This window comes from Nicotiana sylvestris, chromosome 11 (genome assembly GCF_000393655.2).
Source record: "Nicotiana sylvestris chromosome 11, ASM39365v2, whole genome shotgun sequence".
Lineage (NCBI taxonomy): Eukaryota > Viridiplantae > Streptophyta > Magnoliopsida > Solanales > Solanaceae > Nicotiana > Nicotiana sylvestris.
In genome coordinates, this window is record NC_091067.1 from 96324285 (window position 1) to 96396373 (window position 72089).

Sequence of the window (72089 nt, forward strand, 5' to 3'; positions counted from 1 at the left end):
CTCATCTTGATCTCCCGGCAGAGACCGAGAAGCCACCCAAAAATCCCGAGCATGAGGAGATGATCAGAAAGGTCAAAAGCTTAGAACAATCGTTCAGAGATATGAGGGGGCTGGGAGGTCAAGTAAGTGTGGCCTATAAGGATTTATGTCTGTTCCCAGATGTTCAGTTACCAGCAGGGTTCAAGATACCCAAGTTTGATCTGTATAATGGGCATTGTGACCCAGTAGCACACTTAAGAGGATTTTGTAGCAAGATGAGAGGGGCAGGCGGAAGATATGAATTATTGATGGCATATTTCAACCCAAGTCTGAGTGGATCGGCATTAGAATGGTATACTAGACAAGATCACAACAGGTGGTACACATGGGACGATTTGGCCCAAGCCTTCGCCTACCATTTTCAGTACAATCTTGAAATTATCCCAGATCGTCTGTCATTGACAAATATTGAGAAAAAGCCCGGTGAGAGTTTCAGAGAATATGGATTCCGTTGGAGGGAGCAAGCAACGAGGGTTGACCCTCCGATGAAAGAAAGTGAGATGGTTGATTATTTCTTACAGGCTTTGGAGCCCACTTATTTTGGTCACTTGGTGTCAGCAGTGGGTAAGTCCTTTAATGAGGTTGTAAAAATGGGAGGCATAGTTGAGGAGGGACTCAAGTCCAACAAGATCATGAGTTATTCCGCAATCAAAGCGACTACCCATGCCATTCAAAATGGTACTGGGGGTGTACTCGGGAAGAAGAAGAAGAAGAAAGAGGATGTTGCGACAATCGAGTCGGGAGCTTGGGTCGGGTCCAGGGGCCCTTCACGTTACTACGACTAGCCTCGACTCTATCATCAAACTTACCCCCACACTCCATATAGACCACCACAACACTACTACCCACCGCCAGATCCCCATTTTTCCGTCCATCACGCACAAACCTATACCCAACCTCCTACTCACGCACAATGGCATGCGCTAGCTCCACAAAATCCATACCGAGCTCCACAAAATACCTATCCACCCCCAAGAACCTATAGAAATCCCCCTGGAATAGGTTTTCGGCCAAATCAAGCATTCAAGAATGAGAGGTTGCAAAAGTAGAAGACTTTTACTCCATTGGGAGAATCATATACCAATCTATTCCACAGATTGAGACAGTTGGGTATATTGAATCCGATTGAGGCTAAACTGCCAAATCCCCCTCCCAGAAATCTTGACCGCTCGGTAAGTTGTGAGTATTGTTCAGGGGCCCCAGGTCATGACACAGAGAAATGCTGGAAATTGAAAACAACTATTCAAGAGCTTATTGATACTAATCGAATTGAGGTCCAAGCCCCAGAAGCACTCAATATCAACCAGAACCTGTTGTCGGCCTATCATGAGACAAATATGATTGAGATAGTGCATAAGGGAGGGGAGCCTAAGAAGCCTTCGCAAACTGTCATGATGATTCGGGCTAGTGAAGCCAAACCGTTTGAAAAGTCAACAAGTGAGAAGTCTGTGATCAAGTTGAACGAGGCAAATAATGAACCATCTGTGGGGGTCAAGAAGGGGTCCTCAAGTGACGTTGCAGGAAAACATGAAAGAGCAAAAGTGGTTGTACTAGGAGTGACAAAGAAGCCTGTGGTAATTGTCAAGGGTGCCTGCACAGATCCTATCATTATCAAACCGGTAACTCAATTACCGATAGTCAACAGCAAGGCAGTCCCATGAAATTATGAACGAGTGACAGTGACTTACAAGGGGAAAGAGGTTAAAGAAGAAGTGTGTGAGACCCATGGTTTGACTCGATCGGGGAGATGCTTTGCCCCCGAAGAGTTGAGAAAAGCTAAGACCTCCAAAGATAACCCAGTGTTGGTAAAGAAAGTTATGACCGAGGAAGAAGCATAGGAATTTCTGAGAAAGATGAAAGTGCAGGACTATTCCATTGTGGAGCAGTTAAGGAAGACACCGACTTAGATCTCGCTATTGTCTTGACCCATTCAGACGAGCAACATCGGGCTTTGATGAAGATCTTGAATGAGGCCCACATTCCTAACAAAATCTCAGTAAACCACTTGGAAAAGATAGCTAACAAGATATTTGAGGTGAACAAGGTTACTTTCTCCGACGATGAGTTGCCTGTGGAGGGCACTGAGCATAATACGGCCATGTATTTGACGGTGAAATGCGAAGATTCTGTGGTCACCCGAGTTCTAGTCGACAATGGGTCTAGTGCGAACATTTGTCCTCTCTCCACGTTGAACAAGCTGAAAGTGGACGATGATAGAATTCACAAGAACAACATTTGTGTTCGGGGGTTCGACGGTGGGGGAAAAGATTCAATGGGTGATATAATACTAGAGCTAACCATAGGGCCCGTTGAGTTTACTATGGAATTTCAAGTTTTGGATGTGGCAGTCTCTTATAACCTTTTGCTGGGGCGCCCCTAGATTCATGCTGCTAAAGCGGTCCCGTCTACTCTGCATCAAATGGTCAAGTTTGAATGGGATAGACAGGAAATTGTTGTGCATGGCGAAGATAATTTGTGTGTTCCCAGTGATGTCATTATTCCGTTCATAGAGTTTGAAGATGACAAGGGGCCATGGGTTTATCAGGTTTTTGACACAGTATCGGTACAGAGAATTCCAGAAGGGAGGTGTGTTCCAACTCCGAAGGCAGCTGGTGCATCAGTCATGGTAGCCGTTGAAATGTTGAAAAATGGTTTTGTACCGGGCAAGGGTTTGGGTATATCTCTGCAAGGTATCGTACAACCGGTTTCTCTTCCTAAAAACTTGGATACATTTAGTTTGGGGTTTAAGCCCACAATCACAGACGTGAGAAGAGCCATAAAAATGAAACAGAGAGCATTGGCCCTTCCAAAGCCAGTCCCGCATCTTTCCAGATCATTTGTCAGGCCTGGTACCAGAAAGCGCCCAGTGACGACGGTTCCCAGTTTGGTGGTTAATATGGATGGAGATTTGATGAAAAAGTTTGAAAGGATATTTGACGAAGTGAACATGGTGGAAGTTGGAGAGGGTTCTAGCAAGGCGGATGTGCAATTTGTTGGGCCCAGTGCAAAGATTAACAATTGGGAAGCTACTCCTCTCCCCACCAAGAAGGAGTTTTGGTAGTTTGCTTTGATTTTCTTTCAGTTTATCTGGATTATTCCACGGTTGTAATACAGATTCTATCTCCCGTCCATTTGGATGTATAAACCTTGTTGTCTTTAAGTTCAATGAAATGCAATTTCCCTTGTCTTCCTTTCTGATAGTTTTATTTTTGTTTTTCTTTTCTTCCTTGTACAGTTCTTTTTATGTTGGCTTCAATGATATGACATGCATGAGGAATCTCTGGCCCAGTCTTAAAAACCAATCTAATTCTGAAATAGTAATTCAAGAAATAGAATGTGATGTTGAATCGGAATATGATGAGGATGAAGCCTTTGAAGAGATTAGTAAAGAACTAAACCATTTTGAAGAAAACCCCAAGCCTAACCTGAGTGATACAGAAACAGTCAATTTAGGGGACCAAGATAATATCCGAGAAACTAAGATAAATGTTCATCTGGAACCACAAATTAGGGAAGTGATAATCAAGGCATTGTTTGAATTCAAAGATATTTTTGCATGGTCCTATGACGACATGCCAGGTCTAAGCACTAACTTGGTGGTTCACAAATTACCCACTGACCCGACATGCCCCCTGTCAAGCAGAAGTTGAGGAAATTCAAAACTGATATGAGTGTGAAGATTAAGGAAGAGGTCACCAAACAGTTTGAGGCCAAAGTCATTCGGGTCACCCGGTATTTCATCTGGTTAGCCAATGTTGTGCCTGTGCCGAAGAAGGATGGCAAGACCAGGGTGTGTGTTGATTATCGAGATCTCAACAAGTCAAGTCCCAAGGATAACTTCCCATTGCCGAACATCCATATATTAATCGATAATTGTTCCAAACACGAGATTGGTTCTTTTGTGGATTGTTATGCGGGTTACCACCACATCTTAATGAATGAGGAGGATGCAGAAAAGACAACATTCATCACGCCATGGGAAACGTACTGCTATCGGGTCATGCCATTTGGTTTGAAAAATACTGGGGCAACCTACATGAGGGCAATGTCATGATACATAGGAGGATCGAGGTTTATATGGATGATGTGATTATAAAGTCTAGAAAGCAGTCTGACCATGTCAGAGATCTGAGAAAGTTCTTCCAAAGGTTTCGCAGGTACAATCTCAAGCTTAATCCTACAAAATGCATGTTCGGTGTTCCGTCTGGAAAGTTGTTGGGATTCATAGTCAGCCGTCGAGGTATTGAATTAGACCCGTCAAAGATCAAAGCTATCCAGGAGTTGCCACCCCCAAAGAACAAGACTGAGGTGATGAGTCTATTGGGGAGATTGAATTACATCAGCAAGTTTATTGCTCAGCTCACGACAACTTGTGAGCCCATCTTCAAACTGTTAAAGAAAGATGTTGCGGTTAAGTGGACAGATGAATTTCAGAAAGCATTTGATAAGATAAAGGGGTACTTGTCAAACCCACCTGTGTTGGTCCCGCCAGAACCAGGGAGACCTTTGATTCTGTATTTAACGGTCTTGCACAATTCATTTGGATGTGTGTTGGGACAGCATGACATCACTGGCAGGAAGGAGCAGGCCAGCTATTATCTCAGCAAGAAGTTCACATCTTACGAGGTTAAGTACACTCATCTTGAGAGGACATGTTGCGCCCTAACTTGGGTAGCCCAGAAATTGAAACATTATTTGTCATCTTGTACTACTTACCTCATCTCTCGCTTGGACCCGTTGAAGTATATCTTCCAGAAGCCTATGCCCACGGGAAGGCTTGCAAAGTGGCAGATTTTGCTCACAGAATTTGACATTGTCTACGTGACTCGGACTGCGATGAACACAAGCGTTGGCCGACCATTTGGCTGAGAATCCTGTGGATGAAGAATACGAACTTTTGAAGACTTATTTCCTTGATGAAGAGGTAATGCACATTGATGAGTGTGAACAGGTTGAAAGGCCAGGATGGAAACTTTTCTTTGATGGGGCTGCTAACATGAAAGACATTGGGATAGGAGCGGTACTTGTTTCTGAAATGGGGCATTATTACCCTGTTATGGCTCAACTTCGGTTCTACTGTACTAACAACATGGCTGAGTACGAGGCATGCATTTTGGGTTTGAGGATGGTTGTGGATATGGGTGTCCAGGAAGTCTTGGTCTTGGGTGACTCGTACCTTCTGGTGCACCAAATTTAGGGAGAGTGGGAAACACGGGATTTAAAACTCATACTGTATCGACAATGTTTACATGATCTTTGTCAGCGATTCCAATCAATAGAGTTCAGGCATATTCCGAGGATTCATAATGAGGTCGATGATGCCTTGGCTACTCTGGCGTCAATGTTACATCATCCGGATAATGCTTATGTTGACCCATTGCATATTCAGATCCATGACCAGCATGCTTATTGTAATATGGTGGAAGAAGAACTTGACAGTGAGCCTTGGTTTCATGATATCAAGGAATATATTAGGATGGTGGTGTATCCAGTACAAGCCACAAGCGATCAAAAGAGAACAATTAGGCGATTGGCAAGCGGCTTTTTCTTCAGCGGAGGGGTTTTGTAAAAAAGGACTCCAGATCTTGGATTACTGAGATGCATAGATACTAGGCAGGCCACAACTATTATGACCGACATACATTCTGGAGTCTGTGGACTGCACATGAGTGGGTATGTGCTGGCAAAGAAGATTCTCCAGGCAGGTTATTATTGGCTCACTATAGAGCGAGATTGTACCAGTTTCGTGCGTAAATGTCATCAGTGCCAAGTGCATGGATATTTGATTCACTCTCCACTATCTGAATTACACACGATGTTTACACCATGGCCTTTTGTTGCATGGGGCATGGATGCCATTGGGCCAATTGAGCCATTAGCATCGAATGGGCACAGATTCATTCTGGTGGCCATAGACTATTTCACCAAGTGGGTGGAGGCTAAAACATTCAAGTCTGTAACCAAGAAGGCGATGGTTGATTTTGTGCACTCAAATATCATTTGCCGGTTTGGGATACGAAAGGTGATCATTACAGACAATGAGGCTAATCTTAATAGTCATCTGATGAAAGAGGTGTGTCAACAGTTTAAGATTACACATCGCAATTCCACCCCATATCGCCCTAAGGCAAATGGATCAGTTGAGGCAGCCAACAAGAATATAAACAAGATACTTCAGAAAATGGTGGAAGGGTCCAGGCAATGACATGAGAAGTTGTCGTTTGCATTGTTAGGTTATCGCACTACTGTCTGTACTTCAGTAGGGGCGACTCCTTATTCGTTTATGTATAGCACCGAAGCAGTGATACCCGCGGAAGTGGAAATTCCATCCCTTCGAATTGTCGCGGAGGCTGAGATCGATGATGATGAGTGGGTCAAAACCCGCTTGGAACAATTGAGTCTGATCGACGAGAAAAGATTGGCAGCAGTGTGTCATGGCAAATTATATCAATAAATAATGGCAAGAGCATACAATAAGAAGCTGCGTCCACGGAAGTTGAAGTCGGTCAGTTAGTATTGAAACGCATTCTTCCTCATCAGGCTGAAGCCAAAGGCAAGTTTGCCCCGAACTGGCAGGGGCCATACATCGTAACTAGAGTGTTGTCAAATGGCGCTTTTATATTTAACAGATATAGAAGGCAAGTGTGTAGAAATGACCATCAACTCTGATGCGGTCAAGAGATACTATGTATGATTTTCTTTGGTTAATTTATATTTGTTTGTACTTGGCATATTCTTGAAGATTTGGAATGCGAAGGCATTTTGTTCTGCTATCTAAACACTTTATCCTTTGTTATCCCTTTGAGCCTTATTTATTTTCTTTCATACCCCTCTTTCGGAATCAGTAGCGAATATCAAAAATACAAGCATGAAAGATAAGTAAAAAAGAAGAGAAAAATATATTTTTATCTAAAAAAAAAAGAAAGAAGAAAAGCAACAAAAGAGAAAAGAAAGCAAAATGAGAAAAGAAAAGAAAAAGAAAAGAGATAATCACAACAACAAAGTATCTATGACATGAACTACGTTCGACCTGATTCCTGTCAAGGATACGTAGGCAGCCTCACGGTTCGGTCCCATCAAAATAAAAATCCAAAAGTCCCCAAACAGGAAACTGGGGCAGAAGCTGTGGTTGTTGTAAGAAATCTGATTCCGAAAGTTGTAATTTTTGAACCTATTAGAATGGGTTTGAGCCTTCTATACCCTTTTTTCTAATCCCGTCCAAAAGCCCACATTACGATCCAAAGAAAGACCTTCCGATCAGTCTTCGAGAAATGCCAAGTCGAGTAGGTAGAGGTAATTCATATCAGGGGTAACACTCTGGTCCAAACAGGGAAAAGAAATCAAAAATGAGAGAGTCTTATTGGTGAAAACCCTCATGGGCACCATAAGGCGACGAGAGCTGAGAGAGATAAAAATGATAGTCTTATTGGTGAAAACCCTCATGGGCACCGTAAGGCGATGGGAGCAGAGAGAAATAAAAATGAGAGAGTCTTATTGGTGAAAACACTAACGGGCACCTTGAGGCGAAAGTGAGTTGACAGATGAACGAATGAGGGAGGTATGCTGGTGAAAATCTTTCAAGGCACAGCAGGATGAACAAAGTCAGGATTTGGGTGAAGAAATCAGGTTATGGAAATTCCGGGGCAACAAAGTATGGCAACTGAAAGTTTATTGGTTGGACAGATTGGGCCGATTAATCCAAAATACATGTCATGATCATTGGTGCCAGCTGCTCCACTCAGATAAGTCTCTTTTACTTTTTCTCTTCAGATAGTCTTCTAGTTTTGGATTTTCTTATTCTTAACTCTGAAAGTCATTGCATTTCATTTCTTTTGGGTTTATTTCTCTAAGATGTTCCCGATGTCAGTTCTGTTTAAGCAAATAAGAAGGAATTTCAAAGCTTACTACCAGCTTCAAGATTGCAAAGCATAGTATGGCCAAAACATACCAAAGATAGCATGATGTAAAGTGGGATAAAGTGCCAGCAAACGTTCCATCGGCAAAATGATTTAGTAATTTCATGGGAGATGCAGGGGTTCAGTTAAAGGGGTCAGAGGTGTGAAACAATAGTTCGAGTATAGAACACTCGGGTCATCCAAAGTCATGGGGGTTTGGAAAGTCAAGCGGTTCAGGGCCAGTTCGAGGAAGCTAGTCAAAATAAAACAATGCAGTAGAGAGACCTTCAGCAAGAATGTCATCAACTAACCACCATATTTTAAACTGACAAAATTTTTCTTTGATTAAAACAGGGGTAGGAAATTTCGGTTGTTTTGGAGAAACCCTCAGTGGAGAAAGGCAGTCACCAAACATGTTTGATTTTTGATTTTCAGGACCCTCCTGGAAAATGGGACCTAGCGTAAAGTTCAAAAATAGCGTAATCTAGAATAAATGTATCCCAGAGGAATATAAGAAGGTTTAGAAGTTTGCATGTTCGAGATAAGATTCAATTAGGAGTTTCCAGGACCCTCCTGAATAATGGGACTTAGTTTAAGATTTCAATTAGATAACAACATTTAGCGTAAGTTCTGTTGTAGGGTAGTATAATTTAGCCGTAAAAGTTGTCACTCTTAAGATAAGACTTGATGTTTGATTTTTCAGGAACCCCCCTGGATAATGGGATGTAGTTCTAAGACCTTCTTAGATAACAAGATTTAGCAGGAGTCACATCTTTAGAAGATATAATTTAGATTTTTAAAGCCATCATTTAACTAGGAGTTTTCAGGACCCTCCTGGATAATGGGACCTAGCTTTCAAATTCTTAGTAATACTTGATAACATGATGTAGTTTACACTCACATCTGTGCCCAGCCACCAAACTGGGACAGAAATTTTTTTGTGTTTTGTCTATTTCGTTGAAGTCAGGAGCCCGCCTGGAGAGCAGGGAATACATTTCAAGTCATGTAGTCAGGAACCCTCCTGGAGAGCAGGGAATACATTTCAAGTCATGCAGTCAGGAGCCCACCTGGAGAGCAGGGAATACATTAAAGTTTAGCAGTCAGGAGCCCGCCTGAAGAGTAGGGAATACATTTCAAGTCAGCAGTCAGGAGTCCGCCTGGAAAGCAGGGAAAACATTTCAAGTCATGCAGTGAGGAGCCCGCCTGGAGAGCAGGGAATACATTCAAGTTTAGCAGTCAGGAGCCCGCTTGAAGAGAAAAAAATACATTTTAAGTCAGCAATCAGGAGCCCACCTGGAGAGCAGGGAATACATTTTAAGTTAGCAGTCAGGAGCCCGCCTGAAGAGCATAGAATACATTTCAAGTAAGCAATCAGGAGCCCGCCTGGAGTACAAGGGAGTACAATTCAAGTTTTAGCTTTCAAGTTCTTATTGATATTTGGTAATGTGATCCGTTTTGCACTTACATGTGTGCCCAGCCACCAAACTGGGGCAGAAAATTTTCTTTGTTTTTTTGTCTATTACATTGAAGTCAGGAGCCCGCCTGGAGAGCACGGAATACATTTCAAGTTCAGCAATCAGGAGCCCGCTTGGAGAGCTGGGAATACATTCAGGTTCAGCAGTCAAGCGTCCACCTGGAGAAAAGAAAAAAACATCTCAAAGTGTAGTTGGCAATCAGGCATCCACCTGGAGAAATGGAAAACATCTCAGATTACAATTCAAGGCGGCAACAAAAAGATTCCACCGGGAGAATACAAGTCAATAAGGCAACAAGAACCGCAAGATCAAGTTTGAAGATAGATAGGATTTTGTAATGCATAGATCATAGTCTAGTCTAGCTTCTTTTTATTTTATCATGGTGTAATAAGGGGATGCAGTAAGCAGTAGCAGCAATAGTGAAACCACAGTTTCATGGTAATCCCAGCTACCAAAACTTCTCGAACTACACTGACCTGATTCCTTTATAGCCAAGGATATGTAGGCAACCTCAGAAGTAGGGCGCGGTCAAATATTTCAAAAATGCTTCCCACGGAGTATTCAAACGGGCAAAAATCACTCGTATCCGCTCACTTTATCTTTGCATGAAAACTCTTCGTGTTTCCGGGCAAAGAGGGGCAGCTGTGAGCACGTGATTTTTGCCCTATATGAATTACTCCCATAAATTCAAAACAAAATAACTTCTTTTCATTATTTGCAATTTTTGTGGATTTTGTGGCATGTTCTGATAATTGTTTGCATTTGTCTGTGCATTTTTATTTTTGTTTAATTAATGAAAAATACAAAAATACGTGGCATGTGCATTTAGGATTTAGTTCTATATTTTGAGATTAATTAGCAAATTAGTTGTTTATAAAAATGGGAAAAATTACAAAAATAGTTTAATTTGCACTTTTTGATTTTAATTTTTAATTTGAGTAGTTTTCTTTAATTTGTTTTCTTTATTAATTGTGGTAATTAATATTCAGGTTTAATTATTGTTTTTGATAGGTTAATTAGGTTTTAGGATTTAATTTAGATTTAAATTTAATTTTAAAAAGAAAAAAAAAAGAGGAAGAAAAGAATTTTTGGAAAAATTGTTTTGAAATAGGAAATAAAAGAAGAAGAGAGTTAGTTTGGGCCAAAATTCGAAATTTGCCCAAAGCCCAAACCAATTTGCCTTTAAATCCGGTCCATAACCCATGTCCCCAACCCGGTCAGTCTCACTTGATACCAAACGACGCTGTTTCCTTGGCCCCTGATCTGAGCCGTTGATCCCTGTAAATCCAACGGCTCAGAACTGACCCTTTCCCCCATATAAATCTGTTCGAAATAGACCCCCCCCCCTCAAAACCCCCCGTCTTCTCTCTTATATCCCTCAAACCTTCAGAGACCCCAACCAAACGCCACCTCGAACCACCATCCGCCGCCCGCCGAAAATCGCCCATGGTGGCGTCCGGCGTCCAATCACTACCAAATTAACACCACATATTCCTCTCCTCCTCCTCTTCCCAAATCTCCAAACCTCCTCCCTCGGATCCTACTGGAACTCGTCGAATCTTCAATCAAAAGTCAGATCAAAAACCTAACTTCTCCCAAACCACTCCAAATTGACACCACAAGACCACCATGACCCCCTTGTATCAAATCCCCACTCCGTTTCCCTCAAATCTTGCTAGAGCATCTCGAATCTTAAATCTAAGATTCGAGCCCCAGAAGTCAAAGCCAAATCTGCACATGCAAGGGTGTTTCTCCAGTTTTCATGAGTGTTTAGGGCCGGTTTTACCATGAAATAACGTTATTCGACAAAGAACAAGCAGTTGACATTATTCGGGGGTTTAAATCAAAATATTAGTCCCGAGTTCAAGCTTTGGTCGGTAAGTTTTTCCTTCATTTTTCATTTCTGGCATTATTTCAGTTTCGTTCCTCTTCATCTCTCCTTCTTCTTCTTTGGTCAATTCAACTGAAACTCGACCAAAACTTTCTGGGCGAGAATAAATAATGTTTTTTTTATTCCCTTTTAGTTTTATTTTTCAAAATCTTGTCCTCTGATTTTTCTTGGTATGTTTAGTCTTTCTTGGTAACAGCATGAAAGAAGTTCTGATTTCGTCTCTCGTTTAGTCGCTTAGTTAATTTAATTAGGTTTATTTTGATAACTTAGTCAATTTCCTGCTTACTTGTGTTCAATTAGTGTAAGTTTGGTTTCAAAATCATTTAAGTGTCTGCCCTCAATTTGTTTGACTAATTTGATTTGGCTCATTTTGTTGCTTGGGCTTTGAAGCCAAAACAGTATTCCCCCCCCCCCAGGGGTTGATTTAGGCCATTGGGTCAGCATTGAGCCCACGTTTGACTTAACTACTGGGTCATTTCAACCCATGACCCATATCTATCTAATTTCAGGGGTAATAACATGGTGCTTAAGGGGGTAAAATAGGAATTGTGGGTAGGGAATCTCATGGTAAATGAACTAGGAAGCTTCCTAAAAGCTGGGGTGGGGGTTGTTGTGTTAGTTACTAAATACATTAAGGGTATTTCAGAAGAAAAAAAAACTAGCCAAGGACTAAGTAGCAAAAACCAAAATTCACAAAGGGCCTAAGTGCAGAAACTATTTCCTTAAGGCTGCCCTACTTGCCTTGCATATAAAGACATCTTTTCTTGCCTTTCAAAGCAGAGTTTTAAGAGCTAAAATACAGAAAAACAAAAACGGCTGGCTCAAAAAGAAGAACATTGAATTCTATGCTTTTCTTAGTAAAACTGATCCAAAATTCAGTCCTGATTTCTGTTTTTCTCAGCTCCTCTTGTTTATCTATAATTTCTGAAAAATCACAAGTACTTATCTGGGTTGAAGATGGTCTGATTTTGGGTTTTAAACCTGGTTTTGAACTGCTGTGAGGTTATTGTTCCATTGTTACTGCTGGGCACTATTTTGCTGATTTTCTACTGCTTCCTCACTTCTTTTTCCATTCAATTTCCAGGTATATATCTCTAATTCTAGCTATGTAAGATGGTTGATATGATCTTGAAGAAATGAAGGACTTCTTTTTCTTACTAGCTGTCTTTTTCTTTATTTTTGTTCCACTGGATTTGTTTGGTTTAATTTCCTTGGTGTAGTATGTTTAAAGTAGAGTTATACTTTGAATTTTGAGGTTTACACTAACAAATTTAATTGAACCTTGTTTGGTATTTATTGACCTTCAGTTTGTTTTGGAGTCATGTTTCATGAGTTGGATTGGAGGCAGGTTGTTCAGCTTTTCTCTAGTTTTGGCTATACATTTCGGTTTTACATTACTTGGTAACAATTTTATGTAGAATCAAATATCATGATAGGTATAGGATGTGTAGTCTGTTGTGGTGTTTATTGTCTTGCTCAGAATTGGTTGTACTTTGAAATATGGTCGTAAACTCATGTTGAGAATAATGGATTTGCCTATTAGTTTTGTTTAAATTGAGGCATCAATAAGTTTAATGTTGATATCTTGTGAAATGAGACTTTAAATCTTGTAATTTGAGGCCTGGTTTATTGCTATGAAGAAAGGGTTAGATATATGTTGTTTGCTTCTGAGGAGACTCGATATCGAGTCTTAAACCTCCAGCAATTAACCTTGAAATCTGGTTTGGGCTCGTTTGGGCCTAATGCTTATTTTCCTTGTGATGTGGCCTTGTGAGTCCAAGGCAAACTTGGGTCCAAAGTGCAGATCTAACTAGAAATATAGTTTTAGTTGCTCTATGTTTAAATGATCAAAGAAGCAAAAATATTAGTTTAATCATGTGCTCAATATAGTTTTAACTGATTGGTATTCAACCAATTGTGTACAATTCTAAGTTCTTGTGTGTGATTTGGCGTTGAATCTTGCAACTGGGCCTTTCGCGTTGGCCCAGTGTCCTTTTGATGCGCTACAAATTTCGTTCAAGCCTAGACCTTTGTTTCCAATGTGCAAAAATGACAGAATGTGATTTGGGCCTGCTTTTAATTGGGCTTTATGTTAACCAAACGTTGTTCCATTTTATTGATTCTTAAGGGTTAAGTTATTTGTTTGCCTAGATGAAATTCAAATCACTTTAGACCCTTAGTTAATTAACTAGACCCTTTAAAATGGGTTGGGGCATGCCATATTAGCCGAAAATGTATAATTTATGGCCCTCAATATTTTGATCAATCTTAGACAAATAGATTGAGGTGCGCCACACTGAACAAAAATGACAATTGTGTGGCCCTCGCTTAATTATTTCTTTTAAAATTCTTAGAATTCGAGGCGTGCCATTTAGTAAATTTTCATGGCCCTCGCAAAGTTGCAAACTCGTAGTTGCTTTAGGCGCGTCACCTAATAATATTACCTTCCTAAACTCGGGTGTGCATTTCATGTGACCCAAATCAAAATCTTAAAACGTTGAATAAAATATATTTAGGATTGTGGGTGCATTTCATGTGGCGTGATCCAAAGACGTGTTTTAAACGACGTTCAATCTTTTTTTAAAATTGATTAAAAGCGGTTAAATTAAAATGCACATAGGCTTAAAAGTGTTTTAAAATCAGATAATTAAGCCGAATATAACAGTTGAGCGACTGTGTTAGAACTATGGAACTCGGGAATGCCTAGCACCTTCTCCCGGGTTAACAAAATTCTTTACTCGGATTTCTGGTCCGAGTCAAGCTTTTCCTCGATTAGGGATTCAACCGGTGACTTGGGACACCATAAATATCCCAAGTGGCGACTCTGAATCTTTTAAATAATAAATCCCATTTCGATCGTCCTTTAATTGGAAAAACTCCTTTATACCCTTTCGGGGTGTAGTGAAAAAGGGAGGTGTGACAATTTTGTCAATTTTGTCATGTTTTTTGAAAACTGAAGAATTGAGTTTTGAGAGTCGATTTGGACTTGGATTTGAAAACAAAACACATAAATGGACTCGTGGGGTTATGGGTAGTCGGAATCTACCCTTCGACTCGGGTTTTGACTGGGCAGGCCCGAGGTTAACTTTTGTTGATTTTTTGGAAAATGTGTAAAGATCATGGCTTTATCTATTGTATTCGATTTTCCTTGCATTATTTGATGATATTAAGTCATCTTTGGTTAGATTTGAGCCATGTGGAGGCGCATTTATGGGGAAAAGATATTTTTGAGGGTTGATTTTGCCTAGTTAAGGTAAGTATATTGTCTAACTTTGTATGAGGGAACTATCCTTTAGGATTTGGGTTGATTGTGCTATTCATTTTATGTGGACGAGTGTGTACACGGGCTATATGTGGTATTTGAGTGATTTAGGTTAATTAGAAACTTTCCACGCCTTAAACTGAATTGTCATAACATGTTACCTCCTTCATTGATAGTCTACTCTTACATGTGTTAATCTACTCTTGTATGCCCTATTAGACATTGTTAGCATTTGTTCTATCTCTTACTTGCTATAATTGTCCTCATATGTTTAGTTGAAGTTGTTACCTCCTTATTATCTTGTTACCTATTTATTGTTGATTTACTCTTACTTGAAGTTGTTAATTGTGGAATATCGTCTTGTTGAGTTATTGGTATTGAAGTTGTAAAAGTCGTTATCATTTGAGGTGAAGTTGTTAATCGTGGGAGATCTTTCCTCACTGAGTATTCCTCATTTATCTTGTTGTTATTGAGATTATTATAAACATTATGATTAAGTCATTGGTTATTTGTTGTGGAAACATTGGTATTGTTGACGTTTTGGCAAGTTGTGGCATATGGGCACTTGAGGCACGAGTTATGATTGTGTTGTGAATTGATACGCATGCGATAGTATAAGACTAGGGGTTGATACGCATACGGTGATATAAGGTGGGCTTCATATGCGTGTTGCTAGTAGGGGAAATACTTGAAGCCATGTGGTGATATAAGGTGGGCTAAAATGTGTGTATCTATTTCAGGAAAAATGATTTCCAAAAGTAAATGCAAGGCTCATGCGGTGATATAAGGAAAGATTGTGATTGAAATTGTGAAATGTGAAAACGAGGCGGTACCTCGGTTATGATTTTTTGTCATGCATTGTATGTTAAAAAGGCTTGTTGGTTAAATAGTTTTTGTTGTTTCTTCATTGTCTTACTTGAAATTACCCGTATTTGTTTCCTTGTTGTTTTATCACGTGTTTACTCTTTGTTGTCTTTACTGCTTAAACTTCCGTTGTTAACTTACATTATTGAACTGTTTACTGGTCATTTACTTCCTCGCTTTCCATATTTAGATTGTGCTATACTCTGTTAGTCCACTGTAATCCTAGTGGGTGTCTTGACCTGACCTCGTCATTATCTATTGATGCTAGGCTTGATATTTATTGGGTATCGTTGTGGTGTACTCATACTACGCCTCTGCACATTTGTGTGCAGATCCAGGTATGTCTGCCTGTGCTAGATGCCAGTGATTGATTGATTAGCTACTTTCTAGAGACTTCAAGGTATACCTGCCCGACGTCCGTAGGCCTCAGAGACACCTTCTGTTTTCCTCTCATTAATGTTATTTCCTTTATCAGATAGTGTAGTAGTATAGGTTTTAGAACATTTTGTAGAGCTTATGACTCAGTTCCATCGCTTTTGGAAATTATGATGTTGATGTTCTATTTTTGGAATTAATATGAGCTTATCGGATTTGTTTTAGATCTCAGTTTGGTTATTTTTGTTCAGTTATTATTAAATGTTAGGCATACATAGTCTTAGAGACTAGGTGCTATCATGTTAACCTAAGTTGGAAAATATGGCTCATGACATCTAGCATGTCGTTCGAAAGTTTGAGACCTTGAGTAGTTTCACCATGTATATTATGACTTGCATGTGCAATTGGTTTCTATTTTCGAGAAGTTCGGAGTTGATTTGGAAGAATAATTCTCAATTCAGAAGCCTTAAGTTGAGAGAGTTGACCAAGGTTTGACTTTTGAGTAACTGACATCAGAATCAAAATTTGAAAGGTTCCTATAGGTTCGTAAGGTGATTTCGAGATTGGGCATATGTTCGGATTGATTATCGGATGGTCCGAGAGCGATTTTGCGCTTATTATCGGAAGTTTGCATTTTGAAGATTTTGAATTTGCTAAGTTTGACTTGGAGTGGACTTTGATAACATTTGGTGTTCTGGAACCTTGGATAGGTTCCTTTAGTTGATTGGACCTTGTGTGTGAAGTTTGATTTTGATCCAGAATGTCTAAGTGTGACTCAAACGCGTTATACGTAGTTTTAAAATTTGAAAGTTAAGAGAAGGATTTTTATCGCCGATTCTTGGTTTTGATGTTATTCGTGGTGTTTCGAGCCCTTGAAAAAGTTTGGGTATGATATTGGGGCTGGCTTGTATGATTGGACGATGGTCATGGGGTCCTCGGGTGTGTTTCTGGTTGGTTCGGACCACGTTGGTATTTTTTGTTGTTGCTGGTGGTGGTGTTGTTCTTCATGAACATGGTGGGAAGCACGCGTCTGTGATGAAGAATTTATTTGGGCTGCTGGATTTTGTGCTTCGCAATCGACAGGGAGGTCGCGAACACGGAGTAAGAACTAGGGCCAGGGGATTTGTTCTATGCCAATGTGACAGGGTAGTCGCGAACGCGAGGAGTAGGAGCTGGGCAGATTGCCAATCACGAATGCGACAAGGAGAGTGCGAATGCAGGAATGGTTCATGGTTGGGGAGAATTTGGCCATCGCAAACGCGATTGGCCATATGCGAACGCGTAGGTTTGGAGGGTGATGCTCCGCGATCGCGATGGTTGTTCACGATCGGGATTGAGATTGGCAGCGACAGATTTGGACTTCATGATCGCAAAGGTATTTCCGTGATTGTGAAGAGGAATGGCTGGGCAGTGTATAAGATGTAAAATCGGGACTTAGCTCACTATTATCTCATTTTTCTTATTAGAGCCAATTTTAGGCAATTTTGGAAAGGCATTTTCTTCATATATCACAAGGTAAGTGATTCCTACTCATTATAAGCTAAATACATGGATTATGTATGGATTTAAAGATGGAAATTGGTAAAAATCCTGGAATTTTGGAAGAAAACCTAGAAATGATATTTTTGAGTTTTCACTACGAAATTGGATGTATAATTAAAAATAAATCATATATTTGCTTGTCCTTAAGGACACGGTTTAGCACGGTGATTCCATGGATGTTACTATTGGGGATGATGGGGTGTTGAGGATGCAGGATCAGATTAGTGTGCCTAATTTAGATGGGCTGCGTGAGTTGATTCTTGATGAGGCCCACAGTTCGCGGTATTCCATTCATATGGGTGCCGCGAAGATGTACCAGGAATTGAGGCAATATTATTGGTGGAGGAGAATGAAGAATGATATAGTGGGGTTTGTAGCTTGGTGCCTAAACTGTTAGCAGGTGAAATATGAGCACCAAAAGCGGATTACTTTAGAGGCTTGAGATTCCGAAGTGGAAATGGGAATGTATCACAACGGATTTTGTAGTTGGGCTCCAATGGACTTCGAAGAAGTTCAATGCTGTTAGGGTGATTGTGGATCAACTGACCAATTCCACGCACTTCATTCCAATTGGGACTAATTATTCTTCAGAGCGGTCGGCTAAGATTTAAATTCGCCAGAGTGTTCTCCTTCACGGTGTGCAAGTGTCCATCATTTCAGATTGGGGCACGCAATTTACATCGCATTTTTGGAGAGCCGTGGAGCGAGAGTTGGGGACCCAGGTTGAGTTGAGCATTTCACCATCGGACGGACGGACAGTCCGAGCGCACTATTCAGATATTGGAGTATATGCTATGCGCTTGTGTCATAGATTTTGGGGGGTTCTTGGGATCAATTTCTGCCGCTCGTGAAGTTTGCCTACAACAATAGCTATCAGTCGAGCATTCAGATGGCTCCGTATGAGGCTTTGTGTAGGAGATTGTGTCGATCTCCGGTGGGTTGGTTTGGCTGGGGGAGGCTAGGCTATTGGGTACTGACTTGGTTCAAGATGTTTTGGACTAGGTTAAATTGATTCAATATCGGTTTTGCTCAGCGAAGTCTAGACAAAATATGCCGATAGGAAGGTTTGTGATGTTGCTTACATGGTTGGAGAGAAGGTACTACTCAAGGTTTCACCTATGAAGGGTGTTATGAGGTTCGGGAAAAAGGGCAAGTTGAGCCCTCAGTATATTAGGCCATTTGAGATGCTTTAGAGGATTGGAGAAGTGGCTTACAAACTTGCCTTGCCACCTAGTCTGTCGAGTGTGCATCCAATATTTCATGTTTCTATATTCTAGAAGTATGTCAGCGATTTGTCTCATGTTTTGGATTTCAGCACAGTTCAGTTGGACGGTGATTTGACTTATGATTTGGAGCTGGTGGCCGTTCTGGGTCAGCAGGTTTGAAAGTTGAGGTCAAAGGATATAGCTTTAGTGAAGGTGCACTGGAGAGGTCAGCCAGTTAAGGAGGCTATTTGGGAGATCGAGCAGGAGATGCGGAGCAGATATCCACGCCTATTTGAGACTCCAGGTACGTTTTTAGACCCGTTCGAGGACGAAAGTTGTTTAAGATGGGGAGGATGTAATGACGTGGCTGATCATTTTAAGAGTTGTAGCCGTATTTCCAACATTTCCTAGTCATTCTCTGCTCAATTGTTGTTATGTGACTTGTCGGGGTAGTTAGCTCGGGTCCGGAGAAGTTTCGGAGTGAGTTGAGACACTTAGTCTCAAGGTTGGAAACTTAAGTTAAAAAGTATTGACCAGATGTTGACTTATGCGCAAACAAATCTAAAAGGCTGAATACATACGGAGACACTTAAAGTTGGCACGATTTTTTATTTAGACACCTAAACTCAAGGGTGTTCCTATTGAGCACTTATACTACCCACAACTTATTCCAATTAAGCATTTCTTGCTGAGTTGGCACATAAAGTGAGTTTCACCCGCCAATATAGGCGCGTGAAGATCCAAAAACAAATTTTGTTTTGTTCCTCCTTCTTCTCCCTCAAAAACAAAACAGATCTAAGGCAGTCCCCTCTTCACTGCCGGAATCCGGCGAGAGAAACCGGCGGCCTCATCCTCTCCGAAAAACCAACGAGCCCCCCTCTTCTTCTTCAACCCTAAGAAACCAGTTGTACCCCATCTCCTCATCTCCAGCGCAGCCGCAACAAACCATGCCGTTCTAAGAGATTTCCGGCCACCACGCTGCCGCTGGACTTCATCGCCAGCGGCTAGCGACCCATCTCCAAGACCATAGCCGCCAGAACTCCAACCCAGCCGCCAGAACTGAAATGAAGAAGAAGAAGCAGAGAACTAAGACTAAAATGAAGAAGAAGAAGCAGCAAAACAAGAAGCAGCGATGGGTCGTCTGGTTGGAGAACCATTGATTAAACCCTAAACATCATTAATGAGGTTTTTAAAAAGCTTGAAGGTTTAAAATGAGTTACTTAATTTGATGAAAGTTTGGGAAATTAATATTGGGGTTGTCTTCGGACCGTCGTGGGGATCTTTAGCTGAAGTTATAACAAATTTGGAGGAGTTTTCTCTTAAAAATTTGGATTAAAATCGTGCTTTGAACAAGAACACACATGAAAATAGTGAAGAACACCAAGACCACTGATTTCCAGAACATAATTCTCACTTTTTTTAAAATGTGTTCTTTCCTGATTGGGTGTAAATTAAGCTTTTCTTTTCTTTTTGAGAATGTTATTTTTATTTTATTTATTAAATAGATTTAATATAGTTTTTCCTTTTTTTTATTTAGAATAATATATGTCCTTTTTTTATTTGTCATTCGCCACGTCAGCAGCGAGTGCATTGCACAAACTTTGTAAGTTTGGCTAATTGTCAAAGAAGTGCTTAATTGGAATAAGTTTCGGGTAGTATAAGTGCTCAATAGGAACAACCTTGAGTTTAGGTATTTAAATGACAAATCGTGTTAACTTTAAGTGTCTCTGTATGTATATTTTGATGGTTTTGTTAGCTCCGTTGGGTAATTTTGGACTTAGGAGCGTATCCGGATAATGATTTGGAAATTTAAGGCTTGAAATGGCGAAAGTTGAAAATTTAGAAGTTTGACTGAGAGTGGACTTTATGGTTACCGGGCTCGAATTAGAGTTCCAGAAGTTGGAGTAGGTCCGTTGTGTCATTTGTAACTTGTGTGCAAAATTTGAGGTCAATCGGACGTGATTTAATAGGTTTCAGCATCGAATGTATAAGTTAGAAGTTCAAAAGTTCATTAGGCCTGAATCGATGCGCGATTGTGGTTTTAGCAATATTTGATATAATTTGAAGGCTCGACTAAGTTTGTATCGTGTTTTAGGACTTGTTGGTATAATTGGTTGAGGTCCCGGGGGCCTCGGGTTGGTTTCGAATGGTTAACAGATCGAATTGGGAGTTTGAAGGAATGTTGAAGCACCACGTCTGTTGCAATAGCACCTGCGTAGTTGTGATCGCATGTGCGAGATCTTAGGTGTGAGTGGGGGAAACACAGATGTGGCCTGGAGTTGAGCATGCAGTGGTTGCAGGTGTAAGGGAATTTCCGCACCTGCGAGGTCGCAGATGCGGTAAGTGGAACGCAGAAGCGGGATTCGATTAGTTTACTGTGGAGCACGAATGCGGAAGGATTTCCGCAGGTGCGGACTGGCACCTGCACGTGTGTGGTTGCAAAAGCGAAGGCGGTGGGGCCTTGGGCAAACCGCAGAAGCGGAAGATTTCTCACACTTGCGAGACCGCAAGTGCGACTAAATGAGTTGCAAGTGCGAAAGTGCTGGGCAGAGTATTAAGTTTGAGGGTTTTGTGATTTCCTTCATTTTGGGCATTTCAAGCTCGGAATTAGGCGATTTTGATAGGGATTTCGAAGGGATTCTTGAGGTAAGTCACTTCTAGTTAAATTTATTTAATAATTATATTTCCCCATTGAATTTCCCACCTAGATTATGTGGTTTTAAGGTGTAATTTTGGAGTTGGAGTCTAGGGATTTGGAGAGTTTAAATTGGGGATTCGGGTGTCGATTTGATGTCTGATTTTGGTAAATTTAATATGGTTGGACTCGTGGTTGAATGACCTTCCGGATTCTGTGACTTTTACCGGATTTCAATATGTGGGCCGGGAGGCCAGCTATTGAGTTGACTTTTTGACTTTTGATTGAGAACTTAGTATTTTCTTATGGAATTGATTCATGTGTTGATTGTATCGAACTGTTTGTGGCTAGATTTGATGTATTCGGAGGCCGTTTTGGGAGGCAAGATCGTGTTTGAGTAGAGATTTATATGATTTAAGGTAAGTAACAGTTCTAAACTTGGTTCTGAGGGTATGAAACCCCGAATTACGTGTTATGTGCTTGATATTAAGGTGACGCGCATGCTAGCTAACGAGCGTATGGGCGTACACCGTAGAAATTGAAATTTAGTCGTTTTCCTGGAACTGCATCGCCATTTTATCTGAACACTTTTGTTGTGCTCTATGTGTTAGAGCACTTGAGTTGTGAATCATGTCAGACGTCATGTTTAGGTTATATGTTGGTATTATTGGGACCCACAGTTATCGTACTTTGTTATTTAGTTATCTATTTAGTTACAGTTGTATATCTCAGTCTCTGTTATACATATATTATCGGATCTTGTATCATTGATTAGAATGCTTAGCATGAGTGTGGTGAGCCCGAGAGACTGAAGAGATTAGTGACTGAGTTGGGGACTGAATGTCGTACTATGAGTGATATCTATATATGTGGATCGGGTTGCACGCCGCAATGAGCTCTATGGCTCTCTCTCTCTATCTATCTATCTATCTATCTATCTATCTATCTATCTATCTATATATATATATATATAGGGGGTTAGGTTGCACGCCACAACGAGCCTTATGACTATATATATGTGGATCGGGTTGTATACCGCAACGAGTCCTATGGCTATATATATATATGTGTGTGTGTGTGTGGATCGGGTTGCATGCCGCAACACGTCTTATGACTATCAGCAGTACTGAGTGACTGAGTGTGAAAAACGAGGATTGACAGGCAGATTGAGCCCTCTGAGAGTGCGAGTATTTGGGATTTCACTATGTTTCATCACATACAGTATTCACCTTGGCATGTAGATATAGCGATGTCATACTCTTCTTATCAATCACACTTGTCCTATTTTACCTGTGTTGAACTTAACTATTGAATCTAGAAACATGTCTACGTTTTTGTTTTGTTAAACTCTTTATTTTTACTATACTGTTTGAGCTCGTCGCTATTTTCAGACCACAGGTTAGACTTGTTACTTATTGAGTTGGTTGTACTCACGTTATACCCTGCACTTCGTGTATAGATCCAGGTGTTTCTAGGCATGACGATTGTTGATTCCTAATGTTTCATCTGTTCGGAGATCATTAAGGCAACTGCCTTGGCGTTCGGAGACCTTGACTCTCCTCCTATATCTTTTAATTTTATTTTACTGTTCTTTTTCCTAGGCAGTTTTCTATTGGTTAGATCGTGTTGTTATGTAGATGCTCATGCACTTCTTGGCACCCAAATTTTTAGAGAGAATTTTGTACTGAGTTTCGATGTTTATATCTAGTTTTTACGAGATTCTTACTTATTTAAATATATTTCCGTATAACTGGGTTTTAAAAATATTGGTATGTGTGAGATGTCGGCTTGCCTAGTACCATGATAGGCGCCATCATGACAGGTCGAGTTTTGGGTCGTGACAACTTGTGATACCGGATTTTGGAGATTAAGATTTTTGTTCTTGGTTGTATTCTGTTATGATGTCCAAATTTATATTTCAGCCACGTTCGAACATTTAAAATAATATTAGTATTTTACTATAAAAATAAAAGATTTTATTTATTATTTATTTTTAGATACATTTGGACTACCTATTGGCGTGTTGATTAAATTATTGGCTTGTCTAATGATAGCGTTGGGCACTGTTACGACCTATGGTGGGAATTGGGTCGTGGCAATGAGTGACGGTGAAGTTATTGCCGGTAATTTGGTCGGTGGGCAATGGTTTAGTTGGGGGAGGAGGGTGGAGGTCTAATTGGGAAGGGGTTATTCTTTTTATTTTAACATATTATAAATATTTTTATCTTTTGATAAATTGAAGTGTGCAACTGAAATTTTGTTGTTGAATCACACGTGTAATTATTTGATTGTCCATTTGACATGTCAGCTGGGAGTGCATGTGATGTGAGTTGTTTGTCCAAAGTAAGTGTTTAAGAGATATATTCTTGTTAAGAAAAAGTATCTATCTAATTATTTGTTAAGCCGAAATGTTTGACTGACAGTTGGTGCCAACTTTGAGCGTCTATCTATATATTTTTGCCAATTTAAAATATTAATTATTAATTTTTATGAGACTACTAGTTATGGAGTAGTGATATTTATTAAGGAGATTTTCTTCCCAAATATTATATAAACTTACTTATAAATACCTTAACCTGAAAAGAAAGTTTTTGCATTCTAGGTATGCCCGCCTCACTCTTTCTCCCTAATCCCTATTTAGCACCCGCTCCTCCTGAATCCCCTCTCACTCGCCGTTGTGAGGTTAGTTCCTTTCTTTTATTTCTTGTTTGTTTTCATTTTCGATAAGGATGTTACAGTGGCGATATTTTCTTCTCTCAACTCCGAGTCTTAAATAATTTAATTAATCCAAGAGTTTACTACTTCGAAAATTGATTTCTTGCATGGATTAGTTGATTTCTTTGATTAGGATTACAAGTTAAGAAATATTCATATATATCGTGAAACTTCTCTATAATAATTTTATTTGTTCCGATTATATTTTTGACTTTTATAGTGATTGGCTGATACACATCCATAATAATATTTGATGTTTAAATATTATTTGACCGGTATAGACAAAGATTTTCCGAAAAAAAATCAATTTCTTTAACGTTATAAAAGATAAAAAAAATTATTTAAATTAAAAATTACTATAAAATTTTAAATAGAAATATATGTGGAGATCTTTCAAGGGTATGAAATCTTTAATGATAGATTATGTATTCATGTAATATTCTTTATCATAAGTAGTGCGTTAAAATTTTAAAATATTTGGTCAAATCTCTAATTTATTATTGGTAATTTTAGTGATTTTATTTCTATGATGATGACTATTTTATTACCCTAAAGAAATAGTTGTTATAGAGGAGTAGTTTTACAAAGAGTGTACTCTTATAAATATAGTTCCTGCTGTTATAGGTAAAAAAAGAAAATTTGTTAAATAGAGCTAAAATTTTATTGGAAAAATATGTTCTGAATAAAAAATTAATTTTTATGATAAAATGTTATTATATAAGGTGACTGGTATACATAAAACTAAAAAAATGTTGATATTGACATTAACTCTCAAAAGAGAAGTACTATACAACTCTCACAGTCTCTTATCGAGGAATTCTGTTTCTTCATACTCATCATTTGAATTTTAGCAGCTAATAAGAACTTTTCAAAGGTATATATCACAACACAACACATTGCACTCACATAGCCATATTTTTAGTTTACACCCGCATAGCCAATATTCTTTTGCAAATGCACTCTTATATATTACTAGTCTTAGAGTCATGTTACCCTATCTCAATAAATATAATATTTTAAAGAATTACATAAATTTTATATTATTATGGTTTCAGTTATAAAATAAAAGGTAAAATTAAAAAAGTTATTATTCAGTAAATAGAGGATTTCCTAATATTTTATCTATCAATCAGAAAAGCGAAGCGAGTTCCATTACGTATTGATTGGTGAGTTAATCAATATCAAATAAAAAAAATCAATATCAAATATGAAAGGGAAATCGTTAAATTACTCAATTAGATAATAATTGAATAATTGAATTCTTTTTTCGAGTTGATTCAAATTATTCAAACGTTTTATTACTTATTTATTTTTGTTTGGCGTACAAAAAAGCTTTTTGAAAATAATAATTGTTGATCCTATTTAGCTAACTCAAAAAAAGAAAGAAACTCTATCCCGTATAAGTTCTTAATCATCTCATTCAATTGATAGAAGCGCCTTCTTTTTGCTCACGAGCAAAATGTAATTTGTTCTGGTTCTTTAATATATAAGAAATACCATAAGAATTATTTTCAACATATTAAGAAAATAAATTATTGTCACAAAAAGTAAATTCAACCGCAACATTTTAATTAATCTACTCCTTTTGTTTTTAACTTTCCACGTATGAAATTATATGAATAAATTTATTCAAGAGTATTATAGGATTTTGCAGTTGATGCTTATTACTATATTATAATTTTGCATTAAATTTTATTCATTCCACCACAAATGCTATTCCTGTAAAAAATCTAATTTTTGTATCAAAAAGTCTTTTCAACTGAAAAAGAAGGGTTTACTTATATGATGGATTTGGAAAGAAATTGAATAGGATTTATTTTTCATTTTGTTAATTCAAAAATTAAATATCTATTCTTATTAACAGAAATGATTTAATTTTGTTGATTGAATAATATTAACTCATTGCAAGTTTTAAATATTTGGTTATAGTTATAATTTTATTTAGAATTATATTTTTCAAGCTTAAAAAATCAATCTAATATTTAAGTTTGGATATTTGTATTTGCAAAGTTATTCGTACTTTTTAACTATTGCCAACAACCCAACACCTCTCTCTCGTATGTTTTTATAGTTACTTGTTGAAATTATTGAAGTGTAGTTTTCAAATATTATAGTTTGAGATAAATTATACAAACTAATATTAATAATTAATCACTTTCTCATATTTATTTGAAAAGTCTTGTTCATGTCTACAATGGTTTCCATCATTTAACTTTGTGGTATTTAAAGAAAAAACTTTGTGGCATTTATGTTTTTCCTCCTCGTAATAGCATGAGTAACATTAAGTTGGTTTATATAAGGAAAAGCACATAAATTAGTAACATTAATTTTTTAATGCACGTACCACTAATCCTTCCCAATGGTTTGTTATTGATAGTTTTTCATTTCCTCTTTTTTTTTTTTAATAATTTATTTTTTAATTGATTTTAAAGTCCTAAATATTAGGATTTCTTACTTAGTTCAAATAAGGAATAATTTAAAGTACAAAATTTAGTTGATCTAAAATTTTTAAATATTAGGAAACAATTTTAAATGTCGATTTTGTCCAATATGAACTCTATTTTAAAGGGTTAAAAAGGCAAACGATATTTCGCTAAGGGCCTTTGTGCTTTTAATATAGTATAGATATAGATTATACAATAATCATATACGTTTATAGGCAATTTATCTCCCTTGTATAAAAGTGTATAATAGTGTATAAAAATATATCAAACTTGTATGAATTGTATAGCAATGTATAAACATTGCTAGCCATGTGATTGTTATGTAATTATCTTTTAACTTGTCCCTATCTTTCTTGAAAATTAGATAGTTCGAGGGGAAGTGTGAAAACACTATAGATCCTCCTAATTTGGGAGGGGTTTTAAAATTAAAAAAAAAAAAAAAGAGAGAGAGAGAGAGAGAGGGGGGAGAGGGATAAACCCATTATTAGAGTATAACCGCCCTTAGGGGCAAATGTAGATTCTTACTTATGGGTTTATCCAAACCCAATATTTTTGATACATGCCCCTTTTACGTATTAAAATTTACTAAATAAGTGTAAATAATTGATTTTATTTTCGGCAAATTAAGTGAATTCTATTATAATTCAAATATTGGATAGTGTCTTTCTGTCAAGTTATAAAACAAAGAATGGAATCGATTGGTCGAAAGACAGCTGTTGACTATTGTTAAACCAAAAAAAGAAAAGAGTATCAACAATTATAGATATATCAAACTTACATATAACTTGGACAATTGTGTTTTAATATCCTAACAAGAATCTTTTGTAGGTGTTTCATTAATCTATAAGTGGTCTGATTTTTCTCTTCCCTCTTCGATGTCTCCCTTTTTTATTCATCCACTTTTGTCTCTTTATGTAATAACCAAATATAAAAATGAGCTATTGTCTATCCATAGAACACCGTCCTCTTAAGGCTGCCTTTTCAACCAGAGCAACAAACATACATCCTGCCATAAACTGTGTAATGGCATTGACATTTGATTTTTGGTATGTTATATATATTTAGCTTATGTGTGAAAAACTTTATTACTAACTCTTTTTTAGACAAACACCACCAAATAAAATGAAACAAAGGTAATAGTTTTTATTGAGACCAAATAATAAGCATTAAGAAAAAAATGAAAATAATATGCATTCGCTTGAGTGTGTTTCTTTAAGGGTGAATGTTGTGAAGTTATTCTTTTGATATTTTATACTCACTTTTATATTCTCTTTTGAACGGCGGATTGTTCATCTCCGCCTATGAATGTTAATCTAGTAGAGTGAACAACACCAATCTTTGTACTTCCTTTGGCATGATTTTTCATTGTCTAATTTACCATCGTTGTGGTATTCTTTTGTCAGCACAATATCCCAAGGTTTAATTAAATACTAACACTTTGAAGTCTGTGATCAATAAAGTTGAATATGTGTAACATGTGTGAAGCATTTTCTATGCAAATTACTTCACTTATTTTTGTTGGTTCAAATGGTCAGGACTTACAATCATGATGACAAATAGCTATAAAAGACCTCAAAATGGAAGGGACAAACTTGATAGACTTACAGATCTTCCTATTAATGTCATACACCAAATTCAAGAGTACATGACTATTGAGGATGCCGCAAGAATGAGTGTCTTGTCCAGTAAGTGGAGACATGTTTGGGCTTCAAATCCAAAGCTAAGAATTTCTACGGACTTCTACAGAAAGGAAAAGCAATCAAGCACAACAGACATCATTAATAGAATTCTATTGCACCACTATGGACCCATTAAGACATTTCTCCTTGATCTTTCAATAATAAATCCTTCTAACCACTCAGTTATTGATCTATGGATGCTACATTTGTCAAGAAATGGTCTTGTGGATCTCACCCTCATGAATCCAAGAAATCTGAATGCTCCTTATAAGTTGCCTTCCTATGTGTATGGTATGGAACTTGAACAATTGAGTCTGTCAAGTTGCATTTTCAGGCCGCCATGCAGTTTTGGAGGTTTCCACAAGCTCAAAAGCCTTGAATTTGTTGGAGTCACATTTGAATTAGACGTTGCAACTTCTTTCCTCTCTGTTCCAAATCTTCTAGATTTGATGTTTATGCAGTGTAGTGGTCTTCATCACTTGAATATATATGCCCCAGAACTTTTAAGTTTAAAATTTTCCCATTGTGGCATTGACACAATTAAATGGATTTCTTTCAAGGATTGTCGGAAGGTAAAATTTTTTGCAGTTATACCACAACAAGAAGTTTCACAAAACAGACAACATGAAGCAATGGAATTGGTAAAACTTCTCAGCAGCTTGCCTGAAATTGGAGCACTTATTTTGGACGGATGCTCCCTCAAGGTAAGATGGCAATTGATATCTTTGCATAGCTCAAAATGACTATTAATGTTCTTATTTTGGTTTTTTTGTTGTCTAGTTTTTAGCTTATGGTAATTTAGAAAGGAGGCTGTCAACTATGCTCAATTACTTGGTCAATCTCGAATTTTATGATTTTGATTTTAATGATGAAGATCAAATTTGTTCCCTTCTATGCATCCTTAGAAGTTCTCCCAATTTGAAGTTGCTTAACCTTCTGGTGAGTTGTTGAATTCATGAGTTATTACTCCGTTTCCCAGTATAGAAATTGCAAATCTTACTATTCTTTCTTTATACTATTTATAGTTGAGTCGGATCAAGAAAGGTTCCAGGGAAGTAGATGTAAATCTGTTGAAAGTACAAGGCTGCAGGATTGATGAACTCAATAAACTTCAAGCTCTGAAAATACATAGATTCCATGGTTCAAGAGTGGAATTGCTATTTGTAAGGTTAGTGCTGGCGTCTGCGCCTATTCTCAAGAAGATGATCATTAACGTAGATGAAGAAGTTAGTGAAAGGCACGCAACTAAGATTTCTAAGATCATTGGCGTTTGCACCTATTCTCAACCAGCTCTTACACAAGTAATATGCCAGAGGCATCAATGCTGAAGCAACTTCATTTCTTTTATAAATAAGGAGTCAAAACAATTCATTTATTTTGTAGTCTTTATTTTTATACATTTCTCAACTTCATTTACTTTGTAGTCTTTATTTTTATAACAGTTTAAGATTTTATTTAATATTTTCTTATCTTTCCTTCTTTTATTATTTTCACTAGATGCACCATGGCCCGTGCTAGCACGGGCCCAACAATTTGAAATAAACAGTATAATACCAACAATTTATATAGGCTCTGGTTCATTAGTACATTTATTTTTCATTTTTATATAGACAAGAATCATCTGCATTATCTATTTCTTAAACTACATTGTTATCTAGTACATAAGAAGGCACTTGGGAATAGGTATTGCAAGAGTATGTGATTCTTGATAAAAGTAGTTCTGGAAGGCCTTATTTTCTCTTCCATTTCTCAAAACAGACCTTGAGCAATCACTTCCATTTCACCATGGAAGGCTTTACCTTCCTCACTGAATGAAAATTTCTCTGGATTAACCTTTCTTGTTCAGAAGACAGAAGTGAATGCCATAGTACATTAATACGACAACAACAAACTTTAAAATGTTAACTCCAGTGAAAATATAACATGATAGGGTGAAGTAATAACAGTAAAGCACAGACGTACACGATGACACTCGTTTTTAAATATTAAGACGAACAAAGATGTGCACTATGCATATTTTCAACCATATGCAGAGTTATTCCAATCATGCTAACTAATCAATCCCTCGTAGTGCTCTGTTTCTATAGTTCAATAGTTCTTTTAAGAGTCTCAATCTCTTACCTCCATGCTGCATCGTCAAAAATTATCTTCCATAAATACCTTCTTAAGCATACATATAATCTATCTGGAAAAAAATTTGCTCACAAAGTTGTGCATGCAGTATAGTCTTACCATCACCTAGGAGTGCATCTTGCTGACAGTCTACTAAACCTATTATATGCCAACATCATAATAATTACCATTATATTGAGCAAAAAACTGAAAGTTAATTTTAATTATTTATAAAAAACAATTAGAGTAATTCTTAACATATACAACTAAAACTAAAATTCCTATATCCATATTTACATTATCATATGTTTTTAGTGTGTTGCATTTTTGGAAATATCGTCGTTTACATAGATTCAACATATGTGCCTTCAAGCAACCGGGTTTATTGTGACAAGACTGAAATGGATATACGCTTTACAAATTTGAAAAACGACATTTGTTAATCACACTACAGAGCCTACATCATAACGCTGACAGTTCAAACATTCCAAGCCAATTAGCCAAGCTATAATTACTACCTAAGAATTGTTTATTCATTTTATAATTACTGCATCAATCACTATACCAACAAATTATCTGCCACCATTTCAACTACATCACCTAAAGTCATATTCAAGCAAAAGATCTAAAACCCAGAGAATAAATTATCAACTCCACCACATCTGCTGATATTGGTACTAAACAACTAAGAAATTTGCAATCAATGACAGAATTATATAACATCATACAAGCTAAGCATGAAACCTCGTCTATCACCTTTGGTAGGTCTTTTTGTAGCATTTTAAAATGCTTGTTCAGTGGTTTTCAGTTCAAAAGGCATTGGGCATCAGAATAAGGTTAATAATTAAGCTACATCTTAGTGTACTGATTCATATACTTTTTATTACAGTGAAATCTCATATATTGATATAAACATTTTTAAGGTAAAGAGATTGCAAATAGCGTACGGGGAGATCTTAGCAATAAATGACATTCATACTTGTTCAGTGGCAATCCCCTGATTCATTATCTTAGCTGAACCAAATTAATTGATATACTGAAAATGTGAAGCATATTCACCTGTGGCAGTGAGTGTGTTATCTTCTAACAAAGCTAGTTTACAATAATATGATTCGAGCCTACGAACGAAGAGACCGAGCACTACCGACCTTTAGGAATTATCTATGTCTAGTTTTCCAATTTTCATAACCGTAAATAAATTATCAAGACAAAGAAACTTTGATGCGGAGCAGAAGAACTCTCAAGATTCACCATACTTGTTTGCTTTTGGGCCCATCAAATTTACAGCAAATTGAAAACCTTTTCTTGTCCTACGATCAGTCTTTGTTTCTTTAGCCTATTACAGATTTGATATCAGAAATGCATACTTCACTTGACTTATGATATCATGTGAATGATGAGTTATCCAAAGTGAAATCTTTTCAACTTTTAACAGTTAGTATTCACTATAGTCCTCAAAGTGGAATCTTTTTAACTTCTAACAGTTAGTATTCAATATAGCTCTCATAAAATATTTCTTATACTATAACTTCGATCTCAAGAACAGTAAATATAAACTACAAGAGTTATATGAATGTTATAAAATTGCTCTTAATATACAACTCATTACTTGCAACTTGTCAGCGATAGTAAAGACTGTTGTTTCTTTCACCTTTATATTAATTAAAGTAGTTATTTGGAATCTCATGCTGCCAAACCAAAAAAAAAAAGAGCCCAAATAAGCTCTTCATAATCACCAACAAAATTCTAAAAATTAAAAAAAAAATAAGGAGACAAGAATACAAAAAATAGCCCTCAAGAAAAGTCAGAGAAATGTTGTCACAGAGACAGTGAAGAGATACCTTAGAGGGTATTAGAGTTGAGGGCTTATTTTCTGGAGTCATAATTACTGGAGCATCAACTGTACAGTCACCTGTAAGAGCAGCACACATCTAATGTAGAAACATAGCATATTCAGGAACTCAAAAGGAAAACCCCCAATTTCCAAATAAAATTCTAATATAATCCCCAAACCCGATTTTGAGAAAACCCATTAAAATTCCCATCATAAATTGCTTATAAGAATCTATGAACAACTATAATGCAAGGAAAAAGACTGAAATTTAAGGAGAAAACTACCTCTTTTACCATTGATATTTAACAGTTTGATTGCTTTTCAAACTTTAGAAAGGTCCTCAACCACCAGAGAAAAATCATGAAGTCGCTATTCTAGGGGTTTGTCGACGCCTACAAACGGCAATTCAATTTTGTTGCAAGAAAGATCTTTACACTTTATGAGAAGAAGACCAGGGAGAGTGAGAGCAACTAAGAAAAGTGGAAACAAGGCAATAGAAAATAATGCTTCGGGAATTATGTTGAGCATGCAGTAAAGGACTGAGCGAAAAGACAATTTTGCCCTTGGTCGACCAACTTCTCATTTCTATATATATACTAGTGGGAATGGCCCGTGCTGGACCCGGGCCCAAACTTGATAAAATAGCAGCTTATATTAATTTATAACGAAAATAAATTACTTTCTATAGAGAACAATCTATATATATACTAGTGGGAATGGCCCGTGCTGAACCCTGGCCCAAACTTGATAAAATAGCAGCTTATATTAATTCATAACGAAAATAAATTACTTTCTATAGAGAACAATTGCAGTTTGATCAATTATGTATTGAGATATGTGAGTTGATTTGTTAAACATTATAATCTGTAGGACGAGGTGCGTCATTATACTTTGGATAACAATAAATTTCTTTCGATTCAGTCTTAGAAAGTTGGATATGTAGCAGAGTGAAGAAAAGAAATTCAAGCCAAAAAAGAAGATCATATTTATTGTCAGTCTTTCAACCCACTATTTACATCTGTTACAACACCAATATGTTTTACCGGCTAACAGAAATATAAATGTACATGCCAGTAAGTTACACAAAGTGAACTGTGGTGTCCATGTTTTCTACAATATTGGAAACAAAACGACGTCAGTAACGGCAAGTGGCAATATTTTCTGATAGCTAAAAAAGGTAGGGGTTGTTCTTTGTATTACCTGTCAAGCAAAAACTGGCGATTTTCAAACACGTATTTACATAGTTGGATAAGACGTATATACAGGCATTTTACATAGTTATAACACCCTGCGAACAAAGCAGACGTAAGATCTATAATGATGCCTTTTTTCGTCAACAAAAAATTCCTATCAGTAAACCATAATTTATATTGAAAAATTTGTTGCATAATCTTAGTCAATAAAAGTGCAAGGTAAAAAGTATAAATCAATCCAAGCACAAGAATGTCTTAGAATACCTGTACAGATAAAGTACTACTTCTTTATAAGTATTTTGAAAACAAAAGGATGTCAATAATGGCAGCTGACAAAGTAATTTGGTAGATAAAAAAAGTAGTAGGCTGTTGTTTGTCGTACCTATCACAGACAAACTGGCGAGTTTGCAACACGTATGTACATACAAAGAAGAGAGTGAATGTAAGAGCAGCCGAAAAATATATAAGTTTTGGAACCTCATGCTAGGTTTTTTTTATTGAAGTACATCAGTAGTTTATATTGAAAAGCATATTGTATAACAGGAGAAAATTCAGAACCTAACTGAAACATAGAGATTCTATAGAATAACATTATAACCAAGTCTTTGTTAGGCATAAAGAATGCAACAACTCTATATTAACAGAAGGACTTAGAGAAGGCTTTTTCACGCATAAACAATGGAATTGAAACTTGATGAAAGATAGTGTGCTCAAAATTTATCCAACAACGATTTGTGAACATTAGTAAGATGCTAAGTAATGGTAAGGACGATTTCTTTGATAAAATCTTAACTCATTTCCCCCCATTTTTACCCTCTTCTCACAACGAAAAGGAAAAAGAAAAAAATGAAGCCAATAAGGGGAGTGGTATAGTCAAACACTATAGTTGAGGAATGACATAAACCTGATACTCTATGATGTGAACAAATGAAAATTTACTGATCAACATTTGAAGTTTTTTTGAGTTATTTGTTCTTTAGTCAAAGAATCCAGTAGAGGACTCAACGTTGAAAGACGGGAATTGCAAAAGGCGAATTACCAAAAACACTCAAATGTTAATTAATAAGGTGAAACTCTTTTCAACACTTAATTCCTGAATTTCTAAATAGAAAGATAAAAAATTTACCGGCAACCGCAGAACTCCCAAATGATCGCAGAACTCCCAAATGATTTTCTGAAGAAGCTTCTTCGGACAGCATTGCCCTTATCTTAATATTGGCAGCTTCTAATGTGGGAACTCATGCGTCAATTATATTTATTTCTATGACTTGTGGTGTACTTTACTGCATGACATTGTTCTTGCCTTTATAAATTCCTTTTTATGCTTTTTGTTTTTACTGATACATCCTCTATCTCATTTTTTTACTTAATCATTTAGTAGTAAATTTTGAAGGAGAAAATGTATATAATGGAGAAACAGTTGGAGGAATTGAGGAAAAGGTTCGTTATATGGAAGGTGCAAATGGGTTGGAAAGTGAAGCAAGTTTTGAGAGAACTATAGGAGATTTAGGTGGCCATCAAGAAGAAGATTAATTATTGTGAACTGTTAGCTTTAGATGTGTAGAAGCATCAATGAATATAGAGCTGGTTATACTCGAACAGAAAGATAAAAGCATAATGAAATATTTTTGTAACTGGAAAATATTTTCTTAGTTACTGATGCCTACAATGGTGCAGTTGACTAATTATGTTACTAAATAATAGTTTATATTGTGCCCTTTTTCTCTTCTTTAGCTTGGTACAAAGGTGGCAATCTATATTTATAATAATGGTACCTATTCAACAACATTGTATGTGTGTGTTAACTGAACTAGATGCACATGGATTTCTATGTTCTCTTTGTTATTACAAAATGCATGATTTTGGATGTTTGTGTAGCTAAAGTCTGAATTAATTTCCCCTCAAGCCATATATGATGAAGTTGGATACTAACCGAAAAATAAAAAGAGAAAACCTGAGCTAAAGTAACTCAACCTTCGAAGGTACCAAGACCAGATGAAACTTCAAAGGTTTCTTCCAATTTTGATGTTGTCATTGTTACATCTATTTTTATTTGAGTTCTGTGTGACTTATTTATTCTTCATGTTAAAAAGAGTAATAAAAAAGTAGAGACAAAGTTTATTAACCTTCATTTTTTCTTGGGGGGGGGGTGTCTCCAGCTCAGTTTGTTGCCTTTTGGTAGAAGAGCCAACTTCTGTAGTTAACTCGTTCTCCAGCTCTTCTCTGGGTGTAACTTCTTCCATAGTCGACTGACTGCTTTCTCCAGCTTTCTAACTCTTTCTTCAGCTCTTTCCTTGTTGCAACATTTTCTAATTTAGTGTTACTGCTTTCTCCAATTTCTTCAGAGGCTACTGGTGCGGGCAACTGAAACAAATCTTCCTTGACAAAGTAGGACACAATGAACAACCGCATATCAGAAGTTCTAGAAAATGCTTTCCTCGGTTGTATCTTGAAGAGTTTATGAGGAAGACACTGTCGAACATGTTCAAGAGGTAATGGTTGTTTCTGCAAGAGAGAAAAAGATGAATTTAACATATCAAGATAGTGTTCAAAAGTGATATACTCTGAGTTAAAATTGATGTTTGTAGCCTATAAAGTACTTGGAATGCAGAGGAAATTAAAAGACATCTAACTTTTTCGGTCATTTAAAGGATTTGCATCATCTAGCTCCAGACAGGAAAATTATTTTAAGCTTTTAAATTTAAGTCAATGTATTTAATATGGGAAGTTCAAATAGAATGGCAGGTACCTGGAATCCCCTATCCCACACCCAACTACTTCAAAGTCCAAGGATGTGTGGATACTAAATTGCACCTGTTAATGGAATAGGCATTGATAGCATTAAAAATAAGATCAAAACAGAATGAACAAAATCTAAATGCAAGAATTGACAAGTAAAAAGTAAAGGAAGGCAATTAAAGTTCTTGTTTGTTTGGTGCATCCTAGAACTGGATTATTACAGTTTAAGAGCTTAGAAATGGGTTAGATTTGTGTGCCATCTTGGAATGGAGCGTTGCACGGGTTAGGCTTTGGCTTCTCTGGATTGGACCTGGTGTTGGGCCGGTTAGGCTTGGTCCAGGTTATGTTTCGGCCACCACAGTGAAAATGAAAGCTCTAAAATGATATTATTTGTGAAAAAGCCCAGTTGGAACCTATCAAGGTTTTGTATTTTACATGCTCTTCAAAATTAGGCCACCAACAGAACAAGTTAGGACCTGTTTGACAAGAATCAGTATTGCTTTTCAGTTAAGTGGGTTTGTCAAAATGACACCGGGGTAGAACATGTGTAACTAATGGCCTTCCAACTATGCTTATTTTCAATATACCTAAAGGCATACATTAACGAGGACAGAACAGAAAGAATTAATAGTACACTTATTTTCACAGTGTCATAATTTTAACAATGTTTCTATTGTTACCATCCACAACATACCTTTACCGAGATTATTTCACAGATATCTGCGGCGGTCATATCAAGAAATTTCACCGAGATTATTAGTTCGCCTAATAATATTGCAACCGCTGATCCACTATCATCTGTCATTACAACCTCAAAGCGGGCCCTAATATGCAAGTAATGTACGTTATTTGATTTTCCAATCCGATTTCACTCTTTTCTTTTTCCCTTTCATTTTCTTTCAATTCCTAAAAACCAAAATTCCTAAATTAAATTGTAAAACCAAGATTATTTTAAAAAGATATTAATTAACCCTTAACAATAATTAACACACAAGCTCAAACAAAAATAAAATCACACAATTAAACAATAAAAATGACAAAGCTACCAAAATTCATATTTTTTGTGATTTTCATTCTTTAAAATAGGACATGGTTTAATTAACTCAAAAATGCACAATTAAATCCTAAATATGCATGCAACATGTATTTTGGTATTTTTCAATTAATTAAAACAAGATAAACATTCATAGACAAAAATAACTATCCAAAAGGTCACGCAAAATTCTCAAAACTGTACCCAAAGGCAATTTGTTTTATTTTTCGATTTCTTTTGGAGTAGTTTTCGTGAAGCAAAATCACGTGCTCACAGATTATACCACATTCGTCCTGATTGCTTTAGACCATACAAAGATCTTTGCAATTTGATTGAAAACATTTTCTGAGACTTTGAATTATGTGCGTTTGGCATTTTAAATCCATCGGAAATTTTCATGTATATCTCATTATCAAGTGAGACATAAAGGTAAGCGGTAACCACATCCATTAAATGCATGTCAAGCTTTTCATGGACAACAAAACTAATGAGATAACGGAACGTTATAGCATCCATAACGAGTGAATATGTCTCTTCATAATCGACACCAGGCCTTTGTGAAAATCCTTGTACAACAAGGCGTGCCTTATATCTTTGTACCTCGTTTTTCTCATTTCTCTTGCGTACAAAGACCCATTTATAGACAACACACTTAACACCATTAGGTGTTTGGACTACAGGCCCAAAAACTTCATGTTTTGCAAGTGAGTTCAACTCTGATTGGATTGCTTTTTGCCATTTTGGCCAATCAAGTTTTTGTCGACATTCTCCAATAGATTGAGGTTCAAGATCCTCACTTTCTTGCATAATGCTAGATGCAACATTATATGCAAAGACATAATCCACCACTATATCTACTCGATTCAAATTTGTCTCAATATCGATTGGATTTATTGATAGTTCCTTATTTTCTTGAGCCTCAGGCTTAGTGGATTCCTCATGAATCTCAGAATTTATTAAATCGTGGATTTCTTCATGAGGTTCTTTCGTAGTGTCATTTTGATCATTTGTTTTCCTTTTTCTAGGATTTCGATCTTTGGAACCTAATAGTCTGCCATGTTTAGGCGTACTTTTGACTCATTAGCTATGACACTAGAAGATTGTCCAATAGGGACATCAATACGGATTGGAACATTCTCTGCAGGGATATGTGATTTTGTTATCCTTTTCAAATCTGTAAATGCGTCTGGCAATTGATTTGCGATTCTTTGCAAATGGATAATCTTTTGCACCTCTTTTTCACAAATAGAGGCACATGGATCAAGATGAGATAACGATGGATTTTTCCACAAAATTTCCCGTTTGGTTTCACCAACTTCTCCCCCTAATTTTGAGAAAAGTGGCTCATCGAATCGACAGTCTGCAAATCGTGCAGTAAACAAATCCCCCGTCAATGTTTCTAGGTATCGAATGATGGAGGGCGATTCAAACCCTACATATATTCCTAACCTTCTTTCCGGACTCATTTTGGTGCGATATGGCGGTTCTACAGGCACATACACTGCGCATCCAAAAAATTTTAAATGGGATATATTAGGTTCATGACCCAAAACTAGTTGCAACGGGGAATATTTATGATAATTTGTCGGTCTGAGACGAACTAGCATTGCTGCATGCAAAATGACATGACCCCAAACAGAAGTGGGCAGCCTCGTTATCATGAGTAACGGTCTTGCTATCAATTGCAGACGTTTAATTAAAGACTCTGCAAGACCATTTTGAGTGTGAACATGAGCTACATGATGTTTCACTTTTATCCCAATTGATAAGCAATAATCATTAAATGTTTGGGATGAAAACTCAGCAGCATTATCAAGTCTAATAGACTTAATTGGATTATCGGGAAATTGTGCTCGTAATCGAATTATTTGTGTCATTAATTTTGCAAACGCGAGGTTGCGAGATGACAATAGGCACACATGGGACCATCTAGAAGATGCATTTATTAAGACCATAAAATATCTAAACGACCCACTAGGTGGGTGAATAGGTCCACAAATGTCCCCTTGTATACGTTTCAAAAACGCAGGGGACTCAATTCCAACCTTTGTTGGTGATGGTCTAATAATTAACTTGCCTTGATGACAAGAAGTGCAAGAAAATTCATCATTTAAAAGAATCTTTAAATTCTTTAATGGATGCTCATTTGAGTTTTCTATAATTCGTCTCATCATAATCGATCATGCCAAAGTACAAAAGTATTGGAATCCGTAACCTTTTGATTTACAATAGAATATGGCTCAATTGCACTAATTCTTGTCCAATACATGCCACAAGATAAAGATGGGAACTTCTCAATAACCCACTTTTGGCCAGAGACATTCTTGGTAATGATGAGATATTCAAGATTATTCTCATCTATTCTCTCAATATGATATCCATTTCGACGGATATTTTTAAAACTCAACAAGTTCCTCTTAGACTTGGAGGAGAACATTGCATTCTCTATGATAAGTATTGTTCCCTTAGGCAGAGTTATAATAGCTCTTCCAGAGTGTCACGACCCGGATTTCCCACCATCGGGTGTCGTGATGGCGCCTACTATCGGAGCTAGGCAAGCCAAATATTTAAAACACCTTTCCTACTTTCTTTCAAACAATATAATAAACGAGACAAAATCTAAGCGGAAGACTTAAATCTAAAGCAACTGAAAACCAAAAGTGCGGAAGTTTGAACCAAAATGCTACCCAGAGTCTGGTGTCACTAGCTCACGGACTACTACAGAATACTACAATCAATGTCTGAAGGGAAAATACATCATGTTTGTCTGATACAAGATAAACAAACAAAAAACATGGAAAGGGACTTCGGCCTGCGAACGCCAGCTAGGCTACCTCGAGAGTCCCTGGACTGAAGATAGCTCCCAGAAGTCCTACTGTTGCGGTCCGTAAGCTGCTCCCTGATCTGTGCACCAAAAATGCACAGAGTGTAGCATCAGCACAACCGACCCCATGTGCTGGTAAGTGCCTGGCCTAACCCCGGCGAAGTAGTGACGAGGCTAGACAGTACCTACCACAATTAACCTGTACAGATATATATACAACAAGTGCAAGAAAACAATAACAAGATAATACAAAGTAAAACTGGGAGGGGACATGCTATCGGGGAGTAACAGATAAAAATAAAATATCGGAAATAAATAGAAGAAACTCCGGTGCCGTCCCACACGATCCCATAATATCATATATAAGTGGACGGCGTGCCACACGATCCCATAATATCATATATAAGTGGACGGCGTGCCACACGATCCCATAATATCATATATAAGTGGACGGCGTGCCACACGATCCCATAATATCATATATAAGTGGACGGCGTGCCACACGATCCCATAATATCATATATAAGTGGACGGCGTGCCACACGATCCCATAATATCATATATAAGTGGACGGCGTGCCACACGATCCCATAATATCATATATAAGTGGACGGCGTGCCACACGATCCCATAATATCATATATAAGTGGACGGCGTGCCACACGATCCCATAATATCATATATAAGTGGACGGCGTGCCACACGATCCCATAATATCATATATAAGTGGACGACGTGCCACACGATCCCATAATATCATATATAAGTGGACGACGTGCCACACGATCCCATAATATTATATATAAGTGGACGGCGTGCCACACGATCCCATAATATCGATCGTAATATATGACTTCATATAGTAGACCCCTTCAGGGGAGAATAACAACTCAATACCTTTAACTCGGCAAGGGTACAGCTAACAGCTCAAAATATCCCGACAAGGGAGAGTACATATATCAGTCTACACATCCCGGCAAGGGAGTACTCACAACACATTCCCTTTTTAAATCACTTCTTCCTCAACTAACACATTCATGTTCGAGCTAACGCTCCAAAAGTACACCAATCACAATTCTACCTCAATCGTTCACATTATATGAAACTCATCAAGTAAACAAGGAGATTGTGTCACATTATTCGAATTAAAAGCAATTAAGACCCACGGTCATGCTAGACTCCGGTGCATAAATAACCGTCACCATGCCTATACACCGTACTCCACATTAGCAAGTAGCAAATATCATCCTAATCCTATTCCCTCAAGCCAAAGTTAGAACAAACACTTACCTCGAATGCTCCAAACTCAACTCACGCTTCTAGTATAGCTTTACCTCTTGATTCCACCACCAATCCGCTCGAATCTAGTCATAAGTTACTTAATCACATTAATAATTACTAAATGAATCATCCCCAATGCATGAAAATAGATTTTTCAAGGTTTTTCCCAAAAAGGTCAAAAATACCCCCGGACCCACGTGGTCGAAACTCGAGGTTCGGACCAAAACCCGGTTACCCATTCCCCCACGAATCCAAATATATGATTTGTTTTTAAATCGGACCCCAAATTGAGGCCCAACTTCTCAATTTGTAGAAAACCTAGATTCTACACAAAACACCCAATTTTCCCCATGAAAATCTTTGATTTGAAGTTGAAATTATATTAAAAGATGTTAAGGGATAAAGAAATTAAGTTAGAGATCACTTACCAATCGTTTTGGAGAAGAAAAGTTGTTTGGAAAATCGCCTCTTAGGTTTTGGTTTTTTTTTTTGAAAATTAAAAAATGACTGAGATTTCCGAACTTGTATACCTTTCTGAGGACCTGGCGCGGACCGCACAAAAATGTGTTGCGGCCGCGCCGAGTGGGAGAAAAGTGAGGCTTCTCTGAACCCTTCTAGCGCGGACCGCACTGTTTTGGTGCGCGGCCGCGCTGGCCAACCTGAAACCCTAGCCCTCAGACTCAGCCACGCAGACCGCACAAAAATGCATCTCGGCCGCGCGGCTCCAGCGCGAACCGCGCGGAAATGACCGCGGCCGCGCTGGTGTCTGCAATACCTGAACCTGCATTTTCTTAAGTCCAAGACCTCCCGGGCCCCATTCAAAACTCACCCGAGCCCTCGGGGCTCCAAACCAAACAGGCACACAACCTTAAAAACATCTTACGGACTTACTCGTGCGATCAAATCGCCAAAATAACATTATATACATAGGATCAAGCCTCAAACACATGATTTTCTTTTCTTCAACTTTCATAACTCAAATTCTCCATTTTTAGTCCGAAACACGTCATATGACGTCCGTTTTTAGCCAAACTTTACAGATAGTGCTTAACACATATTTAAGACTTGTACCGGGCGTCGGAACCAAAATACGAGCCCGATACCTATATTTTCTAACTCCTTTTCATTTCAAATTTTCATATCAAATTTCAGAAAAACAATTTCTTTCAAAAATTCATTTCTCGGGCTTGGGACCTCAGAATTTGATTCCGGGCACACGCCCAAGTCCCATATTTTTCTACGAACCCTCCAGGACCATCGAATCACAGGTCCGGGTCCGTTTACCCAAAATGTTGATCGAAGTCAACATTATGCATATTAATACCAAAATTCATCAAATGTTTCACATAATTCACATATTCTAACATAAAAACTTTCCGGCTACGCGCCCGAACTACGCACGCCAATCGAGGCAACTAAAAGCGAGGTTTTCAAGGCCTCGGGAGCATAGAACAAGGAAGAATTACGGTGATGACCCCTTGGGTCGTCACATTCTCCACCTCTAAAACAACCGTTCGTCCTTGAACGGACAAAAGAAAGAAGTACCTGTGTCGGGAAATAAATGAGGATAACGGCTCCGCATATCGGACTCGGACTCCCAGGTCGATGCCTCAGGAGGCTGACCTCTCCACTGAACATGCACTGAAGGAAAACTCTTCGACCTCAACTGTCGAACCTGCCGGTCTAGAATAGCCACCGGCTCCTCCTCATATGACAGATCCTTGTCTAATTGGACAGTGCTGAAATCTAACACGTGCGATGGATCTCCGCGATACTTTCGGAGCATAGACACATGAAACACGGGATGCACAACTGACAAGCTAGGTGGCAAGGCAAGTCTATAAGCCACATCTCCCACACGATCAAGAATCTCAAATGGACCGATGAACCTAGGGCTGAGCTTGCCCTTCTTCCCAAATCTCGTCACGCCCTTCATAGGTGATACACGGAGCAATACCCGCTCACCAACCATGAAGGCAACATCTCTGAACTTGCGGTCTGCGTAACTCTTCTGTCTGGACTGAGCTGTGCGAAGTCTATCCTGAATAATTCTGACCTTGTCCAAGGCTTCCTGAACCAGATCCGTACCCAATAATCGAGCCTCTCCCGGCTCAAACCATCCAACTGGAGACCGACATCGCCTACCATACAGCGCCTCATACGGAGCCATCTGAATGCTGGACTGGTAGCTGTTGTTGTAGGCGAACTCTGCTAAAGGCAAAAACTAGTCCCACGAGCCTCCAAAATCAATGACACGGGCTCGGAGCATGTCCTCAAGAACCTGAATAGTCCTCTCAGACTGACCGTCCGTCTGGGGATGGAATGCTGTACTCAACTCAACCTGGGTGCCCAACTCTCGCTGAACCGCTCTCCAGAAATGCGAGGTAAACTGCGTACCCCGATCCGAAATGATAGATAGCGGCACCCCATGAAGGCGAACAATCTCCCTGATATAAATCTCGGCTAACCTTTCGGACGAATAGGTGGCTGCAACAGGAACAAAATGCGCTGACTTGGTCAGCCTATCAACAATGACCCAAACTGCATCAAACTTTTTCCGAGTCATCGGAAGTCCAGTAACGAAATCCATTGTAATTCTCTCCCACTTCCACTCAGGAAGTGCAATCCTCTGAGATAGACCACCAGGTCTTTGATGCTCGTACTTAACCTGCTGACAATTCAAACATCGAGCCACGTGCGCAACGGTGTTTTTCTTCATCTTACGTCACTAATAGTGCTGCCTCAGATCCTGATACATCTTCGCAGTGCCCGGGTGAATAGAATACTGAGAAATGTGGGCCTCCGCTAAGATCAACTCTCGAATCCCATCAACATTGGGCACACAAACTCGCCCCTGCAATCTCAATACACCATCATCATCTAAGGTTACTTTCTTGGCACCTCCACGCTGCACCGTGTCTCTCAAGACACACAAATGGGGATCCTCAAACTGCCGCTCGCGGATACGCTCTAATAGTGAGGAACGAGCAACCGTGCAAGCTAACACTCTGCTAGGCTCAGAAATATCCAACCTCACAAGACGATTGGCCAAGGCCTGAACATCCAAAGCAAGCGATCTCTGGCTGACTGGAATATAAGCAAGACTACCCATGCTGGCGGACTTCCTGCTCAATGCATCGGCCACCACATTGGCCTTCCCCGGGTGGTATAAGATAGTAACATCATAATCCTTTAGCAACTCTAACCACCTCCTCTGCCTCAAATTCAACTCTTTCTGCTTGAACAGATACTGAAGACTCTTGTGATCAGTGTAAACCTCACACGTCACGCCATATAAGTAATGCCTCCAGATCTTCAGGGCATGAACAATGGCTGCCAACTCGAGATCATGAACCGGATAATTCTTCTCGTGGATCTTCAACTGCCTCGAAGCATAAGCAATGACCTTGCCTTCCTGCATCAATGCTGCACCAAGTCCAATACGAGACGCATCACAATAGACCATATATGGCCCTGAACCTGTGGGCAAAACCAATACCGGTGTCGTAGTCAGAGCCGTCTTGAGCTTCTGAAAGCTCGCCTCACACTCGTCCGACCACCTGAACTGGACACCCTTCTGGGTCAATCTGGTCATAGGGGCTGCAATGGATGAAAACCCCTCCACGAACCGACGGTAGTAACCTGCTAACCCCAGGAAACTCCGAATATCCGTAGCTGAAGCTGGTCGAGGCCAGTTCTTGACTGCCTCTATCTTCTTCGGGTCTACCTGAATACCTGCTGCTGATACGACATGACCCAGGAATGCGACCGAACTCAACCAAAACTCGCACTTTGAGAACTTAGCATACAACTGACTATCCTTTAGGGTCTGAAGGACCACTCTGAGGTGCTGCTCATGCTCCTCCTGACTGCGGGAGTATATAAGAATATCGTCAATGAAGACTATCACGAACAAGTCCAAATAAGGTCTGAACACTCGGTTCATCAACTCCATGAACGCTGCTGGGGCATTAGTCAATCCAAATGACATGACCAAAAACTCATAGTGCCCATACCGAGTGCAAAATGCTGTCTTAGGGACATCAGACGCCCTAATCCTCAGCTGGTGGTAGCCAGATCTCAAATCTATCTTTGAAAACACCCTCGCACCCTGAAGCTGGTCGAATAAATCGTCGATCCTCGGCAGTGGATACTTATTCTTAATTGTAACCTTGTTCAATTGCCGGTAATCGATGCACATTCTCATCGAACCATCCTTTTTCTTAACAAACAACACCGGCGCACCCCAAGGCGAAACACTGGGTGTAATGAAACCTTTCTCAAGCAAGTCCTGCAGTTGTTCCTTTAACTCTTTCAACTCCGGCGGGGTCATACAATATGGCGGGATAGAAATGGGCTGAGTGCCCGGGGCCAAATAAATACAAAAGTCGATATCCCTGTCGGGCGGCATACCCGGCAAGTCTGAAGGGAAAACCTCAGGAAACTCCCGAACAATAGGCACAGAATCAATAGAAGGGGCCTCGGCGCTAGAATCGCGAACATATGCCAAGTAGGCCAAACATCCCTTCTCGACCATACGCCGAGCTTTCACATACGAGATAACACTGCGGGTACAATGACCAGAAGTCCCCCTCCACTCTAAACGGGGTAAATCCGGTAAGGCTAAGGTCACGGTCTTGGCATGGCAATCCAAGATAGCATGGTACGGGGATAACCAATCCATCCCCAATATAACATCAAAGTCGACCATGTCCAAAAGCAACAAATCAACACGGGTCTCAAGACCCCCAATCACTACGATACAAGAACGATGAACTTGGTCGACCACAATAGAATCACCCACCGGTGTTGACACATAAACAGGAATACTCAACGAGTCACTAGGCATAACCAAAAAGGGTGCAAAATAGGACGACACATATGAATATGTAGATCCGGGATCAAATAGCATAGAAGCATCCCTATCACAGACCGGAATAGTACCTGTAATCACAGCATTTGATGACTCAGCCTCTAGCCTGGCTGGCAAAGCATAACAACGGGGCTGGGCCCCACCTCCCTGAATCATATCCCTGGGACGATCTGCTGCTGGTTGACCCCTACCTCTAGCGGTCTGAGCTCCACCTCTAAAACCTCTACCTCCACCTCTATGTCCTCTACCCCCGCCTCTAGCTGGCTGGACAGGCTGTGGGGCAACTGGTGCCTGGATCATCGGGCAAGAACCCTGCTGCTGCGAGCTGCTGGAAGCTCGAGGGCAATATCTGGCAATGTGACTCACATCGCCGCAAGTATAACAAGCCCTCGGCTGCTGAGAATAACGAAGTGGTGGTGCACTGATAGGTGCTGATGGTGAACTGAAGAGCTGCTGGTCAGAATACTGCGGCTGAGAACCACGACCACCTGGTGTACCATGAGAAACCTGGAGAGCTGACTGAAAGGGCCTCAAAGGATGGCCTCTACCATAAGAATCCCTACCTCCAGACGAGGTACCACTGAATCTACCAGAATGACGGGGCCTCTTATCAGACCCATGACCACCTTCCTGAGCAAGTGCCATCTCTATCCGGCGGGCACCATCTGCCGCCTCCTGAAATGAAATCTCGCTACCGGTACTCATGGCCATCTGAACACGGATCGACTGGGCCAACCCATCAATAAACATCCACACCCTCTCCCTATCGGTGGGGAGTATCACAATGGCATGACGAGCAAGATCAATGAACCGGGTCTCATACTGGGTGACCGTCATAAGACCCTGCTGGAGACGCTCAAACTGCCTGCGAAGAGCATCTCGCTGAGTAACTAGGAGAAACTTCCCCAGAAATAACTCTGAAAACTGATCCCAGGTCAATGATGGCGACCCTGCTGGCCTGGCTAAACAGAAATCCCTCCACCAAGTCTTGGCAGATCCTGCCAGGCGAAAAGTGGCGAAGTCGACCCCATTGGTCTCTACAATGCCCATAGTCCGTAGAACCTCATGACAGCTGAATATGAAATCCTGAGCATCCTCTGAGGGAGTGCCACTATATGTAGTAGTGAAGAGCTTGGTGAAACGATCAAGCCTCCACAAAGCATCCGCGGACATAGCCGCACCATCACTGGACTGAGCCGTAATACCTGGCTGAACTGCTGGAACTTGAGCCTGAGGAGCTACCGGCTCTGGAGTACGAGTATCGGGAGTCTGAACTCTTCCCCCAGCCTGAGATGTGGCTGGAGCTGCGGGAAGCAAACCCGCTCTAGAAATGCCCTCCATAAAGCCTACCAGTCGGACCAAAGCGTCCTAAAGCACTGGAGTGGCTATGAAACCCTCTGGGACCTGAGCTGGGCCCACTAGAATAGCTGGGGCCGGAACCTCCTCCTCAAAATCGACCTAAGGCTTCGTCGCTGGAAATGCTGCTCGGGGCTGAGCTCTGCCCCGGCCTCGGCCTCGCCCTCTGCCCCTAATAGGGGCTGCTGCTGGAGGATCAGGCTGTTGCGCGGTAGAAGAGGAAGCACGTGTCCTCGCTATCTACGAAAGAACAAAGTGGAAAGACAATCAGTACTTGAGAAATAGAATCGCACGACAAGAATGAACAAGGTGAAGTTTTCCTAACTCGGTAGCCTCTGCGGGATAAATACAGACGTCTCCGTACCGATCCCTCAGACTCTACTGAGCTTGTCCGTGAGTTGTGAGACCTAAGTAACCTAGAGCTCTGATACCAATTTGTCACGACCCGGATTTCCCACCATCGGGTGTCGTGATGGCGCCTACTATCGGAGCTAGGCAAGCCAAATATTTAAAACACCTTTGCTGCTTTCTTTCAAACAATATAATAAACGAGACAAAATCTAAGCGAAAGACTTAAATCTAAAGCAACTGAAAACCAAAAGTGCGGGACTACTACAGAATACTACAATCAATGTCTGAAGGGAAAATACATCATGTTTGTCTGATACAAAATAAACAAACAAAAAACATGGAAAGGGACTTCGGCCTGCGAACGCCAGCTAGGCTACCTCGAGAGTCCCTGGACTGAAGATAGCTCCCAGAAGTCCTACTGTTGCAGTCCGTAAGCTGCTCCCTGATCTGTGCACCAAAAATGCACAGAGTGTAGCATCAGCACAACCGACCCCATGTGCTGGTAAGTGCCTGGCCTAACCCCGACGAAGTAGTGACGAGGATAGACAGTACCTACCACAATTAACCTGTACAGATATATATATACAACAAGTGCAAGAAAACAATAACAAGATAATACAAAGTAAAACTAGGGGGGGACATGCTATCGGGGAGTAACAGATAAAATGAAATATCGGAAATAAATAGAAGAAACTCCGGTGCCGTCCCACACGATCCCATAATATCAAATATAAGTGGACGGCGTGCCACACGATACCATAATATCATATATAAGTGAACGGCGTGCCACACGATCCCATAATATCATATATAAGTGGACGGCGTTCCACACGATCCCATAATATCATATATAAGTGGACGGCGTGCCACACGATCCCATAATATCATATATAAGTGGACGGCGTGCCACACGATCCCATAATATCATATATAAGTGGACGGCGTGCCACACGGTCCCATAATATCATATATAAGTGGACGGCGTGCCACATGATCCTATAATATTATATATAAGTGGACGGCGTGCCACACGATCCCATAATATCGATCGTAATATCTGACTTCATATAGTAGACCCCTTCAGGGGAGAATAACAACTCAATACCTTTAACCCGGCAAGGGTACAGCTAACAGCCCAAAATATCCCAACAAGGGAGAGTACATATATCAGTCTACACATCCCGGCAAGGGAGTACTCACAACACATTCTCTTTTTAAATCACTTCTTCCTCAACTAACACATTCATGTTCGAGCTAACGCTCCAAAAGTACACCAATCACAATTCTACCTCAATCGTTCACATTATATGAAACTCATCAAGTAAACAAGGAGATTGTGTCACATTATTCGAATTAAAAGCAATTAAGACCCACGGTCATGCTAGACTCCGGTGCATAGATAACCGTTACCATGCCTATACACCGTACTCCACATTAGCAAGTAGCAAATAACATCCTAATCCTATTCCCTCAAGCCAAAGTTAGAACAAACACTTACCTCAAATGCTCCAAACTCAACTCACGCTTCTAGTATAGCTTTACCTCTTGATTCCACCACCAATCCGCTCGGATCTAGTCATAAGTTACTTAATCACATTAATAATTACTAAATGAATCATCCCCAATGCATGAAAATAGATTTTTCAAGGTTTTTCCCAAAAAGGTCAAAAATACCCCCGGACCCACGTGGTCGAAACTCGAGGTTCGGACCAAAACCCGGTTACCCATTCCCCCACGAATCCAAATATATAATTTGTTTTTAAATCGGACCCCAAATTGAGGTCCAACTTCTCAATTTGTAGAAAACCTAGATTCTACCCAAAACACCCAATTTTCCCCATGAAAATCTTTGATTTGAAGTTGAAATTATATTAAAAGATGTTAAGGGATAAAGAAATTAAGTTAGAGATCACTTACCAATCATTTTGGAGAAGAAAAGTTATTTGGAAAATCGCCTCTTAGGTTTTGTTTTTTTTTTTTGAAAATTGAAAAATGACTGAGATTTCCGAACTTGTATACCTTTCTGAGGACCTGGCACGGACCGCACAAAAATGTGTTGCGGCCGCGCCGAGTGGGAGAAAAGTGGGGCTTCTCTGAACCCTTCCAGCGTGGACCGCACTGTTTTGGTGCGCGGCCGCGCTGGCTAACCTAAAACCCTAGCCCTCAGACTCAGCCACGCGAACCGCACAAAAATGCATCGCGGCCGTGCGGCTCCAGCGCGGACCGCGCGGAAATGACCGCGGCCGCGCTGGTGTCTGCAACACCTGAACCTGCATTTTCTTAAGTTCAAGACCTCCCGGGCCCCATTCAAAACTCACCCGAGCCCTCAGGGCTCCAAACCAAACATGCACACAACCTTAAAAACATCTTACGGACTTACTCGTGCGATCAAATCGCCAAAATAACATTATATACATAGGATCAAGCCTCAAACACATGATTTTCTTTTCTTCAACTTTCATAACTCAAATTCTCCATTTTTAGTCCGAAACACGTCATATGACGTCCGGTTTTAGCCAAACTTTACAGATAGTGCTTAACACATATTTAAGACTTGTACCGGGCATCGGAACCAAAATACGAGCCCGATACCTATATTTTCTAACTCCTTTTCATTTCAAATTTTCATATCAAATTTCAGAAAAACAATTTCTTTCAAAAATTCATTTCTCGGGCTTGGGACCTCAGAATTTGATTCCGGGCACACGCCTAAGTCCCATATTATTCTACGAACCCTCCGGGACTGTCGAATCACAGGTCCGGGTCCGTTTACCCAAAATATTGACCGAAGTCAATATTATGCATATTAATACCAAAATTCATCAAATGTTTCACATAATTCACATATTCTAACATAAAAACTTTCCGGCTACGCGCCCGAACTGCGCACGCTAATCGAGGCAACTAAAAGCGAGGTTTTCAAGGCCTCGGGAGCACGGAACAAGGAAAAATTACGGTGATGACCCCTTGGGTCGTCACACAGAGCCTTCAATTAATTTACTACTACCAGAAATTATAGTAACATTTGCCTTACACATATTTAAATGAGAGAAATATTTCTTCTCTTTGAATATTGTATGTGTCGTACATGAATCAATTAAATAAATATTTTTACAATTGAACTTTGATCCAAGTTTGCTTTGTGGAATATCCATATTTGCTTCCCATTATTTGACATAGAAAAGAAATATACGAATAAACATTAGTATTTTCAAGCCAATGACAGAACATACTTTTTTTTTGTTTGAAGATGTTGAGCGAAGATATTTTATTAAGCTCGGACAGTAAGCCACAATACCTGGGTGTTAACATCACACTTTGGTTGCAGCTCGCACAACGAATAATTTTCGGCGAATGAGTTCTGTACTGCTGCCCACAGTGTGAACATAGTAACTCATAGAAATCTTGGTCATTAGTCGGCAATGATAATTTACCTTCCACATAAAAGAGTTGTATTTGTGAAAGAAGGGGATAGAAGTAGATTAATTCAGTTGGGGTTAAAATAGTAAAGTACCTTAGATGTATACATATTAGCAAGCAGGAAATACACATACAAGAGGTTGTGACTAAATATTAGCAATTGGTACAATATCATTATCTTCTGGCGCCATCACAAGTGACAAAGCAGCCCTCGAAGAATTTTGCTGACTGTATCTCATCAATCTTGGTCGGTTGTCTGCGACCCTGTACATGTATAGAGCATTTCATTGCCAACAAAATGTCAGGTACATTTTAAATGACACTAAAAGGTTGTGATAAGCTTTAAAGACGTAGGAAAAAGTAGGAATATGTTGTTTCAATGAGAAATTATTACGTAGAAGCACGGGAAATTAACAGAAAGTACCCAAAAAAACTGCATCTTTCAATTGACCATAACTATAATACAGATAACATAATTTTCACCCGACCACAACTCCAACATATAGTACATATATGTGTTATGTTGACATATAGCGTAGCCATTTTCTGAGGATACAGATAAGAAACTCTGGTTATTAGCTCAAGTGACAGCGACAGTTCCTGTTTGAAGAATAAGTTCATTTTGTAGAAATTTAGTCACTGTTGAATGACAATATTACCTTATTTGTCTGATTGTAGATCAACTATCGCAACAACCAACGTGGTGCAGTACTATTTCATAGATAATCAAAGGAATAGAAGTATATATTGGAAGCGCATAGAAGTGTTGGTTGCTCTTAGCAATGTTACATATAGCGTACCAAAATAGTCACTGAATGTAAGGACAACGTCACACATCCTCAAGAACTATTCGGTAAATTATTTTGGTGAAAAAGTTTGCGTGTAAGCTGTAAGATTTTAAACTCATAAATTTATATTGTACAATGAGATGCAATGTAGTTCAAAACTAATTAAATGAAGATACATAGATACCAAATTGTAATAAACTTGTAATTAACTGATAGAGAAATTTTGAACTAATAGCCTGCTAAGCATGTCCCTTTTTTTTGGTAAGCAGGAAAACATGGTGGTACGACGACGAATTGCATATGCTAGTCCATCTAGTTTTACCTACACATGTTCAGTTTGCATGAAATAAATAGCGAAGTATAAAATTCAATTACATCAATATTTGTTCCATACCAGTTTTGAAGCCTTCCAACCTGAGGATATGGTGGATTTATCAGTATGACTGAGTTGTACCTTGTCGACAATGATAATCCTATATGACACATTATATTAGTAAAGAATTCAGAACAGATCTCTTGCAATAGGAAAAAAAGGGTAATTTTTTTCCATACCGCCATAGGTGGTTCGAGTAATTCGCTTTGCTACAATTACTGGATATTTAGCAACCTGTGCAGCTAGGATGCTTCCATCAACGTCGTCGAAGTCTTCCCACAGCATAAGGATAAAAGAGTTCATACTACAGTAAAAGGAATGGACAATAAATGACACTATCCAAAACAAAATACAATTGTAATAATGTCAGTAAGAGTAACAAAGAAAAGTATGTAAATATAAATATAACAGAGACAATTTGGTAAAATCGTAATTCAAACAATGCTATAAGAATTAACTGACACGTTGGAGCAGGAGATTGAAAGTTGGCAGAAAAGGTTTTTAAATGGTGCATCTTGCGTGTCTAAGCAAACAAATACAGCATGACTCATATAGGTTTTTTCAGTTTGGAACTAATGACTACTGGAGTATGTAGTTTATCACTGCATTTTCTAAAAGCTACGTACTGAATACATAATAAAAATTTATATTTTAGGGCACAAAAAATAGAACAAATAAATTACCAAGTAAATTGCCAGGTATAAAGATTGAGAAGAGATTTTTTTGCCTATATAGGAACTTAAGAAGTTGTCTAATATTTTTTGAGGAAGTAAGAGATCATTTGGAGAAATGAGACACGTCTATCTAATATATTAAAGGTACCTTCACATTTGAAAATAATAAATCTTTTTGAACGGATGATCTTCTGGAATGAGTAATAAAACTTCTTAACTGATATTATATGTGAATCATGCTTAGCTACAGAAATGACATGGACAATAGAAAATGGGGAGTTTCGATCTCCCATTGGCTAATGAAGTCTTCGTGAGTAAGATGTTTCAAATAATAGCAGTCAATATTTACATTAAAAGAAGCAGTATTAGACACATTTCAAACTTCTTCGCATTTCTTTTCTCATGAGCAATGCTGGATTTTATCTGGGGCAAGGTAAAAATAAAAATTTGTACTAAAGCATGGTGATCACTGAAATATTGTAGCTCAAAATGTCAAGATAAAGAGAAAATTGGATTATGTCTGAAAGCTGATACAGTTTCCTTTTGGGGATCTTATGCTTTGTTCTATTCATACAAAGATTAAATTTGTTAAGCAAAACGGTAAGGTAAGCGGCATGGATCAAGCTGAAGGTGCAATAAATGAGTCTGACCAAAGTAATCAAGTAAGATGACATCGTGATATAGTATCTGGCAATATATTTGTACCCAATTTTTTTTGGAACCTGTAGTGAAAGTAAAAAGATAAATAGAATGCTAGCCCACTTACCCGGTATCCATTATGATGATTTCACGACATTTGTTACTGTTAGCGCCATCATACTTTATCGACCCACAGTTCACCACGACAGCAATTATGTCTGTTTAATGGACATTGTAAGTGGCTTATAATTTAGACGAATGTACACAGTCCCAGAATGTAAGCATACAAATAACTTTAACTGTGAAAGAGTAGTACGCGTAAAATTATGGTTACCAAATTCCTTATTTTGTTGTTGCTCCTGCAGATATGCAAAATGTATAGTGTTCAACCTTGTCGGAGGTGGGAGCGGTGGGTCTTGTATGTTGTCATCTTTCACCTCTTCGACAACAGTAAATCTATCGATAACCCATTCAAAACGGTTCGTAGGTACTCTGTAGGGTAGAGGAATCCTCACTTTTGCAGTAGATATCAAGTAAGTGGAAAACGGAGTTAGCTTGTGTGCATCCTTTTCTATGCCTTCTCCATACAAAACAGCAGCTACTTTGTCTTCCTGTATTTTGATATTGTCATGATTTAGTTACCAGCCTCTACAGAAGTGTGTAGATATAAATTTATAGAGACATATAAATATAGAGTATTGAAATATTCAAATAGTCAACAAGTGCAGTACTCGTTGCCTTAAACTCATGAAATACATGACAAGTCTGTAGAGAAGTTATTTGTAGAGCATTGTAGCAACACAATATATCAAGAATATGTAAAGATAATGGTATATGCCAAATAGCTACAACAACATGAATATTTGGTCACATTAATAATGATTGTGCCCCAATTGAGAATCATGAGTCAGTTATTTCTTTAATTAACAGATATTTGTTTAATTAGTGTTTCTTTGGATTTGAAACTGACATCAAAACTTTATCAGTTGTGAAAATATATATGTGTGCCAATCACATATACTCATCTGCTACTTTCTAGTTTTCTGCACAAAAAAAGTTTATGTTTTCAGAACCGAGCCAATATTTGTACAATGATACTGCAAATCAAAATAAGTACCAGAAAAGACAATAGTTGTTCAATATATTTTGTAGTTATAACATAATGAAACAAATGAGCATACAGACGTAAGATAGCTATAATGATATGGATATTATAATTATATTTCTTTAGATCTACATTTTCGGTCGATATATTAATTGGTGCAAAGTGCCTAACTATATTGTTTATACCAATATACAGAGAGATGAAAAAGAAACACATGTAAAAAGTGCTAAGCATGCATAAAATTCAAATGTTCTGATGGCACATGCAGTAATTATTTTCAAAAAGGCTTCCTAAAATCCAAACTGATAGCTCCTAGAACGAATAAAATCCAGCACAGCTGGTTAGTCCTATTAGTAGCTGGAAAAAAATGATATGTCAATGAAGGCAACTTTCGAACAGGGCAAGAGCAAAAACTAATGCCAAAATATCCTTTTAGACAAACCAAGGGTTAAAAGGGAGGAAGTAATTAATCCAAAACAGAAACACAAAAGTTTGGTACTAAACTTTTAATTCAAAGAGGCTGGGCAAGAAAATATGAATCAGGAGCGAATGGTAAATGCGTACAATCCGACTTTAGAGAGCTCTTGTAATATTTACTTTTTAACATAGGCTACGCCAGAAGAAATAATTAACTATATGATAACTTAAGCTGATAAGTTTCTTTCTTTTGTTTAAATTAAAAAATAATGGTGATTGCAATTATATTTCAAACAGTAAAAGAAGTAGTAGCACGGTACACAGAAAATTACATTTTCGTCTTGGACAACAACAATCTGGAATCGGGTCTTTCCATCTTTACTTTTCCTTGGCCGAGGTTTCTTAATGAGATGTACCTTTGAGGTCCACTCTTTTGTTTGTGGAGTGATCTTATCAATGGTTAATCTATACTCCATATATTCTCTCTGCAGTGGAAAAGAAGAAGAAGAACAAAAAATAATAAATCATCATTTGTTGAAAGATATTTTGTGGTAAAGTCAAAACCGCACAAAAGCACGACAAGTTCAGAAGTATATGCAAATATATAGAGAGAAATTCGTCGAAAAAGTCATCTCTCTCCTTCTTACGCTATCCGTGTCATATTAACATGACAAGTACGTAGGTAAAATAGTAAGTTTTAGTGAAAAGATAAGTTTAGACAGCTGATACATCAGTAAAAGTTTTCCCTGATTGTTTTATATATTAGTTCCCTTTGGAAGCATATGGAGTCCGTTCGAAAGATTATTTCAATTCCTTACTGAGAATCAAATAAGCTTTATCTACTACGAACCGAAGTATAAGAAAAAAATAATATAGCAGTGTGAGTGTTCATTTAGAAAGAAATTCCCATGAGACTACAACAAGTTAAAATATAGCTGTAACAGTAAAATAGTTCACAATTTGATCAAGGGAAGATTGTTTTCTTAGACCGAAGAATCGAAAAACAAGTAGACCAAGGGAAGACTAAAAGTCTTTCCCATTAACAAGTTCCGGACTTGAGTAACTCTGATTTTCTTGTTGTTATTAAATCCACCGAGGAAAAACAGAGCAACTTGGTTATGTAGTCCTTTATATATTTCTATCAGAAAAAGATAATAAGTACTTCTAATAAAGAAACTTTTTCAGTTAACTCAGGCACATAAATATGAAGAAGGAGATGAAATATGAAACGTAAAATAATAACCTATAGCGAACAAGCAGAGAGGAAAAAGTAGCAGGAAAGCGGAACCCAAAAAATCAAGAGAATAAAATAATATAATTAAGGAGCAACCTTGGTTAAATTTAATTTATTAGCCTAAAAGAAGAGTATGCAAGCTGAGGTTTTTGCTTTATATAATCTTAAATCAACACTATATCAATTAATGACAACAGAAAGAAGAAAGTAAGGTGGTTGGGTTGGAAAAGTGGGTCTGGCCTGATGATCGCATATCAGTAGGAGGGTAATTTAGTCAGCACATTAAAGATTGTATGAAAGAGCTACAATAAGCTATTTTCAGCTCATAAATCACACAAACATTCGCACAAAGCTCCAGAGCACATACATAAATTGAAAAAGCATATGTTAATCCAAGAGGATTCAGCTTCAGTGTGTCAAGATCCATTGAAAGGTAACAGCTGCTTCACAAAATAAGAAGTTAATTCTACAAAAATCAACAATCGTCAGTATAATAAAATGGTCAACACTTTATTTATACTCTACTGTATAAGTTTCGATCTACCATATAGGGTTCTTCTAATTATATAAATACAACTATTATCTTTGTTTCTTCGTAATCCATTGACTTTGCTCATCAGAAAGTCACCTTCAGTTAACACGATAATTTTTATCCCTTTAACTTTTGTAACTGGTAATTAATAAACATCAGACAACTGAAAAATTCAACAAGTTATCTAGTCTAATCTTAAAATTAAGGATCAGATAAAGTAATAACCTGTCAGGAAACGAGCACAGAGACGAAAAGCTGAACAGTGGAGAAGCGAAGCGAGAAACATCGACAGAAAACCCAAGCAGAACAGAGCGTAATCCAGAATTTATTCAACTATCATAGCTAAACACTTCTATAAACTGTCCAATATAACCTTAAAAGTAAACATCAGATTTGCCAGAAACAAGGGCATCGAAGTAATCTAACCTGAAGAGATAATGTTTAACCCCCAAAATATATTGCTAATCCCCATGAAAACCTGAAGAGATAATGTTTAACCCCAAAAATATATTGTTGGTCTCTGTGAAACACAGGTGTTTGCAAGGTAACAAAACAACTCAAAGCACCAAAAGCAAGAGGATGTTGATGTTACACGTCTGAGAGGAGAAAGAGCCGCGTATGTAGAGAGAGAGAGAGAAAGACACTGTGAACGGAAAAGTGTAAAATAAAATATGCCGTAAAGAAAATTGTAGGCTTACAGTCTGTCTAGATGATGCTGAAAAGACTAAAATACCCCTAGACGACGAAAAGCTGCTTATTCTCGCTTCTAAATAATAGGAATATATAAAATATATATCATTTGTTGCTAGGCTAAAGTCCTTTCTCGGCGGACAACTCATGGGCCTAATGTCTTCTAAAGTTTTTTGGGTTTTTACAGTATCATTAATAGTCAATATACAATTTTTTATAACATAAAGTCACTTATTAGTAAAAAAAAAAAAAGAGGGTTCTTTACATAACTATATACCTTTTTAAAACCTTTAGCAAATGTTTGGCACTAATTCCTTAACTATATAACGTAAACACTCTGTTTCCTCAACTAATCCCTCAAATGACGCACGGATACAGTTGTTTATAGATATTATTCCCCCTACCTCAAAAGTAGTAAATCGTGAGTTCATGCTAATTTTAGTAGTTTTTTAAATTTGTTTTTGCAAAATTCTTTTTTCTTTCCTACTCCATCCATCTCAAATTATCTATCTGTTTCTCTTTTATACACCTTTAAAAAATATTAAATAGGAAATATTTTTGAGTATTTTACTCTTTTTTATGTCTTAGGATATAATCTCTCTTCATTTAGTACTTAAACATAATTAAGGTATTTGTAACCTTCAAGAACAATTAATATTAAGGGTAGTGTTTAACCTAAAAATCGAGTAACAATTAAACTTGTAATGTGATTTCAATGATACATGATTTCACTTAATACCAATTGGTTAATTTAGAGATACGTGATGAAATTGATAAGAATATAGAACAAACCGACGTTTGGACAGCATCCTCGAGCTTGGTGAACCCTCGAGAACGATAAAGCGGGAACAGTCAAAGAACACTAATTGAAGAACAATAATTAAAGAGCAGTAAGCTGATGAGCAGAAGAAAGAAATATTATATTGCCTTGATTTGTATCACTGTGAGGGTCCTTACAAATGATGAGGATCCCTCTTTATATACTAGAGGAATCCTAATTGAGGTACAATTCTAATTACATAAGTAAATCTCATGATTGATACAAATAACCGCCCTTGATTTGATCCTTTTCGAGATTTTCACCATGATCTCCGACCGGTTACGGATAGTTCGCCTTTCCATTATTGTGTTTCGCTCGAAGCCGGTCATATCCGATCTCGACGGGTGCCTCGATCTCCAACTAGGTGCTTTGTCTCCGTGTTCAAGTCTGATCCCTTACGAGGCAGACCCTTGAGGAAGTCCTCTAATCTCGAAATAATGACAAAATCGGGCAAGCCCGATTTTACCCGTATACATACCCTCGTTTCTTAGAGTGTAATGAAAAGAATGAACTGAGTCTTCGATTTCGTTCATCAATCAATTATGACATCATCCTCGTGATGTGAGCAATTGAGGTTACCGAAACGTCACATCGGTACAGTTAGGGGTGTCAATAGATATTCGAAAACCGACTAAACCGACCGAACCGTACCGCACCGAACCGATTTTTTAGGTTTCTTTGTAAGAAACCGTAGGTTTTTATATAAATATATAACCACACCGATAATTAGGGTAGGTTATTTATTTTATAAAAATAAACCGAAAAAATACCGAACCGTACCGAATAAATTTTACATGTAGAAATTATATTTATTTAGTAAGTTTAAAAATAATAATGCATTAAATTTTCCTTGAGCCTTGGAATTTTGAAAACTATTACAAGCCAACAAGTAATTAAACTCAAAATACTAATTCCTAAAACCTATTATGCTACTTCTACTTAAACTAAGTTATTTCAAGTATCTTTATTAGCAAGACACAAAGTATTCTAGCGATTATGAGTAGCAAACTACAATGTATTGAATATGTTTTCTTTCATATAATTTAGATTTATCTTTTTGAATATTTAATCTTCGATTGACTTTATTCTTGAGTCCCAGCTTGGTATATCTTTCAACTCATGTGATTAATATTTTCTTTGCCTTTGTTTAATTCTTTTACGCTGTTGTAGAATAGTTGATGGATCTATACTCTAGCCATTTTTTTTAATTCATCACCCTTTAAACATTAAAAATGTCTAGAGAGTTTTGCTAAGTCCTATAAAAGAACGTATGTTATTGCAATTCTACTTCTACTAGTGAATTTTATATAATATTAAAAAAATACTGAAAATTAACCGAACCGTACCGATACCGAAGAGAAACCGACATGATTGGGACGGTTTCGAAAAGTCTAATTTTGGTTATACATAATAGAATAACCGAAAAATTGGTATGATACAAATTTTATAAAATAACCGGCCGAACCGAACCATTGACACTCCTAGGTACAGTTCCCTAAACCATTAATGCTTGCAAGTGGCGATCAACCACTAGCACCGCCGAACCGTCATCGTAAATCTATAAATATAGGCTCTTTGGTTAAATCAAAATTTTACTTTCACCTCCACCAAGTTTTCTAAGTATCTTACTCTCTCTATCCCTTCTCTTTCACCACCCGTTGAGTCAAATTTGTTAGTGCCAAAGATACGTTTGCCTACGGGCCTGGACCTTCATGTCTCCGGCATGGGCTTTAATGAAAGAATCTGCGAGCATTTCAAAAGAATCAATTGAATGTTCGGGTAAAAGCGAATACCATGTCAAGGCCTCTTTCGTGAGGGTTTCTCTGAATTTCTTCAGCAGGACAGACTTAATCTCATGTTGGGCCAAGTCGTTTCCTTTCACTGTCGTTGTATAAGTTGTGATGTGCTTCTAAGGGTTTGAAGTCCCACGTACTTCGGTATGGCCGACATTTTGAATCGTTTCAGAATCAATTCTGGTGTTGCGCTCGGTTTAAATGAAAATTGGGTGTACTTCTTCAAGTCCGGGCCTTCAACACTAGTGGTGCATCCGAAATTTGGTCCATTCAAGTGTGGAACCCTTTCGTGTTCCTATCCATCCGCTCGTTCATTTCTCTGATGAATCTCATGAGTTCGGTTTTGAAGCGATCTTTATCATTGTCATTACTGGATCCGCTACCGGTCCCTCCCAGCTCCATTGAAGTCGACCTCAACCCTCGGGGTGTTATTATCAACTCTTTGAGCCGCCTGATTTGCAGGAACACCAGGAGGAGCTGGGCCTCTTCCGTTTGCATTGTTGGAAGCGCCTGATAATGCCTGCTTTAATTCTGTCATGATTTAGTCCTGCCTTGAGAGATGGCCCATGATGGATTTTTGTTAGTCTCTCAAGATCCTTGTTGTTTCCGCAACATGATCGTCCTTCACTTCATCAGGAGTCATTTTGCTCATATGTCGGGGATATTGTCCACCATGGACTGGAGTTGCAACGTCCCTCTCGTTACAAGTGTCATTGATTGAATCCTTATGTTGAGGCAGATTTTTGGGTGCCTTAGCGCCGTGCGCGATGTTGACATCGTTAGCTATCATTTTTTTGCTATGAAACAAAGAATCAAACAAGTTAGTGATAGATGCAAGGATTAACTCAATTACGCAATTGCCTAAGTCGCACGGTGGGTGCCAAACTGTTTATCCATAAAATGGTACAGTTAAATTTATTGCATGGTTTATAGACAAGCGAATTGGTTTGATAAAAAATGATACATAAATTAAATTAAAAGTGAGACTTAACGTTAAAATCAAAAGAAATAGCAAGTTTTGCTCTGAGAGCAATGCTTCCGAGGATAGCAGTAAGAGCAATATTACTGATCACGCCCAACTATGCCTTATAAAAAGGACAAAGCGATCGTTGCAAATATAATCTAGTTTATAAGTCCGGAGTCGAATCCCACAGAGAACTAAGGCTTAGATACAATTGCTCACTATCACCAAGAATGCAAGCTTGAACAATTCCTAACTTATAGATATTAAGATTCTTGTGTTTAACTAACTAACTAATAAATTAAAATAATAAATTAACACTAAAGATACTACAGGTTGGAGAAAAGATTAAGGAGGTCTAGAGTTATGATTTCCCCAATTATCAGAATCCTTCCCTCTATGTCTTCTATAATTTTGCCTAAGTATTCTCTACCGATCATGAGCGCTCTGCATGTTGTAATTCTCTCCCGAGTAATTACGATAATATACTAGACATAGTCTCCCGAGTTACGCTAGCTGGCTTTACAACTCACTTAGATCACACCCAAAGTTTCGTTATCCCTAATCCCACCTTTAAACCCATGGTTATTGATTTCTCACATACGTCGGGAATGATGTTGTTCAACAACTACCTAAATATGTACTCTCTCCCTAGTAATACATACTAAACAAGTACAGCTAATTGAGGGCCCTTCAATCAACCACAAGAATAATATAGTTGAACAAATAGAGAAAATATTACAGCTCAATTATATAAAAACAAAACAAGAATTTATCATACAAAAGGTTCCATCAATAACCCTAGAAAACAAATTAACTATTCATAATAGTATGTAAAACTACAATACTAAAAGTCATAACCAGCAATGAAAAATAGGAAGAGGAAGGAAAACTCGTAGAAGAATTCTCCGCCTTGCTCCTATTGTGTCTCTGCCTCCTTAGGTCGAATCTGTGTCTCAAATCTGTCCAACCTCTCAAAATATTATTTTTCCATGTATATATACCAAGTAGGGTTGGGCCCAAACAATTACACCTTCTCCTACGTGAAAAAAGACACATTTTCTGGACAAGACGTGTGCGGCCGCGCTTAGACCACGCATATCCACTTTGATTCTGCTTGACGAGCGCGACCGCGCTCTTGACGCACACTTTTTACCCTCTTCTGTTAAGAATTTGGTAAAACGTAAAACATGAAAGTTGTAGCCCTTTGAGTTATATTTCCAGCATTTATTGTGGAGCCCAAATGGAGTTCTGAGCAAAAAAATTATGTCTATTTTGCTAGAAAGTGCGCAATATGCCTACTCGATTCTTCGTTCGTTCTAATTATCATCCGTTGATCTCCGAACACGATCCTAGCTTAATTCCTTGGGCTTTTACTCAGACTTCAAAGCTCTAAATCACTTGAATTCATTCCATAACATCTACATAGCTCGAAATCACTCCTACAAGGCATAAAACACACAAATAGTGCAAGACACTAGCGATTAAAGCGCAAACTCAACTAAAGTGCAGTAAATTAGAGTGTAATAATTGACTAAAATACGTATTATAGTCTATCATCAACACCCCACACTCAAACCATTGCTCGTCCTCAAGTAATCAAACTACACTTTATATAGACACGACCTTTTTTAAACAATTCTCATAACTCATCACACCAAGAATATTTAAAATAGACTAATCACAAAAGCGTAACATCTTTACCTCAAGATTTGACTCACAAGTATCACGCATTATTCATAACTCACCCACTTACTTTAATATAGAGATCACGGACATTACCTTTCCTTCATGAATCAAGTGCCCTCACACAACAAAAGAGAGTAGTTCCACACAATAAAATTTAAGAGCACTTAGGAACTCAAGATAGAAAAAATTCACCCAGTCTCAGAAATAACATTCATATGCCACAAAAGATACACCATAGGCTTGCCCGTAGTGTATTACTCTACTAATCGAGTTCATTCAGTCTAGGATCAAGTAGGACTTTATTTGATTGTAATGTAGGCTGCAGGACGGGTAGGATACATTTAGATATAAGAGTGACTACACCTCCCTAAGCACTTTAATACATATACTTTAGCATTCAAACTCCATACTTATGTCAAACCAAACTCCACCTTCACCTCAATGTATATTACCCCATACATCTTTAAATACAATTACATCAAGACTCACCACTTATCAAGGAATATTTTTTCACAGCAATACAACTTTTTTTTTGCTTTTCTTTCTTTTTCAATTCAAGTGGCTCTTACTCTTTCAAAACAATGCACATTTCTCCTATTTCATTAGTTCCACTCAAAAGCCAAACTAACCACCCCACACTTTAACTTTTACAAAGTTCATAACAATTCAAGTGCTCATGAAAGGTTAGAGGGTTCAAATAGATGGTTAATTCAAACAAATTGGTAAGGCTTGTAGTGTGGTTGCCAAAGAAACATGATTACATGCTAAAAGGGGTTAACTATGATACATAACAATTAGGCCGGTAAAATATACATATCTTGCTCAACAAAAAAACGCCTATATCACTTCCAAGACTGAACAAAACTACTATTTCGCTTTGCAAACACGCGGGGCAAGTTCTAGGCATCAAATGCAATGCACAGAGTAACACCGAAACCTCACACACACATGGCACATAACTCACTCACGTTTGGATTCATCAACACACTCTAGTCAAAGCTGTTAAGCAAAGTTAAAATCATACAATTTAAGATACTTATACAAGAGTCAAAAACTGAGCCTAAGCGTCGCAACCAAAGTACTCACTATTCTCAAGGAATACAAAGTTAAGAGATATTGCTTCATTTCAAAATACAACACATTGGCTCCTATTTCTTAAAAAAAATAAAACTAACTACACCTGTTTAAAATAAAACCCTTGAAAAAGAACCGCGGCACAAAGAAAAACTAAGGGGGAATTATTACACTACCTAAAAAGAAAATCTTTTTGTCTTTTTCTTTAGAGTTAAATCCCTCAAGAAAATTGTCTAATATATCCATCGTCAGGAAAAGTCCAATCTTTATTTTTTTCCTTTTTTCTAAAAAAATAAAAATAAATATTCAATTTAACTAACACAACTAAAATAACATAGAAAGTCACCCAGACAATCTCCTCACCCCACACTTAAAATTGTGTATTGTCTCCAATGCACACCATAACTAATAAAAGGGTAAAAGAGACTCCCTAGTAGGCCAAAGGCCGAAGCACTAACAGGTCATGGGGTACTCAGACTTCTTCCAAACTTGGTCCTTCGTGCGGGTACCTCACACTTAGTTCCAACCATCTTGTTTGATGTTGCATCTTTCCAATGGCTTTGCGTTCCATGCTCCTAAAAATAAAAAATCGACACTACAAGAATAATACAATAATAAAAAAATAAAAAAGAAAGTAAAGCTGGGTTGCCTCCCAACAAACGCTTGATTTAACGTCGCGGCACGACGTGAATCATATTTTGCCTCCACTTCGAACTTATGAATTGGATCCCAAGTTTTGATTATGCTCTGTGATCATGCTCCTGGGATGGTAGAACGAATTTGACTAGCCTAATAAAATAATGTAGTATTCTGCACTTCTTGGCCTTTGGATGAGATGTGTATTCCCGACTTTCTAGCACGAAGAATTCCAGAATGTAGGCATCTTGTTCCTTACTCCTTGACTCCTCAAGTGGCTCGGACGACTCTATTTTCATATCATCATCCATACACAATGTGGAAAATACTTGGAGAATGGACCAATGCGCTCAACTACACAAACATTGGGATTGTCAACATCGTTAACACTAATGACACTAGAGTCAACTAAATATGTATCCTTAATATCCTTGGTTGACTCTAGTATCTCTTTTACGACATTGACATCCTCCAAATATAGCTCGATTAATTGTTGGTGTTCTACTCTGGCCTTCTCCTCTAGCTCATCCTCGTATATTTTTAAATCCTCCAGTATAATGGCAATTTCTGCAGCCAATTCATACTCATACTGGCTACTATCCACAATGTCAACTTGTTGCGCTTTACAAGGTTCAATTAATTTATTCGCTTGAGCCTCCAAGTTGTGAATAGTTGCCCCTTGCCTTTGTACTCGCAATTGTATCTAATCATATTGTTCCATAAGACACTTTAACATATCCTCGATCTCTTTCAGGTCCTCATACCTGAGTTCTTTGTTCCTATTAACTTCACAAGAAAAAGAAAAACCATCAAAGTAAGGGGTTGGGGGAAGATAAGAAATGTAAGCACAACCATGAAAGTGACCATCTTGACCGCCACACATATTGTAGACATGTAATTTTTGACCCTCCCCAAGATTTTACACATTTTAGCGTAAAATATTTAGTTTAGGTTTAGTATCGCTATTCTAAATAGTGTTGACTCTTTTACTTTATTTTTATCACAAAAAATAAAAATTATAAAAAAATATTTTCTTTTATTTAGTTAGTTAATATTTTATCTAGTTACTTCTAATTTATCTACCTTACATAAAATTCAAAAATACAAAAAAAATAGCTCCACTTTGTTTTCAAGAATATTATTTTATAATGATTTTTTCATTTTTTATCTTTTAGTATGATATTTGAAAAATACCAAAAATAGGTTTGTTTTAACGGTTACTTTTATTTTAATAATTATTTTACTTGAGTAGGATTAATTAGTAAATGGTGTAGTATTTTTGGTCTTGTTTTAGAAAAAAAAGTATGAAATTTGAGGCTAATTTTGTTTGGTCTTAACTAAAAAAGACCCAATTTCGAATAGCTCAAAATATTGAGCCCGTACCAATTTCCCATTTGACCTAAGACGTAACCAAATCCCTACCCCTTAAAAAGAATACCTAATTCCTAAATCAAGTCTAGACCCAAGACTACAGAAAAAACGGCGAGATTCCAAAAGAAGAGGAGACCATCGTCTCCTATACTCAAAAACAGAGAACGAACACACACGCACACAAAGGAATTAGGTACAGGGGGTCTCATTTTGGCCAAAGCTTAAGGCAACATAAAGTTTTTCCTTTTCGCTGCTTCCATATATCCATAGACAAACAAATTATTGTGAAATTGGGGTCCGAAATTGCTTGAAGGAAGTGTGAAGTGGAAGTTAAGCTTGTCGTCTTGAGTGTTATCTCATCGATTTGGGGTCGGGGTTCGTCGAGGCCGTTGCGCGGTTTTCATTTTGGGTTCAAATTCCGTTGGTGATTGTCTTTTGCAATTCATCCATGGTTGCTGTACAAATTTTAGCTTCTGTTTAATGGAAATGATTTGCTCACAAGGTCCATTCCTGCCTTATCCTTTTTATTTCTTGATTTCGTCCATATGATATTTCAGTGATAAATTTGCATGAGTTTGCGATATTCTGAATTTGTGATAAGTTTGTTGTGGAATAATACATGGTAGTTACTTGTATTTTTTTACCATTTTTATTGGGCATTTTGTTGGACAGCGCGAGGTGCTGCAACCAATTTCCTCTCTTGCTATGGCTAATCTTCTTATTCATGTTTTTTGACGTCGTAATTGAAGTGCTATGGGCTTCTAATCATTGCTTCAACATGTGACATTATTATCTTCTTCTGGTACCTATTTCCGTAATCAAATAGATTTCAGAATCTACAATTTGCCCTTTTCGACAAACATAAATGCTTAACAAATACTAGGTAAATGCAAATACCCACGGCTAAAAATTTGTAAGTTAGCTATAGAGATTGCACTTTGGTTAAGCTTTTCTTTTTGTGTGAATTACAGTATTGCTACAGCTTCAATTGCAAAGACCGGATTCTTTTAAAATCGTTAAGAAATAGCAAAAGCTCGCCTCTATGTGTTTCATCTGCTGGAAATAGAATCGCAACAAGAATTCATCATGTGTTCATTGAATGTATTAACTAGTGTCTAGCAATTGTTAACGGGAACTTTACATGTTCTTTCCTACAAATAAAAATTCCTTAAGTCCTAAATTCCCAATAATCTCAAATTTAGAAAGAAATAATCAGAAACATCGTAGCTTGCTTTAGGCGCGATTAATTTTAAATCATCATGGCTATGAGTACGGTTCACGTGGCATGATCACGATACGTAAATCCATTCGAGTGTGAGTTTCACGTGACTCGATCATAACTTCAAATAATAATAAGATACATATGTTGTAGATCATGGGTACGGTTCCCGTGACGCGATTCGCAATGTGTACAAAAACAAACGAGTACACGATATCGCGACTTGTTCAAACAAATTCCGTAAATAATTAAAAGCGGTTAAAAAGTTAGAAATGCACAATAGGTTTTAAAACATGTATTAAATAAGATAATTAGGCCAATTATTTATAGTTGAGTGACCGTGCTAAAACCACGGAATTCGAGAGTGCCCCACACCTTCTCCCCCGTTAACAAAATTTCTTACCCGGTCTTCTGTGTTTGCGGACCATAAATAAGAGTCAAACCTTCCTCGATTTGAGATTTAAAATATACCGGTGACTTGAGATACCATAAATATTCCAAGTGGCGACTCTGAATTTGATATAAATAATCCCGTTTCGATTATTGTCACTTTAATTGAAAAAACTTCCCTATATCTCTTTCGGGGTAGGAAAAAGAGGTGTGACACATATCACACACATTCCACACATAAAATTGAGTTGGTGCACATAACTCGCTCTCGGGAATAATTTGATAATTTTGCCTTGCGTGGTTTCCTCCAAAATATGCATAACAAGGATCAAAAGTAGAATTATCAACATCAAAACTCTCATAATTCCAAGATTCCATGTCTCTCAGATCAAAAATAAAAAAAAAACTAAAAATAAATAAATAATCAAATACACGAAAACAAACATAACAGTTCAAACTTGCAACCTAGAAATCTGTACACCTACAGCTACATTGTTAGTTCCCCGGTAACAATGCCAAAATTTGATCACTCCCAACTATGCCTTATAAAAAGGGTAAAGCGGTCATTGCAAATAAAATCCGGTTTACAAGTCCGGAGTCGAATCCCACAGAGAACTAAGGCTTAGATACAATTGTTCACTATCACCAAGAATACAAGCTTGAACAATTCCTAACTTATAGATATTAAGATTCTTGTGTTTAACTAACTAACTAACAAATTAAAATAATAAATTAACACTAAAGATACTACACGTTGGAGAAAATATTAAGGAGGTCTAGAGTTATGATTTTTCCAATTGTCGGAATCCTTCCCGCTATGTCTTCTATAATTTCGTCTAAGTATTCTCTACCAATCATGACTGCTCTACGTGTTGTAATTCTCTCCTGAGTAATTACGATAATTTACTAGACATACTCTCCCGAGTTACGCTAGTTGGCTTTAATTACAACTCACATAGATCGCACTCAAGTTTTCGTTATCCCTAATCCCACCTTTAATCCCTTGGTTATTGATTTCTCACATACATCGGAAGTGACGTTGTTCAACAACTACCTAAATATGCACTCTCTCCCGATTAATACATACTAAATACGTACAGCTAATTGAGGGCCCTTCAATCAACCACAAGAATAATATAGTTGAACAAATAGAGAAAATACTATGGCTCAATTATATAAAAACATAACAAGAATTTATCATGCAAAAGGTTCCATCAAAACCCTAGATAACAAATTTGCTATTCATAATAGTATGTAAAACTACAATACTATAAGTCATAACCAGCAATGAAAAATAGGAAGAGGAAGGAAAAACTCGTAGAAGAATTCCCCGCCTTGCTCCTATTGTGTCCTTGCCTCTTTAGGTCGAATCTGTGTCTCAAATCTGTCCAACCTCTCAAAATACTGTTTTTCCATGTATATATACCAAGTAGGGTTGGGACCAAACAATTACACCTTCTCCTATGCGAAAAAGGACACATTTTTCGGATAGGACGTGCGCGGCCGCGCTTGGACCGTGCTCAGACCACGTATATCCACTTTGATTCTGCCTGACGAGCGCGGCCACGCTCTTGACGTGCACTTTTCACCCTATTCTATTAGTGGTTTGGAAAAATGTAAAATATAAAGTTGTAGCGCTATGAGTTAACTTTCCAACCATGTATTGTGGAGACCAAATGGAGTTCTAAGAAAAACTTTATGTCCATTTTACTAGAAAGTGCACAATATGCCTACTCGATTCTTCGTTCGTTCTAACTATCATCCGTTGATCCCTGAATACGATTTTGGCTTAATTCCTTGGGCTTTTACTCAGGCTTCAAAGCTCCAAATCACTTGAATTCATTCCATAATATCTACATAGCTCGTAATCTCTCCTACAAGACATAAAACACACAATTAGTGCAAGACACTAGCGATTAAAGCACAAACTCAACTAAAGTGCTGTAAATTAGAGTGTAATAATTGACTAAAAATATATAATTATAGCCTATCATCTGTCATGACCCCAAATACCCGATCATGAAATGTGCCTATCACATTACTAGGCAAGCCAACCCAAACATAATTACATCGAATCTCTTTTATAAAACTAGTTTCTAACACAGGTTTAAACCTCAGTTTTCATAAGAAATGTATAAAACAGCTAAAAATGTGCGGAAATCAATAAAACAGTAAACCAACACAGCCCAAACATCTGGTGTCACGGGTCTAGAGCCTCTAAATATACAACCGACTGCCTAATACATCATAAGTTTAAAATGCAGAAAAGAACAAGATAGGAAGGAGGAAAGCAGGGCTGCGAACGTCATGCAACTACCTTGCAGTCTCCAGCAAACTCTGATAATGCTGAGGACCCTAACTCTGCCGTTCGGGTACCTGGATCTGCACACAAGGTGCAGAGAGTAACATGAGTATGCCAGCTCAGTAAGTAACTGAAGTAAATAAGGTCTGAAAGCAGTGACGAGTAGTTAAAATCATATAAAGGAGTAAACAGTAGAATAATAGATCAAACTCCACAGTTTAAAAACCAGTCTCGTCATAAAATCTTCAGTTTCAATTGGAATACTTGAAATCATTTACTTAGCAATTTTTCAACATAGGCTTATTTAAAAGAAGAGTTAAATCAGTGAAAATATCATAAATGGGCCCCTCGGGCAAGGTATCACTCATAATATGGCCTCTCGAGCAGCCTCTCAGTCACTCGTGACTCAGCTCTCGTCACTCAGTACCACTCTCAGCACTCAGGATCAATAATATCTCATAATAGTAATAATCATAGTAACTGTTGCGGCGTGCAGCTCGATTCATAGTTTATAGTCGACTACGCTCACTAGGGGTGTACAGACTCCGGAGGAGCTCCTACAGCCAAAACGTCATATCTCTGCGGCGCGCAACCCGATCCAATATATATATCGCTGCGGAGTGCAACACTCTATCCATATAAGTATCGCTGCAGCGTGTAGCCCGATCCATAATATATATATATATATATATATATATATATATATATATATATATATATATATCTTCACCATTAGGTCCTCAACCTCTCTCAGTCATTTACCACACAGTCGCTCGGGCATAACAATAGAAATTAGGGAACTCAGTTCGAACAGTTCTCATATTTTAAGAAGTACAGTGATAAAACTAGTTTTAAACAATAAACAGGTAAAACATGACTAAGGATATGCTTTCAAACAAATAGAGTGAGGAAAAACAATCAAAATGCCCCTAAGGGTCTCAACAGGTCGGCACAAGGCCCCAAACATGGCATACAACCCATAATACAATGTGAATGTCTAAAATACAGAATATTATAAGATTTCAAATCAAATACACGGCTTAGTAGTTGCTACGAGACGGACCAAGTCACAATCCCAACCGTGCACGCCTACACGCTCGTCACCTAGCATGTGCGTCACCTCATTTATCAAAACAATTCGAAATACCGGGGTTTGTACCCTTAGTTCCAGATTTATAATGATTACTTACCTCAAACCGGATGAAAATACTACTCCGCGATTCTTTTTCCTCTCACCGCAGCCTCAACTCGAGCCGAATCTACCCAAAATCAGAATCACAACATTAGAATAGGCTAAAGGGACGAAGCCCATGCAAAATTAATCAAATTATACCAAAAATCCCGAAATTGGACAAACCCGACCCCCGAGCCCACATCTTGAAATTTGATACAATTTACATCAACAGAATCCTTATCCTCCCACGAGTTCATACATACCAAGAACATTAAAATCGAAGTCCAAATGACCCCTTTAATTCCCATTTTAAGGTCTCTTAATCTCAAGTCCGAATTCCCAATTTTTTGCCCTTAATTCCATTAATTACAGCTCTAATCCGTGCAATAATACCATAGAAACGAGTTTTAGGTCCAAAATCCTTACCTCAATGAAACCCCCTTGTAATCCTCCTTCAAATCGTCCAAAAAGATCCAAAAAGCGATTTAGAAATGGTGGAATAGCTCAAAAATCGCGAAGGAAATAATTGATACCTTCTGGCCCAGGGATTTCGCCTCTGCGGCCAAAATCCTGCTTCTGCGGTACCGCATTTGCGGTCCTTGAACTGCTTCTGCGGTTTTCACTTAAACCATTCAGACTCCGCATCTACGATGTCTCACCCGCACTTGCGCCATCGCAGTTGCGGTTCTTCTACCGCTTCTACGGTTCCTGCCAACTTCACCATCTTCCACTTTTGTGACTCTTTTCCGCATCTGTGGGGGTCGCACCTGCGTCCCTCCAACTGCAGATGCGGTTATGATAGTAGATTCCAACTTCTACTGCCATTAAAACTTCCATTCTTTCCATCAACCATCCGAAATCACCCCGAGGCCCCCTGGACCTCAACCAAAAGCACCAACATATCATATTCCACTACTCAAACTTGTACCAATCTTCAAAACACCTCAAACGACTTCGAATCAACCAAAACACATCAGATTCAAGCCTAAGTTTTCAAAACCTTCTGAATAACGCTTTTGATAAAAAAGTATACCAAACCACATCTGAATGACCTAAAATTTTGCATGCATATCCCAAATGACCCAACGGAACTACTGCAACTCCCGGAATTCCATTCCAACCCCTATATCAAAATCTCACCTATCAACCGGAAAATGCCAAAAAGCCAATT

The 72089-nt window shown here is 38.1% G+C and overlaps 1 protein-coding gene and 1 long non-coding RNA gene across 5 annotated transcripts; one reads left to right on the forward strand and one right to left on the reverse strand.

Annotated features, from left to right (window-relative positions):
• The first annotated feature begins 23732 nt into the window (after positions 1–23732).
• Positions 23733–29748, forward strand: LOC104235747 (F-box/FBD/LRR-repeat protein At1g13570-like). The gene is made up of 4 exons (XM_009789558.2): positions 23733–23865; positions 27878–28725; positions 28802–28960; positions 29047–29748. The coding sequence occupies exons 2-4, from the start codon at positions 27889–27891 to the stop codon at positions 29347–29349; spliced, it is 1299 nt and encodes a 432-aa protein (XP_009787860.1). The 5' UTR covers positions 23733–23865; positions 27878–27888; the 3' UTR covers positions 29350–29748.
• On the reverse strand, positions 29561–32494 carry LOC104235746 (uncharacterized). 4 transcript variants are annotated; one of them, XR_713265.2, is made up of 4 exons: positions 32252–32494; positions 31975–32045; positions 30254–30292; positions 29561–30149 (listed from the first exon to the last, which is right to left on the reverse strand). It is a non-coding gene; the product is annotated as an uncharacterized lncRNA (long non-coding RNA). The 4 variants fall into 4 exon arrangements; XR_713263.2 differs by having other exon boundaries at positions 29561–30292; positions 32252–32491; XR_011403678.1 differs by lacking the exon at positions 30254–30292 and having other exon boundaries at positions 29561–29854; positions 32252–32490.
• Positions 32495–72089: the final 39595 nt, after the last annotated feature.

What these genes read in the sequence shown, in the direction of transcription:
- LOC104235747 (XM_009789558.2), top strand. Translation starts at nt 27,889, where the DNA reads ATGATGACAAATAGCTATAAAAGACCTCAAAATGGAAGGGACAAACTT. An exon ending in TGGACGGATGCTCCCTCAAG is followed by an intron (nt 28,726 to 28,801) that starts GTAAGATGGCAA and finishes TTTGTTGTCTAG; the next exon opens with TTTTTAGCTTATGGTAATTT. An exon ending in TGAAGTTGCTTAACCTTCTG is followed by an intron (nt 28,961 to 29,046) that starts GTGAGTTGTTGA and finishes TACTATTTATAG; the next exon opens with TTGAGTCGGATCAAGAAAGG.